The following is a 72,089-nucleotide window of genomic DNA, read 5'->3' on the forward strand; positions in this document are numbered from 1 at the left end:
CCCGTGTGGACGACAGAAATATTGCTGGAAGGCTCTGGCCGCTGTTTGGGCTGTCAAGTCCTTTACCGGGACCACCACTAGAAAACGGGAATAGTGGTCCACGATAGTCAGGGCGTAGATGTATCCTGACCGGCTGGGAGCCAATTTGACATGGTCCAGAGCTACCAGCTCAAGAGGCTGCGTCGTGACGATGGGCCTCAAGGGTGTCTTCTGGCTGGCACGGTCCTTCCTCCTTAGGTGACAAGGGCCACAGTCTCTGCACCATTTTTCTACAGCTCCTCTCATGCCGACCCAAAAGAACCTTCCTCTTAGCAGGAACTCCAGTTTCTTCCAACCGAAGTGTCCCGCTCTGTCATGGTAAGACCCCAGGACCATAGCTGCATCCCGCCTTGGGACCACGACTTGCCAGGTCAGCTCGTGCGTCCGGTGGTTGACAATCCTTCTGCACAACTTGCCTTCGTAGAGGAACAGCTTGCTCTTCTCTTTCCATAGCTGCTTGGCTTCCTCTGGAGCATCCGGATCTATGCGGGCATCTTCCTGGGTCAGTAGATCTTTCACCAGGCGGACAGCAGAGTCACTATCTTGGGTCTCGGCCCAGTTGTGGTGAGGTAGGGGATTGATCATCACGGTTGTTAGATCCTCCTCCTTCACGCGGTGGGAGTATTGAGCGGCTCCATACCGGTGAATCGCGGGCAGTTCTACCTCCTCCAGCTCTTCTGGGTCTTCGTCACCTTCAGGTAAGTGAGGCATTCTTGATAGGGCGTCCGCGTTGGCATTGGTTTTGCCTGCCCGGTACTTGATCACGAAGTCATAGTTAGAGAGACGGGCCATCCACCGCTGTTCTAGGGCACCCAGTCTTGCATTGTCCAGGTGTGTCAACGGGTTGTTGTCGGTGTACACGGTGAACTTTGCGGAGGCCAGGTAATGCTTGAAGCGTTCCGTCACGGCCCACACCACCGCCAAGAATTCTAGCTTGAAGGAGCTGTAATTCTCCGGGTTCCTCTCAGTGGGCCTCAGCTTCCGACTGGCGTATGCGATCACCCGTTCTCTGCCCTGTTGGTTTTGGGACAGTACGGCTCCCAGTCCCACATTACTGGCGTCTGTGTGGAGAATGAAAGGCTGGCCGTAATCAGGGTAGGCCAGGATCTCATCCCCCGTAAGGGCCATTTTTAGCTGGCGGAAGGACTCCTCTTCCGGTTTATCCCACTTGAAGGGTGGCTTTTGACTTCGGGACTTAGACTGTCCGATCAGGAGGTCCTGCATAGGAGCTGCCATCTTAGTGAACCCGGGGATGAACCTTCGGTAGTAGCCTACCAACCCGAGAAACTGTCTCACCTCCTTGATGTTCGAGGGGCTTGGCCAGCTCTTGATTGCCTTGACCTTGTCAGGGTCGGGGGCTTCTCCTTCCGCACTTACCACGTGCCCTAGGTACTGGACCTTTGGTTTCAACAGGTGACACTTCGATGGTTTCACCTTCAGGCCATAGCCTGCCAGGGCTTCGAACACCTCGGCCAGGTGCTTCAGATGGTCCTCGTAGGTCTTCGAATAGACGATCACGTCGTCCAGGTAAAGGAGGACCGTCTCGAAGTTTCGGTGCCCTAGACAGCATTCCATCAGCCGCTGGAAGGTCCCTGGTGCGTTGCAGAGCCCGAAAGGCATGCAGTTGAATTCGCTCAGTCCCATCGGGGTGGTGAAGGCGGTCTTTTCCTTGTCAGCCTCTGCCACAGGAACCTGCCAGTACCCGCTAGTAAGGTCCAAAGTAGAAAAGAAGTTAGCAGATTTTAGTGCGGCTAAAGACTCCTCTATTCTAGGCAGCGGATATGCGTCTTTGTGGGTGATACGGTTGATTTGTCTATAGTCGACGCACATTCTCATGGTGCCGTCTTTCTTTTTCACCAGCACCAAGGGGGCTGCCCAGGGGCTTCAGCTGTCTCCAATGACCCCAGCTTCTTTCATTTCTCTTAGCATGCCCTTGGCGTTCTGATAATGTGCAGGGGGTACAGGCCTGTGTCTCTCTTTTATTGGTGGGTGGCTCCCTGTGGGGATGTGGTGTTCTATCCCCTTTACTCTGCCGAAGTCTAGCGGGTGCTTACTAAAGACTCTCTCGTACTCCTGAACCACCCGGTAGACTCCTTGTTTTTGGTGCAGGGGAGTGGAGTCAGCACCCACATGGAGTTTCTGGCACCAGTCCTCCTTTTGTTTCTGGGAGCCATTACCCTCCGCCTGAGGAGATGGAGGCAAGGGTTCCACGGCCCTGATAGCTTTGTGTTCGACAACAAACAGTTTGGCGAGTGTAGCGTACCTGGGTAAGTGTACTTCCCTCTCCCCAATGTTGAGGATGCGGACGGGCACCCTCCCATGACGGACATCAACCACCCCCCGGGCTGTCAAAATGGTGGGCCTGCTGTCTGAGTACACGGGTTCTACCATGGCTTGGTAGTCTCTACCTCTCAACCCGATTGCAGTCCGACAACAGATCATCATTTCACTTTTGGGAGGCATGGAAATGGGGAATGGGTCACTCAGTCTTACGCTACCGATCTCACCACCAGACAGTTCTACCTGCTGCCGTCTCATCAGGGCTTTTATCTCCTTGTTGAGGACTCTCTGTTGGCTGGAACTAGCATTCACCGCCACCTGTTGTAAAATTGCAATTACCTCTGAAAGACAATTTTCAATTACGTTAGTACCCACAGTTATTTTAGGGCGACTTTCACGACGGTCAATGTCCACAATAATCACTCCCTGTGCCGGTAGTTCAACTTTACCAATTTTAATGGTCATCTCCTTGAACCCCATCTGCGGCACGGGTAAGCCATTACTGGCAATGATGCTCAAGTTACTGTCTGGATACCGTGTGATATCAGCATCAGTCCAATACTGCTTAAAAAGTACATAAGGGATAGTGGTTACTTGTGACCCAGTATCCAGCAAGGCGCTCATGGGGATACCGTCCAGCACCACGGGTAAAACCGGGCGCCCCCCAACGTACTTATTACGCCAATTGTAAGGGCCTGGTGATCTTATGCCTGGGGGTTGGCCCTCTGCCCCAGGTTGGACCCGTTTAAATTACAGTACCTGGAAATGTGTCCGGGCTGGTTGCATTGACGGCAAATGGGCTGTCCATCCTCTGCGTAGCGGTCTGTGGGCCTCCCTCGGAACGATGGGATCCTCCTCTGTCGACGCCACGGGACATCCTTCGGACTTGAAGCCAGCTCGATGGGTCTTGACGGGTCCACTTGCAACGCCTGGACGGTCCTGGTCAACGCCGCGACGCTCCTGGTCAGCTCCTGGACTTGGTGGTGCAGATCTTTCGACGGGGCTTGGTTCAGGGCCTGTCCATCAGCCCCCACGGAGTCCATAGAGGAGGGCGCCGCTTCCTGGTGGTAGGTGAGAACAGGGCGCCAGGGGTTTATAGCGCCACTGGTTGCAGGTTCACGGAGCACCCTTATGGCCCTGTCCTTAAATTGGGCAAAGGTCAGGTCGGGGTTCTGAAAGAACATGAGGCGCAGTTGGGCCCTGTTGGCGCTAGACAGCAGACCTTCTATGAATTGTTCTGTTAGCAGCTTATCCGTTTCCTGCACACTGCCAGGGTCAGTTTGTTGAATAGCCCTCAAGGCTTCCGGCAGATTTAGGGCATAGTCTCTGATGCTGTCCTGTGCCCGCTGCTTACATCCATAGAACCTCATTTTAATCTCAGCGGAGGTACGTGTGTCAAAGGTACCCCGCAGCCGGGCCAGAATACCCTTCACAGTCCTTTTCTCCTCAGTGGGCCATGATTTTTACCTCCCTTTGGGCTGCGCCAGTTAACTGCCCTGTTAGTATGCTGACCTTCTGTTCCTCTGTCAGGGGGTAAACGTGGAACAAACTGTACAGCCTTTCCTTAAAGTCAGTTAGGGCATGGGGCTCCCCTGAGTACTTGGGCAGCCTGGCCACTCCAGGGATGTAGGGCAGAGAAAAGGGCATCACCGCTGCTGCAGCTGCTTTGGTGGTAGTGGGCGCCTCTGTGTCCGACATCTTCCTCCCCCCTAGTTAAGCGTGGCCTACCTTCCGACGATCCTCTTCTGTAGGCCGCGGCTCCGCTGCTGCTGCTATGGACGAGGACCTGGCGTCGCGTCCTGATGACATCAGCGTCGCTCTCTGTCCCTTCCAGGACCTTGCGCAGCGTCGGTGCGTGGGGCGGAGCTTCGGATCTCGCGCGGTTTTGACGTCCACGACCCTCTTCTTCCCGCGCGGCGTCCTGAAGATGGAGTCCGATGGCGGGAAACAGCTGCGGATGGCGGGAAGACGGCAGAAGACAGCGGGAAGCGGTCCAAGATGGCGTCTGATTCCGGGAATCGGCTCCGGATGGCGGGAAATTACTCCGGACGGCGGGAAACTTCGCCACAGGTAAGTTACAAAAGTCTTTTTCAGGCACGCAGTACCTGGTGGTTGCGGGCACGAAATCCTGCCGACTATGCCAAAACTGACTCGCCCCCTGGGCCGTGGGGCACTCGGATCCGGGCAATAGGGGAACGATGGGAGTAGTAGTGGCAACCCGGTTCGTGGCTCAGGGTGGTCAGGCCAGTGGTAGTCCGTTATGTGTTGATGATTATGTCCGACTACGCCACCCGTGGATTGCGGTTATTAGGAACCGCCGCTGCATGCAGACCGCTGGGGCTGATGAGGTGTGCAGCTAGGATAGTGTGACTCCCCACGGGAAGAGTGCGGCCCCAGGGCAGTATAATGGATGTTGGGAGTGATGGTAGTGAGAGTCCCAGTGCTGATAGTGCTGGAGGAGCAAGGAGCACACAGACAACAGGTTGCAGTCCAGGGTCTTTACTAGAACAGGTAAACTGACCCACAAACAGTCCCGGCTAGGAGGGGACCTGGATGTCTGAGAGCAACGGGGAAATTGGCCCAGGTCAGGGTGAGGGTGTAGGCCTACCGTGCTTTCTGCGCTCCTTCTGGCTATCTCCTCGTTATAGGGTAACAGCCCACGTTTCCGAGCTTTCCGTGTATTCTCGTCTGTATGGCCTGCGACGTGGGTTCCTTTCTGCTCCCAGCCTTGTACGGCTTTACTGGTCCCTTCGGTTGTGGCAGGGCCTCCAGGCTTCTTAGGCCAAGGAATATACAGTCCCTTGCGAACTGGTTATCTGCTGGAGGATGTGGCCTCAGACACCAAAGTCTGGTAAATTAAGTCCTCTTTCTGCCAAGACAGGCTCTCTTCGCCTCTTGTCTCTGGCTTGTGGCTCTCCTCCTGCCACACTTCCTCTTAGGTGCAGTGCAACTGTCTGTCCCTGTTCTGCTCTGGGACAAGTCTCAATGCTGAGACAGGCCATCCAGTTCTCTCTAACCCTGCCCCCAGTACCAGCTTTTATAGGGGCAGCCAGCTCCCCCTACTGGCCTGAGACAGGAGGCATTGCATGCTAATGTTCCCCTGACTAGAGAACCTCCCCCTTGCTCTCAGACACAGCTTTAATTACACTTGTGGCATCCAGGCCAGGGTGACACAATTGCACCAGCGGGTGTTGCGGGCACACGTCAGCTGTATTTATCAGCTCACATGTGCCTGGTTCAGTGCAGGCTCAGAGCCGGAGTCCGCGCTCAACCGGGGGTGCTAGCCTGTGCCGTACTAATACGGCAAAGGCTAGAAAGGGGTTGCAGGCTTGCAGTTTGCTATTCTTCATAGCGACAACGTGTGAATAGCATCACTGACACACTGCTACACACTGTAAATGGAGGACAGAAATGGCTGAATTTGGAGCGCAGTTATATGTGATACGTCTGATGGACACCCACGGTTTTAAATAGTGGCCCTGTAGTTTACTATTTTTCACAGTAACTATATGTGAATAGCTTCCCTGACACACTGCTACAAACATTAAATGGAGGACAGAAATGGCTGCATTTGGAGCGCAGTTATATGTGATATGTCTGACGAACAACCATGGTTTTAAATAGTGGGCTTGTAGTTTACTATTCTTCACGGTGACCACATGTGAATAGCTTCACTGACACACTGATACAAACTGTAAATGAAGGCCAATATTTTCGAGGTTCACTACAATTTTCTGTATTTTTATCGCTGTAATATGGAAAAGATCTGGCTGTATTCTGCAGTGCTAAAAAGAAAATGGAGCAGAAAAATTGTGTACTCTGGATTGCTTTTTAAGCAAATAAATAGGATTGAGATAAAAAAAATAGCCCTGGCCCCTGATATCTGGTGCTATGTCCACAAATTATCTGCAACAGCAGGATCAGACAGAGCGTGCAATGGACCCTCTTGTGCTGTATACACTGCCACAAACTCTGCCTGCCTGTCTAACTCCTTCTATTACCACTGAATATATGCAGCAGGATTAGACCTCAGAAGGACTGTTAGTTCAGATGCATATTGTAAGGCGGCAGTGTTCACACCGTGCAGTAACTGAGGCAGTGACCCAAGCAAGTCCAACATAAACAGCTTTTATTCAGCAACTTATGGGTAAACAGAAAGTCCTCTGGTTCGCAGCCGGGTTAACATAAGTCGATAAATAACGGTTGCAGTGGGCAACAGCTGCGCCGGGTCGCTCAGAGCCTGATGGGTGCAGAGCCTTCCCAGGCGTGGGTTCAGCCACACACAGTCCCGCCGAGCTTTCCTGCTATACTCATAGCAGGTCCCAACACTGAACAACATTAATCCTTAATGCAGGATTTTTAAAGGACCTGTGGCAAGAGCCACTGGAAAACCCGGGTTGGAGGGAGGAGGCAGCCCCACTGCCTTCCTGTAGCCTCCTTAAAGAAATTAAGGCCCTGCCGGGTTTAACTAATCAATCTTAGCCAGATAGCCTGACCAGGTCAATGCTCACCTTCATTCCTGCATTGCAGCCGCAGGTGTGTCTGTGACTGCAATGCACTTCAATGGGTTTAATAGGTCTCTGTACACATTCTGGGGGATATATGCCATCCCTCGTATATGATCCCCGTCACTGCCTCACAATATATACAGTGGGTACGGAAAGTATTCAGACCCCTTTAAATTTTTCACTCTTTGTTTCATTGCCGCCATTTGGTAAATTCTAAAAAGTTCATTTTTTTTTCTCATTAAAGTACACTCTGCACCACATCTTGACTGAAAAAAAATGAAATGTAGACATTTTTGCAAATTTAATAAAAAAGAAAAACTGAAATATCACATGGTCATAAGTATTCAGACCCTTTGCTCAATATTGAGTAGAAACACCCTTTTGAGCTAGTACAGCCATGAGTCTTCTTGGGAATGATGCAACAAGTTTTTCACAGCTGGATTTCGGGATCCTCTGCCATTCTTCCTTTCAGATCCTCTCCAGTTCCATCAGGTTGGATGGTGAACTTTGGTGGACAACCATTTTCAGGTCTCTCCAGAGATGCTCAATTGGGTTTTGGTCAAGGCTCAAGAATGGTCACAGAGTTGTTCTGAAGCCACTCTTTTGTTATTTTAACTGTGTGCTTAGGGTAATTGTCTTGTTGGAAGATGAACCTTCAGCCAAGTCTGAGGTCCAGAGCACTCTGGAAGAGGTTTTCATACAGGATATCTCTGTACACCTGGATGATTCTGTGAGTTATTGGGAGAAGGTGTTGTGGTCAGATGAGACAAAAATTGAGCTCTATGGCATTAACTCAACTCACTGTGTTTGGAGGAAGAAGAAGGATGAGTACAACCCTAAGAACATCCCAACAGTGAAGCATGGTGGGGAAAACATTTTACTTTGGGGGTGCTTTTCTGCAAAGGGGACACGGCGACTGCACCATACTGAAGGGAAGATGGATGGGGTCATGTATCGTGAGATTTTGGCTAGAGATGAGCGGTGTTCGACTAGAACTGTTCGCCAATCTCAAATTCGAGCTGTTTTGGGCGGTGTTCGAGTTGTTCGACGAACCCGAACGATTTGCAAAAAATTCGGCTGTTCGAGGTTATGTTCGATAATTGTTCGTGCACCAAAAGCGTGTCCTGCATGTCTGGCGCTATTTAGAGCACCAATCATGCAGGGATTGTCTGCCACTCACTGTAATGCCACAGCCATGGTGGTTATGGCATTACAGTGATTGCCCAAATCGATGGGAACAGTGCCAACAGTGAAACATGAAAAGCCGGCAATTCAGCAGCGGCATACACCTGTACCCGACAATTTAGAACCGAAAGAATAGAGCTTCACACATAGATTAGATAGATATAAACATGTCAGCCACATATATACGAAGTACAGTGACAGTGCTGCTTACTGTACTTGTCATTTAGCGTAAAGGATTTATCAAAAAAAATAATAGTGTTTTCATGCACCGTCTCTTTAAAAAAGCCGGCCAGCAATTCAGCAGCGGTACCCGACAATTTAGAATAGAAAGAATAGAGAATCACACATAGATTAGATAGATAGAAACATGTCAGTCACATATATATGAAGTACAGTGACAGTGCTGCTTACTGTACTTGTCATTTAGCGTAAAGGATTTATCAAAAAAAATAATAGCGTTTTCATGCACTGTCTCTTTAAAAAAGCCGGCCGGCAATTCAGCAGCGGTACCCGACAATTTATAACAGACAGAATAGAGCTTCACACATAGATTAGATAGATAGAAACATGTCAGTCACATATATATGAAGTACAGTGATAGTGTTGGTTACTGTACTTGTCATTTAGTATTAAAATAAAGGATTTATTATTAAAAAAATTGGCGTGGGGTTCCCCTTAATTTTAGGCTCTAGCGGAGGTTAAGCAGACGGCTGGGGCAGATGTTTGAAGCCTGGGAAGGGGGTAATACCCACGGAGCTTCCCAGGCTACTAATATCAGCCCCCAGCTGAATACATAGCCTTTACTAGCTATTAAAATGGGGGACCCCCCAAAAAAAATGACGTGGGGTCCCCCCTAATTTAATAGCTAGCAAAGGCTAGGCAGACAGCTGGGGGCTGATATTAATAGCCCAGGAAGGGAGCCATGAATATTGGCCCCCTCCCAGGCTAGAAACACCAGCCGTCAGCCGCCCCAGAAATGGCGCATTCATAGGATGCGCCAATTCTGGCACTTAGCCTCGCTCTTCCACGCTGCTCTGGTGCGGTGGCAGGGGGTAATAGGGTTGGGGTTGATGTCAGCTTATAATGCCAGCTGACATCAAGCCCAGGTTAGTAATGGAGAGGCGTCTATAAGACACCCCCATTACTAACCCCATAGTCAAAGTTAAAAAAAACACAAACACCCAGAATAAAGTCCTTTAATTGAAATAAAGACACAATCCTTTATTGTTCTAAATTAAACCATACTTACCGTCACGCCCATTCCAGCTGAAGCCAACGATCTCCTGCAATAAAAGAAAAATAATAAAGCAACCTCATCCTTACCTTTCCATGGTTCCCACGACAGCTTCAGCTCTGCTACATCGAGATGACAGGCTGGACCGCAGCAGAACGCTGCCATCCAGCCTCTCATCCCGCAGACACTGAGAAGCGCAGGCTTGCTTGCGCTGCTCAGCGTCTCTCTGTGACGACATCCAGATGAGCCGAGTTAATGTCCAATGAACTCGGCTCACCTCATGCACGTCACTGACAGCGTGGGAAAATTCTCACGCTGAAGCGGTGAGTGCAGGAGAATTCTCCCACGCTGTCAGTGACGTGCATAAGGTGAGCTCATGTCCAATGAACTCAGCTCACCTCCTGCACGTCACTGACAGCGTGGGAGAATTCTCCTGCACTCAGCGCTTCAGCGTGAGAATTCTCCCACGCTGAAGCGCTGAGTGCAGGAGAATTTTCCCACGCTGTCAGTGACGTGCATAAGGTGAGCTCATGTCCAATGAACTCAGCTCACCTCCTGCACGTCACTGACAGCGTGGGAGAATTCTCCTGCACTCAGCGCTTCAGTGTGAGAATTCTCCCACGCTGAAGCGCTGAGTGCAGGAGAATTTTCCCACGCTGTCAGTGACGTGCATGAGGTGAGCCGAGTTCATTGGACATTAACTCGGCTCATCTGGATGCCCTCACAGAGAGACACTGTGGAGCGCAAGCAAGCCTGCGCTTCTCAGTGTCTGCGGGATGACAGGCTGGATGGCAGCGTTCTGCTGCGGTCCAGCCTGTCATCTCGATGTAGCAGAGCTGAAGCTGTCATGGGAACCATGGAAAGGTAAGGATGATGTTGCTTTATTACTTTTCTTTTATTTCAGGAGATCGTTGGCTTCAGCTGGAATGGGCGTGATGGTAAGTATGGTTTAATTTAGAACAATAAAGAATTGTGTGTTTATTTCAATTAAAGGACTTTTTTCTGGGTGTTGTGTTTTTTTTAAATACTTTACTAGAAATTCATGGTGGTCATGTCTAATATTGGCGTGACCCCATGAATTTCGGGCTTAGGGCCAGCTGATAATGCCAAGCTGGCCCTAACCCCTTTATTACCCAGTGAGCCACCGCATCAGGGCCCTGGATGAGTTGGGTACAGCGCCAGAAGATGGAGCTTCTATGAACGCGCCATTTTCCGGGGTGGCTGCGGACTGCAATTTGCAGCGGGGGTGGCCCAGAAAGCTTGGGCCTCCTTGCGCTGCGGATTCCAGCCCCCAGCTGCCTAGTTGTACCTGGCTGGACACAAAAACAGGGCGAAGCCCCACGTCAATTTTCTTTAAATTATTTCATGAAATAATTAAGAAAAAAAGGGCTTCCCTATATTGTTGTGTCCGGCCAGGTACAAATAGGCAGCTGGTGGTTGGGGTCAGCCCGTTCCTGCCTGCTGTACCTGGCTGGACACAAATATAGTGCGAAGCCCCACGTCAATTTTTTTTAAATTATTTCATGAATTTCCTGAAATAATTTAAAAAAATTGAAGTGGGGCTTCGCACTATATTTGTGTCCAGCCAGGTACAGCAGGCAGGAACGGGCTGCCCCCAACCACCAGCTGCCTATTTGTACCTGGCCGGACACAACAATATAGGGAAGGCCTTTTTTTCTTAATTATTTCATGAATTTCATGAAATAATTAAAAAAAAGTACGTGGGGCTTCGCCCTATTTTTGTGTCCAGCCAGGTACAACTAGGCAGCTGGGGGCTGGAATCTGCAGCGCAGGGAGGCCCAAGCTTTCTGGGCCCCCCCCCGCTACAAATTGCAGTCCGCAGCCACCCCGGAAAATGGCGCGTTCATAGAAGCGCCATCTTCTGGCGCTGTACCCAACTCATCCAGGGCCCTGGTGCGGTGGCTCACTGGGTAATAAAGGGGTTAGGGCCAGCTTGGTATTATCAGCTGGCCCCAAGCCCAAAATTCATGGGGTCACGCCAGTATTAGACATGACCGCCATGAATTTCTAGTAAAGTATTTAAAAAAAACACAACACCCAGAATAAAGTCCTTTAATTGAAATAAAGACACAATTCTTTATTGTTCTAAATTAAACCATACTTACCATCACACCCATTCCAGCTGAAGCCAACGATCTCCTGCAATAAAAGAAAAATAATAAACCAACCTCATCCTTACCTTTCCATGGTTCCCACGACAGCTTCAGCTCTGCTACATCGAGATGACTGGCTGGACCGCAGCAGAACGCTGCCATCCAGTCTGTCATCCCGCAGACACTGAGAAGCGCAGGCATGCTTGCGCTCCTCACTGTCTCGCTGTGACGGCATCCAGATGAGCCGAGTTCATGTCCAATGAACTCGGCTCACCTCATGCACGTGACTGACAGCGTGGGAAAATTCTCACGCTGAAGTGCTGAGTGCAGGAGAATTCTCCCACGCTGTCAGTGATGTGCATGAGGTGAGCTCATGTCCAATGAACTCAGCTCAACTCCTGCACGTCACTGACAGCGTGGGAAAATTCTCCTGCAATCAGCGCTTCAGCGTGAGAATTTTCCCACGCTGTCAGTGACGTGCATGAGGTGAGCCGAGTTCATTGGACATGAACTCGGCTCCTCTGGATGTCGTCACAGAGAGACGCTGAGCAGCGCAAGCAAGCCTGCGCTTCTCAGTGTCTGCGGGATTACAGGCTGGATGGCAGCGTTCTGCTGCGGTCCAGCCTGTCATCTCGATGTAGCAGAGCTGAAGCTGTCGTGGGAACCATGGAAAGGTAAGGATGAGGTTGCTTTATTATTTTTCTTTTATTGCAGGAGATCGTTGGCTTCAGCTGGAATTGGCGTGATGGTAAGTATGGTTTAATTTAGAACAATAAAGGATTGTGTCTTTATTTCAATTAAAGGACTTTATTCTGGGTGTTTGTGTTTTTTTTTAACTTTGACTATGGGGTTAGTAATGGGGGTGTCTTATAGACGCCTCTCCATTACTAACCTGGGCTTGATGTCAGCTGGCATTATAAGCTGACATCAACCCCAACCCTATTACCCCCTGCCACTGCACCAGGGCAGCGTGGAAGAGCGAGGCTAAGTGCCAGAATTGGCGCATCCTATGAATGCGCCATTTCTGGGGCGGCTGACGGCTGGTGTTTCTAGCCTGGGAGGGGGCCAGTATTCATGGCTCCCTTCCTGGGCTATTAATATCAGCCCCCAGCTGTCTGCCTAGCCTTTGCTAGCTATTAAATTAGGGGGGACCCCACGTCATTTTTTTTGGGGGGTCCCCCATTTTAATAGCTAGTAAAGGCTATGTATTCAGCTGGGGGCTGATATTAGTAGCCTGGGAAGCTCCGTGGGTATTACCCCCTTCCCAGGCTTCAAACATCTGCCCCAGCCGTCTGCTTAACCTCCGCTAGAGCCTAAAATTAAGGGGAACCCCACGCCAATTTTTTTAATAATAAATCCTTTATTTTAATACTAAATGACAAGTACAGTAACCAACACTATCACTGTACTTCATATATATGTGACTGACATGTTTCTATCTATCTATCTAATCTATGTGTGATGCTCTATCTTTCTGTTCTAAATTGTCGGGTACCGCTGCTGAATTGCCGGCCGGCTTTTTTAAAGAGACAGTGCATGAAAACACTATTATTTTTTTAAATAAATCCTTTACACTAAATGACAAGTACAGTAAGCAACACTATCACTGTACTTATTATATATGTGACTGACATGTTTCTATCTATCTAATCTATGTGTGAAGCTCTATTCTTTCTGTTCTAAATTGTCGGGTACAGATGCTGAATTGCCGGCCGGCTTTTTTAAAGAGACGGTGCATGAAAACACTAATATTTTTTTTAATAAATCCTTTACACTAAATGACAAGTGCAGTAACCAACACTGTCACTGTGCTTCTTATATGTGTGACTGACATGTTTCTATCTATCTAATCTATGTGTGATGCTCTATTCCTTCTTGTCTAAATTGTCGGGTACCGGTGTATGCCGCTGCTGAATTTGCCGGCCGGCTTTTTTAAAGAGAGTGTCTTCTGAGCAGTTTGTCAGCTTTTGGACACCTTTGCAGGTGTTTTCTATGTGTTTCTATGTGTTTTTGTTTGCCTGCCATTGGTTTTAAAGGTGTTCGACGGTGTTCTAAGGTGTTCGACGAACAGTTCGACGAACAGTTCCTCGAACATCCCGGTGTTCGACGAACCGAACCGAACCCGAACACTACGGGGGTGGCTCAACACTAATTTTGGCTAACAACCTCCTTCCTTCAGTAAAAACATTAAAGATTGGTCGTGACTGGGTCTTCCAGCAAGACAATGACCCAAAACATACAGCCAAGGCAACAAAGGAGTGTCTCAAAAAGAAGCACAGTAAGGTCATGGAGTGGCCTAGCCAGTCTCCAGACCTCAATGCCATAGAAAATTTATGGAGGGAGTTGAAGCTCCGAGTTGCCAAGCGACAGCCTCAATATCTTCATGATTTAGAGATGATCTGCAAAGAGGAGTGGACCAAAATTCCTCCTGACATGAGCGCAACCCTCATCATCAACTACAAAAAATGTCTGACTGCTGTGCTTGCCAACAAGAGTTTTGCCACTAAGTATTAAGTGTTGTTTGCCAGAGGAATCAAATACTTATTTCTCACTGCAAAATGCAAAAAAAATTTGTCCAATTTGTACAATGTGATTTTCTTGATTTTTTTTTTTGGATATTCTATCTCTCAGGCTGCGCGCCCACTATGCGTTTTTCAAGCGTTTTTGCCGCGAAATTTCCACATTGAAAACGCTTAAAAAATGCTTGGTAATACGTGCCCCATGATCCCCAATGATAATCCGCATGTGCTGTGCACATGCTGCGGAAATTTCCGCTGCGGATTATCATTGCGGAAAAATCCACAGCATGTCCATTCATTTTGCGGACACGCAGCGTAATTGCCGCCATTGACTTGCATTGAATCGCATAATATCAGCATGAGTACATGTGCACATGTGGATATTAAGTGATTCAATGTGCGGATGGTACCCGGGTCTGGAGAAGAAGAGATACAAAAAAGTGCTGCAAGGTCGATTTAACAGGTGCACAGCAGAGGACTTATCTACACTATCTGACTTCCAAACAAGCGCCCACCTATCTAGCTAATATCTCTCATAAAACAGGAGCACACTGAGCAGTAAAATGGCACTGAGGGAACATGGCCGCTTTCTATATAGAGAGGACATGTGATTTCAGCAGCCAATGGCAGAAGCCCTTGTGTCTAGACAGTGTGGATGCTTCCTGCGCTCTGATTGGCTACCCGCGCTTTCCTCACTTAAAGTTACAGGGAAAAAAAAAATTGCAAGCCCGCCGCTGATCTGACCTGTTCTGGGCTTTCAGCAGCCCCCCCCACTCATCGGCCACGTCTCCCCGCTCACAAGCACTATGCTAGCCATACTGTTAAAATGCTGTAGTTGCTCCACAATCACGTCCCCGCACTTATTTGCCAAACGGTGCTGATTTTCCTGAATTTAAGTAAAAATGCTCGCCTTTCTGATCGAGAATCCGAATGTGCCACATTTGTGTCGAACTTAAGTTTGAAGATCGGATTTTGAACATATTTACTCATCACTAGTTCTGACAATCTTCCTTGTAACTTCACTAATGGCTGTATTCAGCGCAGGGAAACACAAAGGCATGTTGCTCCTAGACAGGTTACCAAGAGTTACATTTCTTCTGGGTTAGGATGTTAATACTCCTTGGTCACATGTTGTGGGAGAACCAGTCATTTCTTCTCTTCCCCTATATATGTGCTCTGGACTATTCAGATAGTGCCGGTTATAGCCTGTTTAAACCTATCCAAGCATTTCTGATGGTTGCTCTGTAACAGTTGTGTGCAGACTTTGGTGAAAAAATTTTCCTTACCCTTTGGTGTTTCATGTAGCTTTTTTCCTCATTGGCTTCTTACTTTTGTTCCCTAGTGTTTATTCCTGTGTGACTGAGTTTCTGTTTTTCCCTGTCTGTCTGTGTTAACCATTTTATTCCTGCCCATTTTTCCCTGGGCAGTGGAGGGGATATGAGTAGTAGAGAAAATAGTGAGGAACGAGATCCATGCGTCCCTAACATCAGGGGTAATCTTGGGGACAGGAATTGCCATAAGTCTTTTTAGCTTAAGAGACTAAACTAGAGCCCACAATCCTTGCTACCCTACAGTCACAACTTGACACCCACAGAGTCTGTGTTCAGAATACCCCCAACAGAGCCTGTTTTCAGAGTACCCTCACAGAGATGGGTGCAGAGCAACCCCACAGATATTGGTGCAGAGTACCCCTACAGAGCCTGTTTTCAGAGTCCCTCACAGAGACAGACAGTGCAGACTACCCCCACAAAGACGGGAGCAGAGTACCCCACACAGAGGCTGTTTTGCAGCGTACACCCACACAGGCTGTCTAGTAGAGTCCTCCCATAGAGGCTGTTTTGCTGAGTAGTACACCTACAAAACCTAACACTGTCCCTCACTCGACCCGCATACTGTCCCTACACTAGTCAGAGGATAATGGCGGTGCTATCCATGATCCGGCAGTTATATGACTCGCCCCCTGGGCCGTGGGGCACTCGGAGCCGGGCAATAGGGCAATGCTGGGAGTAGTAGTGGCGACCCAGTTCCGTGGCTCAGGGTGGTCAGACCAGTGGTACTCTACTATGTGCTTTAGGTAATGTCCGACTACGCCACCCGTGGATTGCGGCTATTATGAACCGCTGCTGCAAGGCAGACCGCTGAGGCTGATGGTGTTTGCAGCTGAGGTAGTGTAACTCCCCACGGGAAGAGTGCAGCCCCAGGGCAATGTAGTGGATGGTGGGGGTGATGGTGCAGGGAGTCCCAGTACCGTTAGTGCTGGCGAAGAAAAAAGCACAAAGACAACGTGTTGCAGTCCAGGGTCTTTTACTCACAGTTCGTATATTCCCAGTCACTTCTGTCAGCAATGACAGCCCGAGCCGTGCTGCATCCACCAGGTGAGGGGCTCGGTCAACCCCCAGGCAGTTCAGGAATATGGCACAGGACCCCCTTCCATCCTTTCTCTGGCCTGCCCCACCAGTGACCAACTTTTGTCCAGCTACCGCAGATCTGCGCGGGTAAACGTGGGCTCCGTTTCCTGCTGTCCTATATGGTGCCTTCCTAGCTGGTTTGGTGAAGTGTCGCACCAATAAATGATCACGACCTACGGTCTTTGGCTGAGGGTAGTTTCTCCTCCACCAACTTGGGATCCGGTACCCATAATCTGCCTGACCCTTCACCCGGTATTCTCATGGGCTCTTAGGGTTCCTTCTGCCTTCTTGTTTCTGAGCCCTTCTACACTTTGGGTACTTCTCTTTTCTTTGCTGTTCCTTTCTGTTCCTTTCTGTTTCTGTTCCTTTCTGTTTCTGTTCCTTTCTTCTGGCCCCGGCCTTCAGTCTAGGCCTGCCTCGTGGAGCTGGGCCCAGACTGAGCCACAGCCTCCTCTCAGCCCTCTCTGGCTGAACTCCTTCTCTCACTCCACTGACTGAACTTCTCCTCTTTCTGCACACAGAACTAAGATGGTGCCCACCTTATATACCCTTCCCTAGTATGTGAGCTCAGGTGACCAGCAACCAATAAGCTCCTATCTATGCTCAGAAACCATCCCCTTCTGCTCCTACATCACTGGGTTTTCCTCCCCCCTCCCCACTCCAGCCAGGGACAGATTCTGTCGTGCCTGCATTACTGTCTAATGGGAGCACCGTTGAGCTGTCCCCCAGAAATGGGGTGTGTGTGATGCATGCAGCTAACTGGGCCCTGGTCCATGCTCCATCCTTACCCGGGAGTGGAATACCACACCTCTGGCAGAGGTGCAATACCCCTGTAGCGGCCGAACCCTCGGGTCGCTACATTCCCCCTGATAAACCACAGCACGCCCTCAGGCTGGAAAAGATCAAAGACATTTGATTACAAGACATGCAAAACTTTTTCAAAACTTTTTACAGTAGCAAACGGACGACATTGTTCAATTCCCTTCATGGGAAACACTTTTCTTTGTCATAGTTAATACTACCGGAACTCTTTTGTCATATAAAACATTTTTTAAGTAAGACATATTCTTGGATCCTGGCCGCGGTGCAACTTGCAACCAGGTGTTCATTCTTCTTTTAAGTGCAAAAACTTCAGCAAACTTTTAAACGTGAGGGACTCTCTGTCCCGAGGCAGACGTTACAGTCTTTTTATAAAACCAGTAGGGGGCGCTTTAGGAAGCGCAACTATTTACAGAGAATTGGCCGTTCCCAGTCCTCGGCCGGTTGGAAAGGGGGAATGGCTGCTCTCAGTCCTCAGCCAGGTAAGGGAAGAGGGATGGCTGTTCTCAGTCCTCAGCCAGGTAAGGGAAGAGGGGCAACTTTCAAACAGGTAACAGTCTCATAACAGTTCTTTTACCCTGACGGGTAACTATTTACATTTGTGCGCTGCCACTTTTCAGTAGCGGTGTCCTCCTTGCGCACCCTCCTCAGGATAGTCTTCAGACCCCTCCGGGTCCTCTTGGCTTTCCTCGTAGCCATAGTGCCGCAGTTCCTCCTCGGTAAGTCGGTGGACATGGAGGGCGTACGGTCCTTTGGTGCCCTTGCGCCGGGTATAGGTGACCACATCACCAGGGTATAGGTCACGTCCACGGTGTCCCTCTGGCATATGGCTTTCGACATCCCTGCGGGTCACAAAGACGTCGCCGGCGGTTTCCGGGTCCCTTATAAAGCCCCAGCCATTCTCCATCTGGAACTTTATCATGGTCCCGGTGGCTCGGGGACCTCGGGCGGCTCGAGGGTCTTGACGGGCCCTGCGTTTCTGCTCGGCACTCTGGGCCTGAAGCCGCTCCTCCCTAACGCGCCTCTCTCGCCGTTCCAGCTCAAAGGTCACCAGCTGCTGACGACAGGACTCCAGACGACGGGCTGCGTCTGCCCGGGTCTCCTGAGTGAATCCCATTAGGTTTTCGCCAGTGGGGCCCCACTCAAATTTGGCGTCCTCTATTGGGGGCAGGGTGACTTCTACGGGCTCCGGAGCAGGTATCAGGGGCTCGCGCGGGGCCTGGGTCTTCCATGGTCGACCACTGGCCAGCTCGGCCGGCCACACCAACGACAGTCCATCCGGACCGGTGTGCTGGGCAAACAGGTCCGTGCCCAGCGGTGGTATAGCGGAGGGCCCCGGTTTGGGAGCAGCGCCCGGGGGCACTCGGCCTTGCGACCAGGCCGGGGGTCTTCCGGTTTTGCCCGGTGGCGGCCCGGTCCAGGAGGGGGGCGCTGGTGGGGTAACGGCGCCTGGGTTCACTAGGCCTTGCGACCAGGCCGGTGACGCCTCATTTCTCACCGCACCCAAGGTCAGTGGGCGTGGCACAGGGCGGGGCGTGGCCGCGGCTCCTGCCGCTTGAGGCCTAGCCGGGAGTAGTGACGGCTCGGCAACAGGTACGGTGAGTGGGGCTTCGGGTTCTGCGACGGGAGGCTGGGGCAGGCTTGCAGCTGCTGGGCCTGGGGTGGTAACGTCCCCTTTACCTGCCTCGGTCCTCGTGGCTCCCTCCGCGGCGTCGTCTCCGGCCTTCACTCCTCCTTCACCGTCCTCAGAGGCAGGCATACTCCAGGATGTGGGTGATGCCTGCCGCTGGCGGGTTCCAGCCTGCCGAGCCAGTTCTTGTCTCCACCCGGCAAGCGCATCCCGCTGCGCCCGGACCATCCTCCGATCCAGGTCTTCTAGTGCAGCTTGCGCACGCTCCGGATCTCTGGGGAGCTGCGCCAGGATCTCCGCCAGGCTGCAATGCGGTTCCGCCTACAGCAGGCTCCGGGTCAAGGTATTGGTGCTGCTGAATGCTTCCTCCATTCCCGGGTGCGGTCTGTCTAGACTGATCCAGACCACGCCCTGCCCCACAGTTTTCTTCTCTTCCCGCCCCCATTGGGGGTGGTTCTGGGGCAACTTGGTGACAATCACTTTCAGGGGCAACACCCCCATGTTGATGGACATCTACACACCCGCACTCATGGCTGGTAGGGGCGGGCTCCTTCTTTCGCGCCATTCTGGGACCTGGACCACGATGGGAGGTGGCCTCCGGTTGTATTTTGGCGCGCACATTATGGCGTCCGTTCTGCTGGGGCGGGCGCCATTTTTCAACACAGTCAATTCAATAAAACAGTCTCTTTTCAGGCGCACAATACCTGTTTGTGGCGGGCTGGTAACGATCCTGCCGACTACGCCAGAGCTGACTTGCCCCCTGGGCCGTGGGGCACTCGGAGCCGGGCAATAGGGCAATGCTGGGAGTAGTAGTGGCGACCCGGTTCCATGGCTCAGGGTGGTCAGACCAGTGGTAGTCTACTATGTGCTTTAGGTAATGTCCGACTACGCCACCCGTGGATTGCGGCTTTTATGAACCGCCGTTAGTGCTGGCGAAGCAAAAAGCACAAAGACAACGTGTTGCAGTCCAGGGTCTTTTACTCACAGTTCGTATATTCCCAGTCACTTCTGTCAGCAATGACCGCCCGAACCGTGCTGCGTCCACCAGGTGAGGGGCTCGGTCAACCCCCAGGCAGTTCAGGAATATGGCACAGCACCCCCTTCCATCCTTTCTCTGGCCTGCCCCACCAGTGACCAACTTTTGTCCAGCTACCGCGGATCTGGGCGGGTAAACGTGGGCCCCGTTTCCCGCTGTCCTATATGGTGCCATCCTAGCAGGTTTGGTGAGGTGTTGCACCAATAAATGATCACGACCTCCGGTCTTTGGCTGAGGGTAGTTTCTCCTCCACCAACTTGGGATCCGGTACCCTTAATCTGCCTGACCCTTCACCTGGTATTCTCATGGACTCTTAGGGTTCCTTCTGCCTTCTTGTTTCTGAGCCCTTCTACACTTTGGGTACTTCTCTTTTCTTTGCTGTTCCTTTCTGTTCCTTTCTGTTTCTGTTCCTTTCTGTTCCTTTCTTCTGGCCCCGGCCTTCACTCTAGGCCTGCCTCGTGGAGCTGGGCCCAAGCTGAGCCACAGCCTCCTGTAAGCCCTCTCTGGCTGAACTCCTTCTCTCACTCCACTGACTGAACTTCTCCTCTTTCTGCACACAGAACTAAGATGGTGCCCACCTTATATACCCTTCCCTAGTATGTGAGCTCAGGTGACCAGCAACCAATAAGCTCCTATCTATGCTCAGAAACCATCCCCTTCTGCTCCTACATCACTGGGTTTTCCTCCCCCCTCCCCACTCCAGCCAGGGACAGATTCTGTCGTGCCTGCATTACTGTCTAATGGGAGCACCGTTGAGCTGTCCCCCGGAAATGGGGTGTGTGTGATGCATGCAGCTAACTGGGCCCTGGTCCATACTCCATCCCTACCTGGGAGTGGAATACCACACCTCTGGCAGAGGTGCAATACCCCTGTAGCGGCCGAACCCTCGGGGCGCTACATTTACATGCCGACTCGCGTGGTGCGCCAACCAATCACAGCAGTTGTAATGGGTGCAAAATGCCCACAGCCCAAAAGCTTGTTGATTGGCTGTGCTGCAGCCTTTCAACAAACTTTATTCAACATCCAAACTCCGAACACTAAAATGGACTTCTGTGAGAAGTTTGTGTTCAGAGCTCATCATCGGACACTAGGTGTCTAGTACGAACCCCAAGCTTTACAGTTTGGATTCGCTCATCCCTAGTGACAATGTTTAGAACTTTTGACTTTCAGGCACCATATCTCACCATCCACTACTGCTTTGAACATGGGACTACCATCATTTTATAGGCAATCATCTTGGCCATCTCTTACATAGACTTGCAACTGTTTAGCATATGATTAGTTATACAGAATCTTGTCATGCTACTGCTTTGCTCCAAAAGAATCTAAATTTTAGTTTTTATTATTTTGTCAGAATTTTGTAAATCCCTCTTTGACTTTCAACACAGCCTGAATCCTTCTGGGCATGCTCTCGATCAGATTCCAGGTTTCTTCTACACGTTACCAAAGTTGGTGGATACTTGTCAACTCACTTGGGTATGTATGCAGCTTTTTCTTCAGCTCTATCCACAAGTGTTCGATTGGGTGGAGTCTGAAAGTAATAAGTTCAAAACATTGTTACCCTTCTCATCAGTGTAGATTCTTCTAAAAAAACAATTTGGTGTTATTAAATAGGTTATCCAGCTTGGACTTTTTTTTAAGTCAAACTTTTTTTGCAGTTGGCTTTCTTAAAAATAAAATGTTTGCACTGTTTTGCTTTGTACAAGCCCTTTGTTTTCCTGCACATTCAACTTTGATGTGGTATGTGGTCAAAAATCAGTCATGAGTAGCTCAGAAAAAAAGACAGTTAAGTGTTACTAACTCTCTCATCAAACCATTAGAATGAGCTCGATGATAGATCTGCAGTTAAGTCCTTCTGCAGCCAGCGATAGACAGGACAACACAGCGGCTACAGAAGACTAGTGATGAGCGAGCATTAAAATGCTCGGGTGCTTGTTGCTCGGGTCGAGCAAATTGGAATACTCGGGTGCTCGACCCGAGCAACGAGCCCAATGTAAGTCTATGGGAAATTCGAGCATTTTTCAGTCAGCTCCCCCCGGCGGTATGCAGAGGGCCTAAAAATTGCCTAAATCGATGGGAACAGTGCTCAAATGACATGGGAACAGCATGGGGAAGACCCCTGGAAGCATTTCTGACTCCCAGGTCACTGCTGTCAGCAACGTTGTCAGAATATTACGCCACTTTTACGAACTCACAATAAAACATACAAAAATAAAACCAAAATGGATTTTCCTGGGAAATATGTTAAGGAATAGTGTTGAGCGAGTACTAAAATGCTCGGGTGCTCGAAGCTCGGGCCGAGCTCACCATGATACTCGGGTGCTCGACCCGAGCAACGAGCCCAATGTTAGTTTATGGGAGACCCGAGCATTTTTGCGGCGGCACCCCCGGCAGTCTGTGGAAAGCCTAAAAAGTGCCCGAAACGATAGTGACAGTGCTCAAAAGACATGGGGACAGCATGTGCATCTCCCCAGGAAGCATTTATGACCCCCAGGTCACTGCTGTCAACAACGTGGTCAGAGGTATTGAGACACTTTTACAGGCTCACAATAAAATGTTCAAAAATGAAACTGAAACGGTTTTCCTGTGAAATATGTTAAGGAACTTACTTTCCAGGGTAAAGACTTGTGTATAAGGTAAAATAAATACCCAAAAACAAAAATACTCATCCACCTTGGGCTATGTTCACAAGTAGCATTTTTTTATGCATTTTTGCACTTTTGTATTGTTTTCAACCGTGACAAATGCATTCACCGGGAAATGTAATTTTAACATTTTATAACCTTATTTGGCCATGTGCTGTGTGACCTTTGCATACAGTGCTGAAAAGACATGGGAACAGCATGGGGAAGACCCCTGGAAGCATCTCTGACACCCAGGTCGCTGCCTAAAAGTGTGCCCATCAGAAGTGATCCTTGCCGCATCAGAAGATGCAGACTTGCAACTATCCCCGTGCAAGTCCTTGTCCCAGTGTTCAATTGTACCTCCCCCATTCCTTGCAATGCAAGCGCAAATATGCAGCCAACCACCCACCCACCCGCAGGCTGCAATACCATACTGCTTGCTTGCTTGCTCTTGAAATTGGGCCTTTTAGGCATGTGGAGGCGGAATCTGGCCACCACGTCATGGCTGCGTCGGCGGCCTGGTATCCATACTCAGTCCCCAGCCGCCCGGCAGCCGGATGTCCATACTCGGTCCTCAGCTGCCCCGCGGGAGGGTGTCCACACACGGTCCCCAGCCGCCCCTATTAGAAGGACAGCCTAACCACAAACACGTGGACAAGTGAATGTGGCCAGGGATGGTCCATCTCACGCCTTCACACTGGGTTAATATTGTGGAAGCCAGGACACAGTTGGACACTGGGATGCAAGACGTCCTCCAGAAATAGAGAATTGGGGGTCTTGGGTCAATCAGGCTTCAACACAAAGTTCAAAAGGTAGACCGCAGCAGTGGTCGGCCTCCTACACAACGAGTAAATTATTCATGATCATGAGGCCATCCATCTCCTTAGCTTTCTGTTCCTTGGAATGCAAGCGCATGTATGTAGTAGCGGCTAGGCCTGAGGTGGTCAGCGTTTTGGCGCATATCCTACCTCCTCCGAGGATTGCTGGATGTTTTCCTGCTACTATGCCCGTTCTATGACTCCCGTTAAAACAAAGCTTCAGGTGATGAATGATGGATGAGGTGGTGGCAAAGGAGAAAGAGCAGGAGGAACAGGGACCATTCACATCAATATCTGGCCAGTCAACCACACATGTCTTGTAGGATATGTTTCTGTACCAAAAGGAGCAGTTCGGCTACACAGTTATAGGGCATACAGTGAGTGCAATGCCTACCAAAAATTTCGAGGCACTCCAATGCCCCTTGGAAGTGACATGGAGGTCAGAGGGCCTTAACTAAACTGTTTTTTCCATTTATAGCAACTGGGTCTCCTGTGCACTGTTGGCCTTAGCAGTGAATGGAAGGCTTTCCAAAAATTATGAGGAACTGCAATGGCCCTTGAAACAGATGTGGATTACAGCATACTAAAAACCTTCTACCCATTATTGGGGAGTGGGTCTCCCTTATTGTTCGCCTATGCATTGAAAAGCAAAAGCTGACTAAAATTAGGAGGAAATGTAATGCCCGTTGGAAGAGTAATGGAGGTTGGAGTTAATTAAAAACAACATTTCAATGCCCCTTGGAAGAGCTGTGGAGATAAGAATGGTTTAACAAGACGGTTTTAATGCCCCTTGGAAGAGACGTGGAGGTCGCAGTAGCTTAAAAGGATGGTTTTAATGCCCCTTGGAAGAGATGTGGAGGTTGCAGTAGCTTAAAAAGATGGTTTTAATGCCCCTTGCAGTAGTAGTGGAGGTTGCAGTAGCTTAACAAGATGGTTTTAATGCCCCTTGGAAGAGACGTGGAGGTTGCAATAGCTTAACAAGAGGGTTTTAATGCCCCTTGGAAGAGTGGTGGAGGTGACAGTAGCTTAAAAGATGGTTTTAATGCCCCATGGAAGAGTGGTGGAGGTCGCAGTAGCTTAACAAGACAGTTTTAATGCCCCTTGGAAGAGACGTGGAGGTTGCAGTAGCTTAACAAGACGGTTTTAATGCCCCTTGGAAGAGACATGGAGGCTGCAGTAGCTTAACAAGACGGTTTAAATGCCCGTTGGAAAAGACGTGGAGATCGCAGTAGCTTAACAAGACCGTTTAAATGCCCCTTGGAAGAGACTGGAAGGTTGCAGAAGCTTAACAAGATGGTTTTAATGCCCCTTGGAAGAGACGTGGAGGTCGCAGTAGCTTAACAAGATGGTTTTCATGCCCCTTGGAAGAGTGGTGGAGGTCACAGTAGCTTAAAAAGACGATTTTAATGCCCCTTTGAGGAGTGGTGGAGGTCACAGTAGCTTAACAAGACGGTTTGAATGTCCCTTGGAAGAATGGTGTAGGTCGCAGTAGCTTAACAAGACTGTTTTAATGCCCCTTGGAAGAGAGGTTGAGGTCACAGGAGCTTAAAAAGACGGTTTTAATGCCCCTTGGAAGAATGGTGGAGGTCGCAGTAGCTTAACAAGATGGTTTTAATGCCCCTTGGAAGAGCCATGCAGTACAGCATCTTAAAAACATTTTTCCCAGTATTGGGGAGTGGGTCTCCCATGGTCTTTGCCTATGCCTTCCAAGCAAAAGCTGCAAAAAATTAGGAGGGAGGAACTTGCAGTGCTGGCAACATGGACCAAGGTCTCCCTAGTGGTATAGTGGTGGTGGAGGCTCAGGATAAGTAGAAGAGCAAAATACAGCCGAAATGAGGAAGCCTATACCCATGTGTGGGTGTGAATCGGTGCATGGGAATACACCTCCCGAAATAACACAGTGGATTTGACTTTATGTTACTCTGCTGTCATTTGGTGGTGATGAGAAGTCTGGCCCAATCCAGCCCTTGTTCATTTTGATAAGGGTCAGCTTTTCAGCATTGTCAGTATACAGGCGAGTGCGCTTATCAGTTAAAAATCCCCCTGCGGCACTAAAAACACGCTCCGATAACACGCTAGCGGCAGGGCAGGCCAGGACCTCCAAGGCATGCAGAGCGAGTTCATTCCAAGTGTCCAGCTTGGGTACCCAATAATTAAAAGGCACAGAGGAATCACGGAGGACGCTGGTACGGTCGGCAAGGTACTCCCTCACCATCATTTGAAACTTTCCCCTCCTTGTGAGAGTACCCCGCGCCTCAGGGCCTGTAAGCTGTGGGGTCTCAGAAAACTGTCCCAGAATGTTGACAGTGTTCCCCTGCTTCTGCTGGATTGGAGTTGCGTCTCTCTCGCCTGTACGTCTTGGTTGGTCAACGAACTGTGACCTCTGCCGCTAGCGTGTTCAGATGGGAATTTTTTTTACAGTTCTGCAGCAAGGGCCTTCTGGTACTGCCCCATTTTTGTAGACCTCTCCACCTCAGGAATAAGAGAGTGAAAGTTCTCCTTGTAGCGGGGGTCTAAAAGTGTCACCAACCAGAAATGACTGTCACCTAACATTTTGACAACGCGAGGGTCACGGTTAAGGCAGCGTAACATAAAGTCAGCCATGCGTGCCAGACTGGTAACGGGCAAGACTTCCGTGTCCTCACTAAAATGACGACTGAGCATGCTCTCCTCCTCCTCCTCCCCATTGTCCTCAGGCCACCCACGCTGAACCGACGGTATGACGGTATGACAGTTGTACAGGTACTACCGTCTACAGCGCATGATACCAGCTCCTGTTCTTCCTCCTCCTTCTCCTCCTCTCCCTCATTGTCCCCTAATGCACGTTGGGATGAGATGAGGCTGGGCTGTGTGTAATCGCCCGCTATGGCTTCTTGATCCATCTCATCATACTCTGGCTGCAATGCCTCCTCTTTAATTCTCTGCAGAGAACGTTGCAAAAGACAGACAAGTGGGATGCTGACGCTAATGATGGCGTCATCGCCACTCACCATCTTGGTAGACTCCTCAAAGTTTGTCAGGATGGTACATATGTCAGACATCCAGGTCCACTCCTGAGGTCTTATGTGTGGAGTCTGACCTGAATATCAACGGCCTTGTTGCAGCTGGTACTCCACAACTGCTCCCTTCTGCTCACAAATCCTTTGCAACATGTGGAGGGTAGAATTCCAACGTGTGGGGACATCACACACCAGTCGATGTGCCGGAAGCTGTAAACGCTGCTGCAACATAGCAAGGGCGGCGGAAGCTGTAGCCGACTTCCGAAAATGAGCTGACAGGCGGCATACTTTGACGAGCATATCTGGCAACTAGGGGTACGATTTAAGAAACCGCTGAACCACGAGGTTAAGCACATGAGCCAGGAATGGTACGTGTGTGATCTTGTCTCGCCTCAGAGCCGCCACCAGGTTATGGCCAATGTCACACACGACCATGCCTGGATGTAGGTTCAGCGGTCTCAGCCACAGATCTGCCTGCTCTTTCACAGCTGTCCACAACTCACAAGCAGTGTGAGGTTTCTCACCTAAGCTTATGAGTTTCCGCACAGCCTGTTGCCGCTTGGCTGAGGCAGTACTGCAGTGCTTCCAGCTTGTAAATGATGTGGTGATATCTGAGATGGAGGCTGAACATGAGGAGGAGGAGGAAGATGAGGTGCAGGAGCTGTACACTGTGGGGGCAACTCTGACTGACATAGGGCCCACAATCCTCGGTGTGGGGGGATGTGTTCCGTCCCAAGGTCTGGGTCCTGGCTTCCACTATGTTTACCCAGTGTGCCGTCAGGGAGATGTACCGTCCCTGGACACAAGCACATGTCCACGTGTCCGTTGTCAGGTGGACTCTCCCAGTAACTGCGTTGTTGAGGGCACGGCAGATGTTTTGGGACACGTGCTTGTGTAGTGCAGGGATGGCACACCGGGCAAAATAGTGTCAGCTGGGGACAGAGTACCGAGGGACGGCCACCACCATAAGGGTGCGGAAGGATTCTGTCTCCACCAGCCTAAAAGGCAGCATTTCCAACGCAAGCAGTCGTGAAATGTGCAAATTTAGGACTGTGGCCTGTGGGGCATTGGCTGTGAATTTGCTCTTTCATTAAAAGCTCTGGGATATGGACGATTGAACGCTGCGGTGGGACGTGGACGTTGATGCTGTTTCTTGAGAAACTGCCATAACAAGTGAAGACTGAGAGGAGGGGGCATCTTTGCATGCAGTATGGACAGGAGACTGCCTTGCACACACAACAGGGGGTTCTATTACACGCACAACAGCGGAAGAAGCAGTGGTGACACCCGCTGACACTGGTCGTGGACCCTGGGGTTCGCCCCACAAAGTCGGGTGCTTTGCTGCCATGTGCCTGATCATACTGGTGGTGGTCAGGCTGGTAGTTTTGTCACCCCTGCTGATGCTGGCATGGCAGTTGGTGCAAATGGCCTTTTTGGGGTTATCAGCAGAGTTTTTAAAAAAATTCCAGACTCTGGAAGACCTACCGGTTGTACTGGCAATGTCCCTCGTGTTACGGGGAACTGTTGCCCGCCTTCTGTCTGCGACCACCACACTGCTTCTTCCTGCCTGTTTGGGTACTCTGCCTCCCTCCCCCTGTGTGCTGCTGGCCTTGCGCTGCGTGTCCTCCTGCCACATTGGGTCAGTTACTAGATCATCCACCACCTCCTCCTCTTCCACTTGCGCACCACGATCCTCCTCCTCCCTTCGTGGCAATTGTGTCTCGTCATCATCCACTTCTTGTGACAAATTGCCTGCGTCGACTACCTGTGGCCGTGGCTGTTCAAATATTTGGGCATCGCTACATGGGATCTCCTCTTCCACCACTTCAAGCGGAGCAGGTGAGGGGCACAAATATGGAAATGGACCAGTGAACAGCTCTTCAGAGTGTCCAAGTGTGGGATCAGTTGCTGTCTGACGACACTCGGCATGGTGGGAGGAAGGAGCATCAGTGTTATGTTCTGCTACCAGAGCTAAGGAAAGAGAGGAGATCTGTCCCTACGATAGAACTCAGCTTAATCCCTACGATGTAACAGGGGACCTGATCCTGCGATCAGACCTGCTAAAGTCCTAAGCTAGTCTGTACGGAGACCTATAGATGTGGGGAAGGAATCCCTACAAGTACTAAGGACTGGGAGGAAAAATGGGACACCTCCTAACAGAAATAGTAGCAGACAGACGAACAAACAAAATATATAGAACAAAGAGGTCCGTAGACCAAGCAAACTAACAGAGTTAGATACAGAGCACAGGCTAGCTAGAAAGTAGTTACACAATGAAGTCCATCAAAGCCAGAAGGGCGGAGCAGGATTAAATAGGCCAACAAGGTCATGTGACCAGCAAAGGAAAAAACCTAAGAGCAAGGTTCTAACAATCAGGGTGAGGAGGAGTATGAGGTCGAGACATACGGCTACTAAAACTTGACCGTGTGGAAGACAGACCGGTGCTGGTGGTGCCCAGGTAACTGGAAGTATTATCTGCTATCCAATTAATTACCTGTTCACACTGATCATTTCGCAATACTGGTGCTGTAGTGTGCTTCCCTAGTAATTCGGTCAAGAAGTGGGAGCGAGAAGATGTGGCTGTTGGTTGTAGCACATTTTCACCTTGGCCACGGCCCCGTCCTCTACACTCACCATCACCAGAACGTCCAGTTCCACGTCCCTTGCCACACGCCTTGCCCATTGTAAATTAAGTAAAATAGCTTACACTCGCACTATCAATGGAAAAAGGATAATAAAAAGGAGATTAGAACCGTGAAAGAGGAAAACCACAGTTCTATTTCTCTGGCCTACACCAGAATCTTTCAAACAGATATATTTGTGTCTGAACAATTAGGGAGACACTATTACTGTTTTTCTTTACGGAAAAAATACCAAAAGCTGGATAATACAGACATTTGAAACGTGGAACTGCAAAACCACAGTTATATTTTTCTGGCCTACAACAGAATCTTTCAAACAAATATATTTGTGTCTGAACAAACAGGGAGACACTATTACTGTTTTTCTTTATGGAAAAAATACCAAAAGCTGGATAATACAGAGATTTGAAACGTGTAACTGCAAAACCACAGTTATATTTTTCTGGCCTACACCAGAATCTTTCAAACAGATATATTTGTGTCTGAACAATCAGGGAGACACTATTACAGTTTTTTTGGGGGGGCAAAAATGCCAAAAAAAGGATAATACAGAGATTTGACCCGAGGAACTGCAAAATCACAGTTAAAGTTATGTGGCCTACACCAGACTTTTTTAAACAGATATATTGGTGTCTGAACAGTCACAGACACACTCAATTTTTTTTTGGGCGGGGTGGAATACCAAAAGGTTAATAAGACACGTATTTGGACAGTCTGACTGAGGGAAAAAAAAAAAAAAGGATTTAGATGAAAAAAAAAAAATTTTCCATGCCATTGAGACCTGGGTGATAAGTCTAGCAATTTGACCAACAGGAGCACACAGGACTGTAATGCAGCGTTTGCTGGTATAACCACTGCGTCTCCTATACAGCCTGCCTGCCTGATATCTGGGATGGATATTAGTCCTGAGATGGACTGTTTGTTTGACTTGGCAGGCTTTAGAGACCCTACACTAACTATTTCTGAGTATAAATCTCTCCCTAGCTCAGCAGCACTGACCCTACACTGTCTGATCCGGAGCGACTGTGTCCAAGATGGCGGCGCCCGGTTTTAAATACTCGAGGTGACGCTGTGCGGCCAGCCAATCACTGTAATGCCCACAAACAACATGGCTGCGGCATTACAGTGACTGGCTGGCAATCCCTGCATGTTCATTGGCTCTGTAAAGAGCGCCAAACGTGCAGGGCTGAGACCCGAGCTCCCGCCCGAGAAAACCGGAAATGCTCGGTGCTCGACGAACATCCCGAGTAGTGAGATGCTCGTGCGAGTACCGAGCAGTGTCGAGCATGCTCGCTCAACACTATTAAGGAACATCCTTTCCGTGACATGTACAATGTAAATAAAGCAAAATAACCAAAAACAAAACTACTCCTCCATACCTTGGGCTATGTTCACACGTAGCGTTTTTGATGCGTTTTTGCACTTTTGCATTGATTTCAACAAAGACAAATGCATTCACCAGGAAATTTCATTTTAACATTTTACAACCTTATCTGGCCATGTTGTGTGTGACACATCATCAGACACATGCATACAGTGCTGAAAAGTCATGGGAACAGCATAAGGAAGACCTCTGGAAGCATCTCTGACTCCCAGGTCACTGCCTAAAAGTGTGCCCATCATAAGTGATCCTTGGCACATGCGAAGATGCCTCCCGCAATCAATTTGTCGTTGCAAACTTGCAACAATCACCGTCCACGTCCTTGTCCCAATGCAGCGTTCAGTTGTCCCTACCCCATTCCTTGGAATGCAAGCTCAAGTATGCAGGCAGCCACCCACCCACAGGCTGCAATACTATATTGCCAAATTTTTGACAGCTGTTTGCACTTGAAATGTGGCCTTTTAGGCTCGTGGAGGCGGAAGCTTCTCATAACCTCATGCCGGCGGCGGCCGGGTGTCTATACTCGGTCCCCAGCCGCCACTATATTTCCCCGTATCACCACCGCCTTCCACAAGCACGGGTCCCACAACATTACATGTGCCCTCCCCAGTGCACTTACTGGGAAGGACCGCCTAACCACAAACACTTGGACAGGTAAATGTGGCCAGGGACGGTACGGAGCCAGTCCACAACTTTTTTTGCTGACAGTTGTATTTAGCTCGGTGAAAGGAATGGCATAGAGGGAAACCCTATCTAGCCTGCTTGTCATTTCTCACAGGAAGTCCTGTAATTGAGCTTGTTGCAGAAGAAATGGCAGCTGGTCCAGCATCAACTCGCCCTTGTCGGTGGTGCTTTGACACACACACATCTTTCTTTGTGCATTTAATTTCTTGAATGCAGAGTTGGACAATGGCCTGATCTGTAATGTGGTTTGAGAAATAACATGCATAAGCATGGCCGATCCACATTAAAAAATCAGCCATAGAGTGTCCGGGAACCTTCCCCCACACTTTTCTTAGCCAGGGCTGCTTTTCGGCAGGGTTGGACGGGTCACTAGAGAACCGGAGACTCCTCCGGCGGGCCCTGGCTTCTCCTTCAGGAGAGTTAATAGTGCCGAGGTGAGGCCATGATGATGATAGAGGCTACCATCTGCTTAGTTTTCTGTTACTTGGAATGCAAATGCAATTATGCAGCCAGCCACCCACCCACCCACAGGCAACAACACTAAACTGGCAGATTTCTGGGCAGCTTTTTGCACTTGAAATATGGCCTTCTAAGCTCGTGAAGTCGGAAGCTTTTCACAACCTCATGCCAGCGGTGGCCGGGTGTCCATACTCGGTCCCAGCCGCCACTATATTTCCCGGTATCTCCTCTGCATTCCACAAGCACGGGTCCCACAACAGTACCCATGCCCTCCCCAGTGCACTTACTGGGAAGGATAGCCTAACCACAAACACGTGGACAGGTGAATGTGGCCAGGGACAGTACGGAGCCAGTCCACAACTTTTTTTGCTGACAGTTGTATTTAGCTCAGTGAAAGGACTGGCATAGAGGGAAACCCTATCTACCCTGGATGTCATTTCTCACAGGAAGTCCTGTAAAGCTGCTTTCACTTGAAATGTGGCCTTTTAGGCTCGTGGAGGCGGAAGCTTTTCACAACCGCATGCCTCATGCCTCGTGTCCATACTCGGTCCCCAGCCGTCACTATTTCTGCCGGTGTTGTCTCCGTCTTCTACAAGCGCGGGTCCCTGAACATTACTGCTGGTACTTTTCTGTGGGAATTTGCTTGCCTCCTACCAGCCTGGAATATTTCCAGCAAACTATGGTACGACGTCATGGTATTAGCACTGCCCCCAGTACCAGTAGCGAAGCCATCCCCAATTTCCTTCTCACAAATTTTATTTGGTAGACTAAGTGGCAGCCCAAATACATTTTCTCACAAAGGAGCTGAAGATAGAGTGGCAGTAGGTGCAAATTTCTCCAGCCTGTTAGATATTAGAGGGTGAACAGCAGCACATTGGATCGGTGGTTAGCACTGAAGACTTGCAGCGCTGGGATCCTGAGTTCAAATCCCAGCAAGGACAACATCTGCAAGGACTTTGTATGTTCTCCCCGTGTTTGCGTGTGTTTCCTCCTCAGTAAAAAAGCAGCCATAGAGTGTCCGGGAACCTTTCAAAACACTTTTCTTAGCCAGGACTGCTGCATGGCAGGGTTGGACGGTCCCATCAGAGAATCCTCTGGTGTGCCTTGGCTTCTACCTCAGGAGAGTTCATGATAGCGCTAACTTTGCAGCTGCTATGGGGCTCTTGAGCGGGGGAGAAAGGTTGGCCCTCAGAATCAAATCCTCTGGAGGGCACAATGTTTTTCAATCTGAAACAGCTTCTCAGTGGGAGTTGTATTTCACCACAGCCATATTCTTTAGCTCGGTGAAAGGACTGGCATAGAGGGAAACTGTATCTACCTCGGCTGTCATTTCTCCGTCACCAGGTTCCGCCCATTGTCACACTTGACCATGCCGGGCTGCATGTTCAGTGGTGAGAGCCACAGATCAGGCTGCTATGTTACAGCTTTCAACAACTCTGCAGCGCTGGGCGGTTTGTCAATTAAGCATTAAGCATGTTATCTTCAGCACAGCCTGTTGCCGCTTGGCCAAGGCAGTGCTGCAGTGCTATCAGCTTGTGACTGATGTGGTCATTTCGGAAATGGAGGAGGAGGTGCATGAGCTGAACAATGTGATTACATTGAAGTTAAATTGGTCACACTGTTTTTTATACTAAAGAAAGATCCTATTGTTTTGTTTTTTTTACGTTTTTTTTTAAGACAAATGCATTCACCGGAAAATGTCATTTTAACATTTTACCACCTTAGCTGGCAATGTGGTGTGTGACACATCATCAGACACATCCTGTTTTATTTATGATGGAGGGACTCTGAAAGTCATAAAGCTTATTTTTATAGGGACTTCAGAAGGCCCTTACTATTCTTAAAAGGCCAGCAGTCGGCCCTATGTATTGTTAGAGAGCCATCGGCCTGCTATGCTTTGTTGTTCCCATTATTAACAAGTGGGTCTCCTATACTGTTATTGCGTATTGAGTGACTGCAAGGGCTGCCAAAAATTCTGACGCAACCCAATACCCCTTTGAAGAGACATAGAGGAGGGTCTCAGTAAAAAAAAATGTTCCCATTATAAAGGAGTGGGTCTCCTATAGTGGTAATGCCCATGCTGTGACTGCAAGGGCTGCCAAAATTTGGGAAAAACCCCACTAAGAATTTAAAGACACATAGAGCAGGTCCACAGTAACAAGGTAAGAAATTTAGAAAGGAGAGGGTCTGCTATACAGTTATAGGGTATGCAGTGAGTCCAACGGCTGAAAATTTTACGAAAAACCCCACTAAAAATTTAAAGACACATAGCGCAGGGCCACAGTAACAAGGTACGACATGTTCCTATTAGAAAGGAGAGAGTCTGCTATACAGTTATAGGGTATGCAGTGAGTCCAACGGCTGACCAATTTTAGGAAAAGCCCCACTAAGAATTTAAAGACACACAGAGCAGGGCCACAGTAACGACTAGTGTTGAGCATTCCGATACTGAAATATCGGGTATCGGCCGATATTCACTGTATCGGAATTCCGATACTTAATTCCGATACTTTTATAATATCGAATACCGGAATCGGAAGTTCCCATAATGCCTGCGCTCTGCAGTGTCTCTGAAGGATGACAAGCTGGATGGCAGCGCTCAGCTGCGATCCAGCTTGTCATCAGAATGCCATCCCAGCGTGGGAGAATTCTCCTGATTGTTTAAAAGCCGGCGCGGTAAAAAGCCGCCGGCTTTTAAACAATCACGCAGCCCCATACTGCTTCCCCGCAGCCTCCCACCCCGATCCTCCGCTCCCCTCGCCACCTCCCATCCCGATCGTAAATTAGGACCGGGCGGGGAGCGCAGCACCAAGGAGCGAAGGACCCGGGCGGGGAAGCCGGCAGTGAAAAGACTTCACCGCCGGCTTTCCCGTTCTGTGCTGCGCTTTCCCGCCGGTTATTTCAAATGAACAGCTGAGGTATCAGGTGATGCCGATCAGCTGTTCATTTGAAGTAGCCGCGGTGCCCTCAGAGGGTTCATGTGAGTTCATGCTTGACTGCATGAACTCACATCAACTTTCCCACGGCCGCACAGGTCAGCCTCACCTCCCGGACCCGTCATGATTAGTGTGTGCGGGGTGTGTGTGTGTGCGGGGTGTGTGTGCGCGGGGTGTGTGTGTGTGCGGGGTGTGTGTGCGGGGTGTGTGTGTGCGGGGTGTGTGTGTGTGCGGGGTGTGTGTGTGCGGGGTGTGTGTGTGCGGGGTGTGTGTGTGCGGGGTGTGTGTGTTCGGGGTGTGTGTGTGTGTGCGGGGTGTGTGTGCGCGGGGTGTGTGTGTGTGTGGTGTGTGTGTGTGCGGGGTGTGTGTGTGCGGGGTGTGTGTGTGTGCGGGGTGTGTGTGTGTGCGGGGTGTGTGTGTGCGGGGTGTGTGTGTGTGCGGGGTGTGTGTGCGGGGTGTGTGTGTGCGGGGTGTGTGTGTGCGGGTGTGTGTGCGGGCAGACATAGGCCGATGTGACACTACTACTCCCATCGGCCTATGTCTGTCCCCCGTCCACTCCTGCCAGCAGGATCAGCTGGATGGGAGCAGTAGTTCCCATCAGCCTGATCCTGCTATTTAAATTGCCCTACTGTGTCCCCAATAAATGTTAAATACATGTCATTGGTGGCCAGTGGTTACCTAAAAGAAATTAGTTCATACATTACCTGTCCCCGCCGATCGCCACCTAAAATAAAGTAAAAAATAAAAAACTACACCTATACTCACCAAGACACCTAATTCCCCGAAGCCATCGATCTCCTGTAATAAAATATAAAATAATAAACCACAACCTTATCCTTACCCCTCTGTAGTAGTCCACGAGTGTCCCACGAAGATCTCCAGTTCAGAGCAGCCACATAGAATGTGACCGCTCTGAACCGCTGCCGCCGCTAGAATGACGGGGCCGTAAGGGTTCACCGGAGTTCAGGCAGCGCTGCTCCAGTTAGCTCCTTTACGGCACTGCTGTATCGTGAGAAATTCCCACGGTACAGCACTGCCGTAAAGGAGGTCTCCGGAGCTGCGCTGCCTGAATGCACTCCGGTGACCTCAGTCAGTGGCTCCCGCTGCCGGGAGCGGACGTGTTCCCGGCAGCGTGAGCTTACAGCAGCCATGCACAGCTGTCACCATCTCCAGATGTGACAGCTGTGCATGGGAGATCAGCGCAGGAACGTGGACAGGTAACTATTTTTTTTTTAGTAAACTAAGAATTAAATAAAATGGTGTTTTATTTCAAATAAATTATTTTTTTCTGGGTGTAGTGTGTTTTTTCTTTTTAACACTTTGTAGGTTAGTAATGGGGGTGTCATATAGACGGCCATCATTACTAACCTGGGCTTCATGGCAGCTGGCGCTGACATGAACCCCACCACTATTACCCCCTGCCACCGCACCAGGGCAGCGTGGAAGAGCGAGGCTAAGTGCCAGAATTGGCGCATCCTATGGATGCGCCATTTCTGGGGCGGCTGACGGCTGGTGTTTCTAGCCTGGGAGGGGGCCAATATTCATGGCACCCTTCCTGAGCTATTAATATCAGCCCCCAGCTGTCTGCCTAGCCTTTGCTAGCTATTAAAATAGAGGGGACCCCACGTCATTTTTTTGGGGGGGGTCCCCCATTTTAATAGCTAGTAAAGGCTAGGTATTCAGCTGAGGGCTGATATTAGTAGCCTGGGAAGCTCCGTGGGTTTTACCCACTTCCCAGGCTTCAAACATCTGCCCCAGCCGTCTGCTTAACCTCCGCTAGAGACTAAAATTATGGGGGATCCCACGCCATTTTTTTTTTAAATAAATCCTTTATTTTAACACTAAATGACATTTGAGGACTTAATAAAGATGCAGTCCCTAAATTGTTATTTATTTTTTAATAAATTTTTCCCAAAACTTTTGACGTGGGCTTCGCCATATTTTTGTATGCCAGCCAGGTACAGCATCCAGCTTCTATGAACGCGCCATTTTCCGGGGCGGCCGCGGACTGCAATTTTCAGCGGGGGGGGGAGGGCAGAAAGCTTGGGCCTCCCTGCGCTGCAGATTCCATCCCCCAGCTGCCTAGTTGTACCTGGCTGGACACAAAAATAGGGAGAAGCTCCACGTTTTTTTTTTTTAATTATTTCATGAAATTCATGGAATAATTAAGAAAAAAAGGGCTTCCCTATATTGTTGTGTTCGGCTAGGTACAAATAGGCAGCTGGTGGTTGGGGGCAGCCCGTTCCTGCCTGCTGTACCTGACTGGACACAAATATAGTGTGAAGCCCCACGTCAATTTTTTTTTAATTATTTCAGGAAATTCATGAAATAATTAAAAAAAAATTATGTGGGGCTTCGCCCTATAATTGTGTCCAGCCAGGTACAGCAGGCAGGAACGGGCTGCCCCCAACCACCAGCTGCCTATTTGTACCTAGCCGGACACAACAATATAGGGAAGCCCTTTTTTTCTTAATTATTCCATGAATTTCATGAAATAATTAAAAAAAAAAATGTGTGGCGCTTCGCCCTATTTTTGTGTCCAGCCAGGTACAACTAGGCAGCTGGGGGCTGGAATCTGCAGCGCAGGGAGACCCAAGCTTTCTGGGCCCCACCCGCTGCAAATTGCAGTCCGCAGCCGCCCCGGAAAATGGCGCGTTCATAGAAGCGCCATCTTCTGGCGCTGTACCCAACTCATCCAGGGCCCTGGTGCGGTGGCTCACTGGGTAATAAAGGGGTTAAGGCCAGCTTGGCATTATCAGCTGGCCCTAAGCCCGAAATTCATGGGATCACGCCAATATTAGACATGACCGCCATGAATTTCTAGTAAAGTATTTAAAAAAAACACAAACACCCAGAAAAAAGTCCTTTAATTGAAATAAAGACACAATTCTTTATTGTTCTAAATTAAACCATACTTACCGCCACGCCCATTCCAGCTGAAGCCAACGATCTCCTGCAATAAAAGTAAAATAATAAACCAACCTCATCCTTACCTTTCCATGGTTCCCAGGACAGCTTCAGCTCTGCTACATCGAGATGACAGGCTGGACCGCAGCAGAACGCTGCCATCCAGCCTGTCATCCCGCGGACACTGAGAAGCGCAGGCATGCTTGCGCTCCTCAGTGTCTCTCTGTGACGTCATCCAGATGAGCCGAGGTCATGTCCAATGAACTCAGCTCACCTCATGCACGTCACTGACAGCGTGGGAAAATTCTCCTGCACTCAGCGCTTCAGCGTGAGAATTCTCCCACGCTGTCAGTGACGTGCATGAGGTGCGCCGAGTTCATTGGACATGACCTCACCTCATGCACGTCACTGACAGCGTGGGAAAATTCTCACGCTGAAGCGCTGAGTGCAGGAGAATTCTCCCACGCTGTCAGTGACGTACATGAGGTGAGCCGAGTTCATTGTCGGCTCATCTGGATGCCGTCACAGCCAGACACTGAGGAGTGGAAGTATGCCTGCGCTTCTCAGTCTCTGCGGGATGACAGGCTGGATGGCAGCGTTCTGCTGCGGTCCAGCCTGTCATCTCGATGTAGCAGAGCTGGAGCCGTCGTGGGAGCCATGGAAAGGTAAGGATGAGGTTGCTTTATTATTTTTCTTTTATTGCAGGAGATCGTTGGCTTCAGCTGGAATGGGCGTGACTGTAAGTATGGTTTAATTTAGAACAATAAAGAATTGTGTGTTTATTTCAATTAAAGGACTTTTTTCTGGGTGTTTGTGTTTTTTTTAAATACTTTACTAGAAATTCATGGTGGTCATGTCTAATATTGGCGTGACCCCATGAATTTCGGGCTTAGGGCCAGCTGATAATGCCAAGCTGGCCTTAACCCCTTTATTACCCAGTGAGCCACCGCATCAGGGCCCTGGATGAGTTGGGTACAGCGCCAGAAGATGGCGCTTCTATGAACGCGCCATTTTCCGGGGCGGCTGCGGACTGCAATTTGCAGCGGGTGGGGCCCAGAAAGCTTGGGCCTCCCTGCGCTGCAGATTCCAGCCCCCAGCTGCCTAGTTGTACCTGGCTGGACACAAAAATAGGGCGAAGCTCCACGTTTTTTTTTTTTAAATTCATGAAATTCATGGAATAATTAAGAAAAAAAGGGCTTCCCTATATTGTTGTGTCCGGCTAGGTACAAATAGGCAGCTGGTGGTTGGGGGCAGCCCGTTCCTGCCTGCTGTACCTGACTGGACACAAATATAGGGCGAAGCCCCACATCAATTTTTTTAAATTATTTCATGAATTTCCTGAAATGATTTAAAAAAAATTGACGTGGGGCTTCGCACTATATTTGTGTCCAGCCAGGTACAGCAGGCAGGAACGGGCTGCCCCCAACCACCAGCTGCCTATTTGTACCTGGTTGGACACAACAATATAGGGAAGCCCTTTTTTTCTTAATTATTTCATGAATTTCATGAAATAATTAAAAAAAAAAAATACGTGAAGCTTCTCCCTATTTTTGTGTCCAGCCAGGTACAACTAGGCAGCTGGGGGCTGGAATCTGCAGCGCAGGGAGGCCCAAGCTTTCTGCCCCCCTCTCTCCCCCCGCTGAAAATTGCAGTCCGCAGCCACCCCGGAAAATGGCGCGTTCATAGAAGCTGGATGCTGTACCTGGCTGGCATACAAAAATATGGCGAAGCCCACGTCAAAAGTTTTGGGAAAAATTAATTAAAAAATAAATAATAATTTAGGGACTGCATCTTTATTAACTCCTCAAATGTCATTTAGTGTTAAAATAAAGGACTTATTTTAAAAAAAATTGACGTTGGGCTTCGCCCTATATTTGTGTCCAGCCAGGTACAGCAGGCAGGAACAGGCTGCCCCCAACCACCAGCTGCCTATTTGTACCTGGCCGGACACAACAATATAGGGAAGCCCTGTTTTAAAAAAATTATTTCATGAAATAATTAAAAAAAAATTGACGTGGGGCTTCGCACTATATTTGTGTCCAGCCAGGTACAGCAGGCAGGAATGGGCTGCCCCCAACCACCAGCTGCCTATTTGTACCTGGTTGGACACAACAATATAGGGAAGCCCTTTTTTTCTTAATTATTCCATGAATTTCATGAAATAATTTAAAAAAAAAATGCGTGGGGCTTCGCCCTATTTTTGTGCCCAGCCAGATACAACTAGGCAGCTGGGGGCTGGAATCCGCAGCGCAGGGAGACCCAAGCTTTCTGGGCCACCCCCGCTGCAAATTGCAGTCCGCAGCCGCCCCAGAAAATGGCGCGTTCATAGAAGCGCCATCTTCTGGCGCTGTACCCAACTCATCCAGGGCCCTGGTGCGGTGGCTCACTGGGTAATAAAGGGGTTAAGGCCAGCTTGGCATTATCAGCTGGCCCTAAGCCCAAAATTCATGGGGTCACGCCAATATTAGACATGACCACCATGAATTTCTAGTAAAGTATTTAAAAAAACACAAACACCAAGAAAAAAGTCCTTTAATTGAAATAAACACACAATTCTTTATTGTTCTAAATTAAACCATACTTACCACCCCGCCCATTCCAGCTGAAGCCAACGATCTCCTGCAATAAAAGTAAAATAATAAAGCAACCTCATCCTTACCTTTCCATGGCTCCCACGACAGCTTCAGCTCTGCTACATCGAGATGACAGGCTGGACCGCAGCAGAACGCTGCCATCCATCCTGTCATCCCGCAGACACTGAGAAGCGCAGGCATACTTCCACTCCTCAGTGTCTGGCTGTGACGGCATCCAGATGAGCCGAGGTCATGTCCAATGAACTCCGCTCACTTCATGTACGTCACTGACAGCGTGGGAAAATTCTCCTGCACTCAGCACTTCAGCGTGAGAATTTTCCCACGCTGTCAGTGACGTGCATGAGGTGAGCTGAGTTCATTGGACATGACCTCACCTCATGTATGTCACTGACAGCGTGGGAGAATTCTCACGCTGAAGCGCTGAGTGCAGGAGAATTTTCCCACGCTGTCAGTGACGTGCATGAGGTGAGCTGAGTTCATTGGACATGAACTCGGCTCATCTGGATGACGTCACAGAGAGACACTGAGGAGCACAAGCATGCCTGCGCTTCTCAGTGTCTGCGGGATGACAGGCTGGATGGCAGCTTTCTGCTGCGGTCCAGCCTGTCATCTCGATGTAGCAGAGCTGGAGCTGTCCTGGGAACCATCGAAAGGTAAGGATGAGGTTGCTTTATTATTTTTCTTTTATTGCAGGAGATCGTTGGCTTCAGCTGGAATGGGCGTGATGGTAAGTATGGTTTAATTTAGAACAATAAAGAATTGTGTCTTTATTTCAATTAAAGGACTTTATTCTGGGTGTTTGTGTTTTTTTTAACTTTGACTATGGGGTTAGTAATGGGGGTGTCTTATAGACGCCTCTCCATTACTAACCTGGGCTTGATGTCAGCTGGCATTATAAGCTGACATCAACCCCAACCCTATTACCCCCTGCCACCGCACCAGGGCAGCGTGGAAGAGCGAGGCTAAGTGCCAGAATTGGCGCATCCTATGGATGCGCCATTTCTGGGGCGGCTGACGGCTGGTGTTTCTAGCCTGGGAGGGGGCCAGTATTCATGGCACCCTTCCTGGGCTATTAATATCAGCCCCCAGCTGTCTGCCTAGCCTGTGCTAGCTATTAAATTAGGGGGGACCCCACGTCATTTTTTTTGGGGGGTCCCCCATTTTAATAGCTAGTAAAGGCTAGGTATTCAGCTGGGGGCTGATATTAGTAGCCTGGGAAGCTCCGTGGGTATTACCCCCTTCCCAGGCTTCAAACATTTGCCCCAGCTGTCTGCTTAACCTCCGCTAGAGCCTAAAATTAAGGGGAACCCCACGCCAATTTTTTTTTAAATAAATCCTTTATTTTAACACTAAATGACAAGTACAGTAATCAACACTGTCACTGTACTTCATATATATGTGACTGACATGTTTCTATCTATCTAATCTATGTGTGATTCTCTATTCCTTCTATTCTAAATTGTCGGGTACAGATGCTGAATTGCCGGCCGGCTTTCTTAAAGAGACGGTGCATGAAAACACTATTATTTTTTTAAATAAATCCTTTACACTAAATGACAAGTTCTGTAAGCAACACTGTCACTGTACTTCATATATATATGACTGACATGTTTCTATCTATCTAATCTATGTGTGAAGCTCTATTCTGTCTGTTATAAATTGTCGGGTACCGCTGCTGAATTGCCGGCCGGCTTTTTTAAAGAGACGGTGCACGAAAACACTAATATTTTTTTTAATAAATCCTTTACACTAAATGACAAGTACAGTAAGCAACACTGTCACTGTACTTCATATATATGTGACTGACATGTTTCTATCTATCTAATCTATGTGTGAAGCTCTATTCTTTCTGTTGTAAATTGTCGGGTACCGGTGAATGCCGCTGATGAATTGCCGGCTTTTCATGTCATTCTACATTATTCTTAGTTGTTTTACTTCATGTAGAATTAACCTACAAGGAAAGAAAGGGTTTATTTTCATTCCGATATTTGTGTCCCATTGACTTGCATTGGTTTCCGGTATCGGAATCGGCGATATCCGATACTTTTTGGGTATCGGCCCGATCCAATCCGATACGATATTTCCTGATATCGGAAGGTATCGCTCAACACTAGTAACGACAAATTCCCATTAGAAAGGAGAGAGTCTCCCATAGTGTTTGCCTATGCAGTGAATGCAAGGGCTCCAAAAAATTTGGAGGCACTTCAATGCCCCTTGGAAGAGAAGGGCCTCATAAAAAAAATTTTCCCATTAGAAAGGAGCGGGCCTCCTATACTTTTAATGCCCATGCACTAAGTGCATATGCTGACAAACATTTACCCCTGGGGGGTATACATGAACATACTAAACACCTAAGTTTGGAAAAAATTCCAAAGACCACTGTCAAATATAAAATGACAATCTTTATTAATGAATGATGATAAAAAATTCCTTATCAAATGATCACAAGGTTTTAAAATTGTTTAGAAGAGGAAAAGGATGAAACAAACAAACAAATAGGCACACATGGACAAATATAATAATGTATTTTATGGTTAATTTCAGTTCCCATGGGTAATGCTGCCTACAAGGAGGGACTAAATGGGATAAAAAAATAGTATCTCCCATGTTCTTTAATGACAAATAGATATATAGGTCAGATCATAGATCAAGGCACCATATTGTCAAATAATCAAACTCACAAAAGAGACAATGATAAATTATTAACATCAAAGTTACTGACCAGAGTCATTGAACTTACCCATGAGGATTGTCCCTCAACAAAGTCCCGTGCCAATAGATAGTGCCCCAACGTGCGTTTCGCACACCCAGTGCTTTCTCAAGGGGAGTGTGATTATACTGAGCATACTGTATAACAAAATTTTTTTTACTGGCATTATAAACACCCTTTAAAAAAATTAGGTGGGTATTGATTCACGGACCACGGTCACCCTGCTGATATGGTGGTGGTGGATGAGGAGAACGAGGAGGACAACCGCAAATAGCCAAAATCAGGAAGCGTATACCCATGTGTGGGTGTGAAAAGGTGCATGGGAATACACCTCCCAAGAAAAGACACTGGATTGGAGTTTATGTTACACTGCTATCATTCGGTGGTGTTGAGAAGTCTGGCCCAATCCAGCTCTTGTTCATTTTTATAAGAGTCAGCCTGTTAGCATTTTCAGTTGAGAGGCAGATGCGCTTATCAGTTATAATTCCACCAGTGGCACTAAAAACACGCTCTGATAAAACGCTGGCGGCAGTGCAGGCCAGGACCTCCAAGGCATAGAGAGCCAGTTCATTCCATGTATCCAGCTTGGATACCCAATAATTATAAGGCACAGCGGAATCACGGAGGACGTTGGTACGGTCAGCAAGGTACTCCCTCAGCATCTTCCCAAACTTTGCACTCCTTGAGAGAGTACCCCACGCCTCAGCAACCTGCTGTAGCAAGACAATTATTTCTGCAAGACAATTTTCAATGACACTAGTGCCTAAAGTTATCATACGATGACTTTCTCGGCGATCAATGTCGACAATAATCAGTCCTTGTGCTGGCAGTTCGACTTTGCCAACCTTTATGGTCACTTCTTTGAACCCCACCTGAGGTACGGGTTGACCATTGCTGGCATAAATGCTCAAATGTTCATCTGGACGGCGGGTAATGTCAGAGTCAGTCCAGTACCATTTGAAAAGAATATAGGGGATGGTGGTCACCTGGGATCCAGTGTCCAGCAACGCGCTCATTGGAAAGCCGTCCAGCACGACAGGTAGGACCGGTCATCCCCCCACATATTTGTCTCCCCAGCTTGATGGGCCTGGTGGTTTTATGCCTGGGGGTTGGCCCTCTTCCCCAGGTTTTGCTCATTTAAATGACAGTACCTTGCATAATGTCCTGGCTGGTTACAGTGGCGGCAGATGGGTTGTCCGTCCTGGTCGTAGTGGTCGCTGTTCCTCCCTCTGGATGGTGGAATCCTCTTCTGTCAGCGCCACGGGACATCCTCCGGACTGGAAGCCAGCTGGATCTTTCCTTTGGGAGACACCTGCAAGGACTGCACAGTTTTGGTTAGCGCAGCTACACTTTTAGTCAGTTCTTGGACCAGATGGTGCAGGCCTGTAGAAGGGGTATTGTCCAGAGTCTGTTCATCAGCTCCTACAGGCTTTGGGGAAAAGGTTGCCACCTCCTGGTGGTAGGTGATAGCTGGGCGCCGGTGAAATATAGCGCCACCTGGTGCTGATTCTCGTAGCACCCGGATGGCCCTGTCCTTAAATTGAGCAAAGTCCAAATCAGGGTTTTGCAGAGCCATTATGCTCAGCTGGGTTCAGTGGGCGCTGGACAGTAAACCCTCAATAAACTGCTCAGTTAATAGTCTGTTTTCATCACACACACTGTCAGGGTCTACCTGTTTGATGGCCCTCAGCGCCTCCTGCAGGTTTAAAGCATAGTCCCGTACACTGTCCTGTGCCCGTTGTTTGCACCCATAAAACTTCATCTTTATCTCTGCTGTAGTACGGGTGTCAAAAGTGTCCTTTAGGCGGGCCAGTATCTCTTTTACAGTCCCTTTCTCCCTGGTTGACCAGGACTTTACTTCTCTCTGGGCTGCACCAATCAACTGGCCTATAAGGAAGCTCACTTTCTGCTCCTCAGACAGGGGGTATACTTTAAATAAACTGCTTAGTCTCTCCTTGAAGTCACTCTGGATGTGCGACTCTCCTGAGTACTGGGGCAACCATGCTGCCCCCGGTATATAAGGCATGGTGAATGGCATTACCGCGGCAGCGGATGCGCCGGTGGTTGAAGTTCCCTCCATATCGGGTGTCTTCCTCCCCCCTAGTTAACCGTGGCCTACCTTCCTTCTCTTTCCTTCCGTAGGCCGCAGTTCCGCAGGCGAGGGTCTCCGTCGAGGACCTGGCATCACACGAGTCTGACGTCAGCGTTCACGGTGGCTCCTTCCAGGACCTGGCGCTGCATCAGTGCGTGGGGCGGGGCTTTGGACTTTGCGCGTTTTCAGCGATCACGCCCCTCTTCTTCCCGTGCGGCGACCCGAAAATGGCGGACAATGGCAGGAAAACGGCAGCAGATGGCGGGAAATCTTCACCACGGTATGCGACACAGTCTGTGAAGGCACGCAGTACCCGGTGTTCGCGGGCACGAAATCCTGCCGACTGCGCCAAAGTTGACGCGCCCCCTGAGCCGTGGGGGTACCCGGAGCCGGGCCTTGTGGATGCTGGGGGTTGTAGTCACCGTGACGGTGACCCGGTCCGTGACTCAGGGCGGTCAAACCAGGGTAGTCTATGGGTGTCTGTTATATATAGTCCGACTACGCCACCTGTGGGATGCGGTTATTGGGAACCGCCGCTGCGGAGCAGTCCACTGAAGCTGATGGTGTGTGCAGCAAGGTGATGTGACTCCCCACAGGAAGAATGGAGCTTCAGGGCAGCGTGTATGGATGATGGTGGGGATAGTACCTAGATCAGTAATGATGACACGGAGTCTTTGCAGTGCAGTCCTAGGGTCTTTACTGTTGGCAATTATATAGGCTCCAAAGGGAGTACTTGCTAGGGATGCCGGCCTGGTCAGTCTGGGAGCAATCCTAGAATTCCCCTGGCCAGGTGGAGTTGTAGGCCTGCCGTTCTGACTGTACTCTTTGGCTATCCCGCTTATAGTCGTGTTGTAGCCCATGTCCTTGAGTGTGACGTGCTGTACTAACCCGCATGGCTGGTGACTCGGATCCCGTGTATTCCTCGCTCCTCTGTGGTGGTACTGGTCCTTTCATGTGGCTGAGCCTCCGGGCTTCTGTTGGGCCAGGAGACCTGCAATCCCCTGCCCTGCGGTATCTGCTGCTGGGCCTGAAGGGTCCCACAGCCTCGGACTCCGGTGTCCGGTTCTCTGTATGTACTCTGGCCAGGACGAGCTAACTCCAGCTCCAGTCCCTGGCTCCTTGCTCCTTAGTGTCCTATCTCGCTTCTGACACTGACTTAGACTCTGACTAGACTCAGACTAGACTGACTAACCCCGCCTCCAGACCCAGTTACAAAGGGCAGGATCCTCCCCTTTCTGGCCTGGGGCAGGAGGTGTTGCATGTAGTGTGTTCCCTGACCAGGAAACTCCTGTCTTGCTCCCAGACATGGTATTACTACCATTGTGGCAACCAGACCCTCTGGGGTGCCACAACTGCTTTAAAGATTACCTGTCACCAATTCTAAAGTGTCCAGTTTTTGAAGCTATTGTGTTCCCACTGCTCTTCTGAGTATTCTCTTTTTTTCTTTTTTTAAAATCCACCATGCGGTTCCATAGATTTGGGCCTTTTTATTCAGTGCTATTTTTTTGGTCTTTACAAAGGGGTGATGTGTAGTAGTGGTTGAGGTGATGGTATGCCCCTGATGCTAAATAGGATTAAAAGTATGTTTCTGAAGTTAGAACCCTCTGGGTGTGCAGTTTGGCCTAGGTAGGGTTAACTGTAACAACCGGCCCAGTAGAGGGAGGGGGAACAAAGTGCTAGTGTCAAGTGAAGAAAGTGAGCACAGGCAGTGGTTGTGCAGTATAGAAGAAACCAGCAGGCTCTGTAGGGGCTGCTGGGGTAGACGTGAGCCTAGTATCCCGGACAGTGGATCGCCAGAGAATCCCTCCGCAAGAGTCCCCTTTGCCGGCCTGGGAACCTCTAGATAGTCGTCGGGGACCTCTGGCCTCATGCGAGGCTGCAGAAGGAGTAAGGTTTCAAGTTCCCAGAGGTGTAGTGAAATAGGAGCAAGACATACTGTCATTGGTGAGGAAGAATCTCTAGGGCTAGAGAAGAAAGCAATAGAGATGCTTCACCTAGATCAGGAACCAGGGCTGAAGTTGTATCCGATACCTGTGGGAAAGATGACAATCCGTTGGGCCTTATCCTTTATACTTGCCTGTAAATACTGTAAATACTGCAAGTTACCAAGTAAAGTTCTGGTTGTTTTTATGAACTCTGTGTTCCCTGAATTGATTGTTGCCCTGGTTCCAGAAGAAGGATTCCTGGAGTCAGAAGAGACTGGCTGGCCAGAAGTAAGTGGGAAACATCTCTTACATTGCAGCACACCAGAGGGAGGACACACTTTGTCTGTAGGGTGCCAAAGCGAGAATGAGCTACAGCTCACCCATGACTACCTCGTTTCGGCACCTTACAGATGCTCAAAGGTCAATAATGCAGAACGGGGACAAGACATGCCCAAGAGAATCCTGAGAGCACTGCCCTATTGTAAAGACAAAAAAATAATAGAACTACTTTAAAAATCCCATATCTCTAGAACAATATAGCAGATTTTAAAAAAGAAAAAAGCATTAATTCAGTGGAGCAGCGGGAAAAAGATAAGGCCAAAAGCTCAACACCTTTGACCTGCTGACTTGTCCTCTTTAAATCTCCTACAACTCTCTTGTCTCCTGATTCTCACAATCAATCCACCTAATAAGGTGAAAACTGCACCTTAGCTTATATAATCACAGTCACTGGTCCTCTCCGTAACCAGTTTTGTGCTGCCAAAGAGAAGCAGAGAATAGGTAAAGATGTAGATACAATATATCACAGATTATTTCTATTTTTAAGCTTTTGACATTTTTTTCTTTCTACCAGAAGAAAGCCGATTGTTAGCGATGCAAATAAGGAGACGGTGTGCAAAATCTGCAGAATGTAAATTTTCTGGCGTCATCACCAGCAGAGATAAGATTTTGACTATCAAAACGTCTTGCTGTAATTCAGACATGTGCAGTTCCTCAGAGCCCCTGTGTAAGAAGATCCCTTCTTTTTATTTTTATAGCACCATTGATTCCATGGTGCTGTACATGAGAAGGAGATACATACAAAATACAGATATCACTTACAGTAAATAAACTAACAATGATAGACTCTTACAGGGGGAAGAGGACCCTGCCCTTATGGGCTTACATTCTATAAGATAGTTCGGAAGGAGACGGTAGGTTGAGGGTTGCGGAAGCTCCAGTGTTATAAGCTTTCTTGAAGAGGTGGGTTTTCAAGTTCCGTCTGAGGGATCAGAATGTGGAGTATAATCGGACCTGTTGGGGCAATCTTGGAAACCATTGGCTAAGGAACAAATAAGTGTGGAGGAGAGAAGGCGGTCTTGGGAGGACCGTAGATTGCTTGAGGGGAGATTTCGGGAGATTATTTCGGAGAAGTACTGAGGAGAGAGGTTATGGATGGCTTTGTAGGTCAGTGTTAGTAGTTTGAACTGGATATGCTGGGAAATTGAGAGCCAGTGGGGGGATTTGCAGAGGGGAGAAGCGGAGGAGTAGCAAGGAGAGAGTTGGATTAGTCGAACAGCAGAGTTAAGGCCGGACTGGAGAGGTGCGAGAGTGTTAGCAGGTAGGCAACAGAGGAGGATGTTGCAATAGTTGAGGCAGGAAATGATGAAGGCATGCACAAGCATTTTAGTAGATTGAGGGTTGAAAAAAGGATGTTTTTTTTAAATATTTTTGACCTGGAGGCGACAGGAGGTAGAAAGAGCTTGGATGTGCGGTTTGAAGGACAGGGCAGAGTTAAGTCAGCAGCACCACTTATTGCAACCATTTACTCATTTATGTGAGCAATACGAATCTGAAATACCAGGCAAAGCCTGTTGACAGGAGTTCTTATGCAATGGAGGATGCTCTGTTTGGCATAGATGACCAAATGGCGATATAAAAGGTCTTTATAAAGATATAATGAGGTACAGCACATTTCGAGGTTCTTGGACCTCATTCTCAAGCAATAAAATACTTAATAATAATAATAATAAGGATAAGTATTTTGTTATTTGAGAAAGAGACCGAAGACCCTAAAATGCATTGTATCCGATAATATCTCAATAAAAAAACTTTTATTCACCTTGTACATCGCCAGTTGGTCATCTCTGCGAATAAAGCATCCTCCATTACATGGAAGCTCCATGTTTATCCCAATGAGGTTTGTCACACCCAACTGGGTTGTAGGACAAGAGCAGTGGTCTCTTCTGTTTTTGTATTGCTGATGTACTTTCTCTGGAGTTGTGCCCACAGGACATCCTTTCAAGATGAGCCTTTTTTGACCAGTATATTGTCAATTTTCTCCCTTTCTCTCTTTTTTTGTTGGGACATGTGCCAGAGTGGTATTGTTTCTCAAAATAAAGTTATTTTTAATCATTTTAAACAATTCCTTTAAGTACTTATACTAATAGATGCCTTCTAATCTACCTGCCCTCTACAATTTATTACAGGGCCACTGAAAAAACGAAAGACCAACGGCAAGATGTGTCCTGGCTGCTTTAGAAATTATTCAAAATGTCACGCAACCAATGTTATCCTATGTACCGAGGACGAAGTGCACTGCATTCATTATTCAACAATAATATTGTGGCGCCCAGCTGCGCTTGGAGCCACAGATCCTAGAGGGGTGCATTAACGGATTTCTCCACAAGAGGCCGCCACAGCACACACACACCTCCACCTTCCACCTCCTACCACCAGAGGGAGCCCGTTAGGGATATAAATAGGGAAGGTGGAGCCAGGCAGCTCAGTGATTCAGCAGTTCCTGCTCAGACACAGAAGGAGTCAGTGCAGTTGAGCCAGAGCCTAGCAGTTCCTGCAGAAAGAGTTCAGTATAGTCTGTAGAGTGAGTCCAGACTAGAACTTACAGAGCTCAGGATAGAGAGCTAGGAGTGTGCCGACACTCTGAGAGCGGCAAACAAGAGCAGCGTCCCGGCTGCAGTGTGTGTAGCCTAGTGAGGGCCCAAGCGGGGCCAAAGTCAAGTGGAAGAAAGTAACATAGGGGGCAGAGGAGCTTTACAAGTTCACCCCAGAAGCATATACAGGACACTGGGTCCGAGTCTACGTGGATCTTCATGACCAGTATAAAACAACCGGAACCCCTGGCGAACTACATGTCCCAGGATCACCAAAAGCTGATACGTACCAGGGTCAGAAATCACGGAGACCCCAAAGAATAGGGAGAGTGATCTCCAACAGATGGCCCTACCACAAAGTCAGCCGGTGCAGAACAGAAAGCAAGTTAGGCCTAGCTCCAGGCAGGTCAGAAACTTACTACACAAAGGCAAAGACAGGAGGCCCTACACCCGCTCACTGGGGAGAGTCCTGATGTGCACCCTTTACCCTACAGTGCTCCGGATTGTGCCTTGAATACCAGCAGTAAAAGGTACTGAAGTGACTATCGTGTCTGTCCCTATTCTTACTCTGACCCGGCTGGGTCACCTCTGTCCTGCATCCCTGCATTCCCTATACATACGCTGCCCTGAGGCCTAGCTCCACCTATGGGGAGCTATACCAAACAAGCTGCCCTAACACCGGCCTCAGTGGGCTGCCGCAGCGCTGGTGAATCTCACCAGACACCACAGGTGGCGTCACGAACATTTTCAAACCTATTATCCCAATATACATTCCCCTCTTTTCAGTTGTCCACTCTGGGCCACGGACCGGGCCAGCCACCGTGATATCCCCCAAGCATCTGAGGGCCCAGCTGCCGAGTACCCCACGGCCCCGGGGGCACGACAACTTCTGGCATCACGAACAGGATTGCGTGCCCGCTGCAACGAAGGAGTGTTATACCCGTTGCCACTGGGTACTGTGCGCCTTATATCAAAAAAACTGTTTAATAAACTGTGGCGAAGATTGCCGCCATTGTTGGGCTGCCCAGCGGGAAGAAGGGCGTAACCATGGGAAACAGAGAGGCGTACATGCAAAAGCGCGCGAAGCCCCGGCCACGCCCCACGCCTCGACGTCAAACCAGGAAGCGCCAGGTCCTGGAAGGAGCGTCGCTGAACGCTCTGACGTAGGATGCAAGCAATGCAAGGTCCTGAAGAAGACCGTCACCTGCGGAGCTGCGGTCTACTGGAAGAAAAGAAAATAAGGTAGGCCATGGTTCGCTTAGGGGACGCCAGGATGTCCGAGGAAAAGCACAACGCCGGAATACCAGCTAACGGCCCTGATGTTCAACCCGAGCTCGGCGCCGAGAAGGCCGAAGCAGCTGCTCCATCAGCAGGACCTGTATCTCCTGTCATACTCATGGCCCTGAATGTCCACAAGGTGGGGGAGGAGAGCAAACCCCCGCCATCTACAGCTGATGACCCAGCTGGGCCAGCCTATCATGGACAGGTGCTTCCCCGGAAGGAGCACCATTATTGAACTGCTGAAAATGTTTTATATGTTTATAATGTTTTTGTTATGCAACGCTTAAGAAATGTGCCTCCCATAAAGGGAAGATTGTTATTGTTCATGTTTATTCAAAATGCACTTCAGCCCGGGAGTGCTGAGCTTTGCTAGGGGAGAATGTGAATCTCACCAGACACCACAGGTGGCGTCACGAACATTTACAAACCTATTATCCCAATATACATTCCCCTCTTTTCAGTTGTCCGCCCTGGGCCACGGACCGGGCCAGCCACCGTGATATCCCCCAAGCATTTGAGGGCCCGGCTGCCGAGTACCCCATGGCCCCGGGGGCGAGACAATATCTGAGAGTAAGTGAGTTGTGTATAGACAGTAAGATGTATTCAAATACCCTTAGGTGTCATATTGGTTTAGTTTTTGGAAAGAAGATGTCCCAACCATCAATAGATCAAAGAACTCCTTAAGTTTTGGAGTAAGGCAGAAAAGGTCGACCTGCCCTCCTTATAAGCTTTTGTGAGAGAGCCTGGATGTCATTGAATCCGGTCAAGGAGTGTCTAAAGGTGATAAACCCTTTTGTTGTACAATAAAAATGTGAAAACTGTTTAGTGATATCTCACTCCTGCGCGGAGATATCATTAATCGAACTTGCAAGCCCTAAGCCTGAGGCTGCACCACAGAGAGTTTCACATGCACACGAGGATTCTATCTCTATGGTAATAGTACACCTGAGAATGATGTCATCAGACTCTTTTAGTAGTGCAGCCTCGGGATTGTAGCCTTCAACTTGAAGTGCTCATATTTCAGTCTAGAATTAAGATATTAAAGAACAGTTTTCACTGTTTTATTGCACTTGAAAAAGTCTTCTTAATTCTCTTAGAGAGCTCCCTACTTCTGCCACCGAAGTACTAAGTCCATGTAGACAAGACTCTAACTTTAGATAACTAAATAAATAATTTCTTTCACTTCAACAGCATCTTTTTACACTTTGGACGTGTATCATGGATGTGCATCCGCTGGCATCTGTGAACATGAAACCAGAAAGATGTTTAAACTAAAAGATGAATATAAGACTGTAATAACCACAGAGATTATATGCAGCGGGGGAGTGTGGTTTATTAATCGACTTCTCAGCTTAATCCTGTCAAAATGTGCAGTGTGGAGTCTGATACAGCTCTGATGGGTGACATGGGGGGCAGCAAGTTTTCTACACTGACTGGTTTGCAAGGGCAGGGGCGGACAGTGACAGCTTAAGGCCTCTGTGCAAGTAATGTGTTTGGGCCCCCTCCTTTTATTGTGAGCAAGCTAAAGATACATATATATTACATAATCTCATTTTATTATGTATATTGTCGTCCCTTATTGCACAACGCCCTATCTTGTTATGTACAGAAATGTTCCTTATTACACAGTGCCCTTTCTTGTTATGTACAGCACTGTCCCTTACATATTGGATTATCTATAGCCCCCTGTTCTTTATTACATACCATCCTCTCTTGTTAGATATATAAAGAAATGACTTCTGATGGAACATGGGAAAGCTTCTTTTACAATTTAGGTGGCTGATGGACTGGTCTTCTGGTCACGACTGCTCCATCAGCAGTCATTTTATATCTAACAAGAGATGACTATGTAATAAACAAAGAGCACTGTGATTAACAATAACAAGAATATGATATGTAAGGGGCGGTGCTGTACATGACAAGAAATGATACTATGTAATAAAGTATGATGATCCACATAACAACAGAGGATGCTATATAATAAGGTTCGGCACTATACATACTAGAAATGATGCTACATAATAAGGGACGGTGTTATATATACAGTTATATGAAAAAGTTTGGGCACCCCTATTAATATTAAGCTTAATGTTTTCTTAAAATTGGTGTTTTTGCAACAGCTATTTCAGTTTGATATATGTAATAACTGTTGGACACAGTAATGTTTCTGCCTTGAAATGAGGTTTATTGTACTAACAGAAAATGTGCAATCTGCGTTCAAACAAAATTTGACAGGTGCATAAGTATGGGCACCCTTATCATTTTCTTGTTTTAAATACTCCTACCTACTTTTTACTGACTTACTAAAGCACTTTTTTTGGTTTTGTAACCTCATTGAGCTTTGAACTTCATAGCCAGGTGTATGCAATCATGAGAAAAGCTACTTAAAGTGGCCACTTGCAAGTTGTTCTCCTGTTTGAATCTCCTCTGAAGAGTGGCATCATGGGCTCCTCAAAACAACTGTCAAATGATCTGAAAACAAAGATTATTCAACATAGTTGTTCAGGGGAAGGATACAAAAAGCTGTCTCAGAGATTTAACCCGTCAGTTTCCACTGTGAGGAACATAGTAAGGAAATAGAAGAACACAGGGACAGTTTTTGTTAAGGCCAGAAGTGGCAGGCCAAGAAAAACATCAGAAAGGCAGAGAAGAAGAATGGTGAGATCAGTCAAGGACAATCCTCAGACCACCTCCAGAGAGCTGCAGCATCAACTTGCTGCAGATGGTGTCACTGTGCATCGGTCAACTATACAACGCACTTTGCACAAGGAGAAGCTGTATGGGAGAGTGATGTGAAAGAAGCCGTTTCTGCAAGCACGCCACAAACAGAGTTGGCTGAGGTATGCAAAAGCACATTTGGAGAAGCCAATTTCTTTTTGGAAGAAGGTCCTGTGGACTGATGAAACCAAGATTGAGTTGTTTGGTCATACAAAAAGGCGTTATGCATGGCGGCAAAAAAACACAGCATTCCAAGAAAAACACTTGCTACCCTCAGTAAAATTTGGTGGAGGTTCCATCATGCTTTGGGGCTGTGTGGCCAATGCCGCCACCGGGAATCTTGTTAAAGTTGAGGGACGCATGGATTCCACTCAGTATCAGCAGATTCTTGACAATAATGTTCAAGAATCAGTGATAAAGTTGAAGTTACGCAGGGGATGGATCTTTCAACAAGACAATGATCCAAAACACCGCTCCAAATCTACTCAGACATTCATGCAGAGGAACAATTACAATGTTCTGGAATGGCCATCCCAGTCCCCAGACCTGAATATCATTGAACATCTGTGGGATCACTTGAAGAGGGCTGTCCATGCTCGGCGACCATCAAACTTATCTGAACTGGAATTGTTTTGTAAAGAGGAATGGTCAAAAATACCTTCATCCAGGATCCAGGAACTCATTAAAAGCTACAGGAAGCAACTAGAGGCTGTTATTTTTGCAAAAGGAGGATCTACTAAATATTAATGTCACTTTTCTAGTGAGGTGCCCATACTTATGCACCTGTCAAATTTAGTTTGAATGCAGATTGCACATTTTCTGTTAGTACAATAAACCTCATTTCAAGGCAGAAACATTACTGTGTCCAACAGTTATTACATATATCAAACTGCTGTTGCAAAAACACCAATTTTTATAAAACATTAAGCTTAAGATTAATAGGGGTGCCCAAACTTTTTCATATAACTGTAATAAAAGTGGAAACTGCGTAATTAAGGATGGCTGTATATATAACAAGAATGCACACTATATACTATGGGACTGTGCTTTACATAATGAGTAAGGACACTATATTCTATGGGACGGTGCTATACAAAATAATTCCTGTATCCATGTGAAGTGTCGGTGTGCTGTCTGTTTTTTTCTCAGATAGCACACAGACCCATAGAGTATGTCCTCGAAATCGGATTAGAAATAGACTTGCTTTGAGTCTCAAAACACCTTAGTCCCAAAGGTGCAAACCCACGGGATAGAACAATGCACAAAACTCCAGATAATATAAAAACAAATATTTATTCCAAAATTCTTTAAAAAAAAATTTTTGAGCCATGGTAAAATCACAAGGTTCAAAAAAGCAAGAAATCCTCAGGGGACACCACCACATCAGACTATGTATATTCAATTAAAACATAAACCATCTATCTCATGATAGAGAAAAACAATGCTTATAAATAACCATGTTTAACCCTTTAGTGATGGAGCCAATTACAAGTGCATCTCACAAAATTATAATATCATCAAAAAGTTAATTTATTTTAGTTGTTCAATACAAAAAGTGAAACTCCTATATTATATAGGGTCCTTACAAACAGAGTGATCTATTTCAAGTGTTTATTTCTGTTAATGTTGATGATTATGGTTTACAGCCAATGAAAAAACAAAGTGAAACTCCTATATTATATAGGGTCCTTACAAACAGAGTGATCTATTTCAAGTGTTTATTTCTGTTAATGTTGATGATTATGGTTTACAGCCAATGAAAAAACAAAGGTCATTATCTCAGTAAATTAGAAAAATAAAAAAAAACACCTGCAAAGGCTTCCTAAGCATTTAAAAAGGTCCCTTAGTCTGTTTCAGTAGGCTCCACAATCATGCGAAGACTGCTGACTTGACAGATGTCCAGAAGGCAGTCACTGACACACTCCACAAGGAGGGTAAGCCACAAAAGGTCATTGCTAAAGAAGCTGGCTGCTCACAGAGTGCTGTATAATAATAATAATCTTTTAATTTATATAGCGCTAACATATTCCGCAGCGCTTTACATACATTATTAGCACTGTCCACATTGGGGCTCACAATCTACATTGCCTATCAATATGTCTTTGGAGTGTGGGACGAAACCGGAGAAAACCCACGCAAACACGGGGAGAACATACAAACTCCTTGCAGATGTTGTTCTTTGTGGGATTTGAACACAGGACCCCAGTGCTGCAAGGCTACAGTGCTAACCACTGAGCCACCGTGCTGCTGTATCCAAGTATATTAGTGGAAAGTTGAGTGGAAAAAGTGTGGTAGAAAATGGTGCACAAGCAACCGGGATAACCGCAGCCTTGAAAGGATTGTTAAGAAAAGGCCATTCAAAAATTTGCGGGAGATTCACATGGAGTGGACTGCTGCTGGAGTCATTAATTCAAGACGTATCCAGGACATCGGCTACAAGTGTCGTATACCTTGTGTCAAGCCACTAATGACCAATAGACAATGCCAGAAGCGTCTTACCTGGGCCAAGGAGAAAATGACCTGGACTGTTGCTCAGTGGTCCAAGGTGTTGTTTTCAGATGAAAGTAAATTTTGTATTTCATTTGGAAATCAAGGTCCCAGAGTCTGGAGGAAGAGTGGAGAGGCCACAATCCAAGCTGCTGGAGGTCTAGTGTGAAGTTTCCACAATCAGTGATGGTTTGGGGAGCTATGTCATCTGCTGGTGTAGATCCACTGTGTTTTATCAAGACCAAAGTCAGTGCAGCCGTCTACCAGGAAATTTTAGAGCACTTCATGCTTCCCTCTGCCGACAAGCTTTTTGGAGACGGAAATTTCATTCTCCAGCAGGACTTGGCACCTGTCCACACTGCCAAAAGTACCAATACCTGGTTTACACACAACAGTATCACTGTGCTTGATTGGCCAGCAAACTCGACTGATCTTAACCCCATACAGAATCTATGGGGTATTGTCAAGAGGAAGATGAGAGACATGAGACTCAACAATGCAGATGAGCTGAAGGCTGCTCTCAAAGCAACCTGGGCTTCCATAACACCTCAGTGGTGCCATAGGCTGATCGCCTCCATGCCACGCCGCATTGATGCACTAATTGATGCAAAAGGATCCCCGACCAAGTATTGAGTGCATTTACTGAACATACATTTCAATAGGCCAACATTTCGGATTTTAAAATCATTTTTCAAGCTGTTGTTATAAGGTATTCTAATTTACTAAGATAATGAGTTTTGTGTTTTCATTGGCTGTGCCTGTAAGCCATAATCATTAACAGAAATAAACACTTGAAATAGATCACTTTGTGTGTAATGACTCTACATAATATATGTGTTTCACTTTTTTGCATTGAAGAACTGAAATAAATTAACTTTTTGATGATATTCTAATTTTGTAAGAAGCACCTGTATGTCCTTAATGACCAAGCCAAATTTTACAATTCTGACCACTGTCACTTTATGAGGTAATAACTCAGGAACACTTCAACGGATCCCCCTGATTCAGAGATTGTTTTTTTATGACATATTGTACTTCATGATAGTGGTAAATATTTCTTCGATATAACTTGCGTTTATTTGTGAAAAAAAGGAAATTTAGCAAAAATTTTTAACTTTTTGCAGTTTTCAAACTTTGAATTCTTATGCCCTTAAATAAGTTATGTCACACAAAATAGATCATAAATAACATTTCCCACATGTCTGCTTTACATCAGCACAATTTTTCAACAACATTTTTTTTATTAGGAAGTTATAAGGGTTAAAAGTTGACAAGTGGTTTCTTATTTTTGCAACAAAATACACAAAACTATTTTATTTAAGGAACCCCATCACATTTGTAGCGACTTTGAGAAGTCTATATGGCATAAAATACCCAAAAGTGACACCATTCCAAAAACTGCACCCCTCAAGGTACTCAAACCCACATTCAAGAAGTTTATTAACCCTTCACGTCCTTCACAGGAACTGAAGGAACGTGGAAGGAAAAAATGAACATTTAACTTTTTTCATAAAAATTTTTCTTCATACGCCAATTTTTTTTACTTTTACAAGGGCAACAAGAGAAAGTGGACCACAAAATGTGTTGTGCAATTTCTCCTGAGTATGCTGATACCCCTATATATGGGTAAAAAACACTGTTTGGGTGCACAAAAGGGCTTGAAAGGGAAGGAGCACCGTTTGACTTTTTAAACGCCAAATTGGCTGGAATCTAGAGCTGACGCCATGTCTTGTTTGGAGAGCCCCTGATATGCCTAAACAGTGGAAACCCCCAACAAGTGACCCCATTTTGGAAACTAAATCCCTCAAGGAACTTATCTATATGTGTGGTGAGCACCTTGAACCCCCAGGTGCTTCATAAAAGTTTATAATGTAGAGCTGTGAAAATAAAAAAATCTAACTTTTTCCACAAAAATTATCTTTTAGCCCCAATTTTTTTATTTTCACAAGAGTAAGAGGAGAAAATGAACCCCTAAAATTGTTGCTCAATTTCTCCTGAGTACGCTGATACCCCATATGTGGGGGAAAACTACTGTTTGGGCACATGGCAGGGCTCAGAATGGAAGGGACACTGTGACTTTTTGAACCCAAAATTGGTTAGGGTGGGTTTGATACAAGGGAGACTAGGTTAGAGGGAAGAAATAAATAAATAGTACTAGTATCATCACTTGTGTATATTATGTACTCCAACCCATAGCTCCACTACATCAACATATCAGACCATGTAACAAATGTAAAAGTGCAACTGCACCATTAAACATTATATACAATTAGTATTTACATGCCTTTAAACTAGATAGAGGTATTACACATGCCCCCTGAGGAAGCAGGGTGAAACGCGCATCGGGGCTTGAGAACCTGTGGTCAGGTGATTTTTAGTGTATAGGTCTGTAACTACTATTGTAGTATGTAACTACAATTTTCTGCTGCAAATCCTGAACATGTGCATATATTCTTAGTCCCTGTCCTTTCTCCTTACCCCCTCCCCACATACACATTCATTATAAGGCCTTGAGAGCATCATAATGAATTAAGGGGAAGGAGAAGACGTTATCAGGGTCTCATAAGAAAATGGGGGATGGAAGAGGATGCTATCAGGTAATAATCAGATTTCCAGTAATTCTGTCCCCCATACTGGACCCCTTCCTGAGATAATATTTTCCAACCAGGCCTCCTTCATAGTATAATGTGCCCCATCCTGATCCCCTTTCTGGGACAATGTGCCCCTTACTGGTATAATGTGCCCCAACCTGGTCCCCTTCCTGTAGTAATGTGCACCATCTTGGTCCCCTTCCTAGGATGATGAGCTTCATCCTGGTCCCCTCCCTGGGGTAATAAGTTTTATCTCAGTCCCCTTCCTGGGGAATTGTGCCTCTCCTGGTCCCCTTCCTGGGGTAATGTGCCCCATCCTGGTTCCATTCATGGTATTGTGAGATGGTGGAGAATACACTTGCACTGTCGGTCTCTGGCTACAATTGGTTTTTGTCATCTCTTACATAGACTCTGCTGTAGACCTCATGGTGAGTTTTAGAGCTCTGATACAGCTGAAAGGGTGCAGACATGCATGAGCAAGATCCGTCGCTATCCTTAGAGCTTGGTGCCCATGGTGTTCTAAAAACTGTCCAAAGTACCTGATAGTCATGTACCTGTTTCTGTAACATTTGTTAGAAAAGATTTCCCATAAGCCATCTGCTGTGACAGGTGTGGAGAGCCTCCGGTTAATCAACGCTTCCTGTGTCAAGTCCATCATCCCCTGCTTGGCCTCTCAGTTAACGGACGATCAGACAATTAGCTAGTCTTCTCAGTGACCAGGTAAGTGCTGAGCTTAGGCGCCACTACAGTGATCATTGTAGAACGGTGCACGCTGACCCAGAGAGAGTTTGGCACCAAACATAGATTGTCAGATAGAGATATTGTTTGCTAGTAGAACTCTACGAACTAGAGCTAATTGCTCACAGCATTAGAGAGACTTAGAAACATATACTCCTAACAGAATCCTTCCCTCAGAGAATCATCTTTGGGTGGGAGGAAAGGGTGGGTTAAAGAATTGTTAAGTTTGTGAACTGCCGTGCTGCACCACTGCTGGGTCAGCCCTTTGCACTCATATAATTGCATTGTTGCCTGTGGGTTCACTCCTCGGCTACCGCATTAGGTGGAACCATTGGTCAGACAAATTATAGTGTATTTGATAGAACATTCTAGGCCTATAGGTTGTGCAGCACAGGGGTCCTAGTCAATTATGACTAGGTGTGTATGAAACTTTACTGTGTTAGTTTTCCTTGTGTTGTTGGAGAAATTCATACTCCATTTTCAGTAAAGAATAGTTCTTGGACAAATTGTCTGATTGTGTTCTTTGGCCACGACACACTGTATCCTGAGGAGACCACCCTGGTAAAGAGTCTACAGTATAATGTGCCCCATCCCGGGCCCCTTCCTGGTGTAATGTGCAAGATCCTGGTATAATATTCCCCATCTTGGTCATGTTTCTGGTTTAATGTGCCCCATCCTAGTCCCCTTCCTGAGGTAAAGTTCCCCATCTTGGTATAATGTCCTCCATCCTGGGTCCCTTCCTGGGGTAGTGTGCCCCTTCCTAAGGAAAATGTGCCCCTTCCTAGGGTAATGTGCCCCTTCCTGGAGTATTGTGCCTCTTCCTGTGGTTAATGTGCCCCAACCTGGTTTAATGTGCCTCTTCCTGAGGTACTGTGCCTCTACCTGGGGTAGTGTGCCCCTTACTGTGAAAATGTTCACTGTCCTGGGCCCCTTCCTGGGGAAATGTGCCCTACGTAGAAATAATGTGCCCTATCCTGGGCCCCTTCCTTGGGTACTACGCCCTGTTCTGCAACACATTAAAAAAAATGATTCTACTAACCTTTTCTTGGTTCCCATGCCGTGCGGCATCATCTTCTTTATCCAGGTGCAAGATCTGGCAGCCGACGTTGGTGTGTGCACCATGGCGCATGCCATGCACCCCAGTCATGTGCATGTCGACTTCAGCTGCTGGCCTCCGATTGGCCAGCGGTGTGTATTTAAGCACAGGAAGCTGTCAGGACCCCGTGTGCTGCAATACATTTCATTTCAGCTGAAGGTGCATCCGAGGACACTTATCCAGCAGAAATAGTCGCTGGTGCCTTCAGGCTCCCTCCAGGTCCGGATCCCAGTGCAGGTGCACTGCCAATATGTTTGCCTCTGTGCAAGGGTCACTCGGGCCAAGAATCACTTGCGTGACCATAAACACTAGGGAAAGGGGTTCCTCAGACTGACTGATTGGCACTTCAGTCTCCGGTCGCACTTCTCAGAATGATACAATAAGTCACAGACCTCGATATTGACAAGGAAAGAGTCAGTCCATGATATAAAAATAAATCTGATTTTATTGAAGTGGTGGATGTAGTATTTTTTACAGTGCATAGTTACAAAAATTTGTAGACATTTATATTGCACAGAACTTTTCAGTTGCATGTTCCAAGAGATTTCTTATGTAGTATCTAACAGTTAAACAGCTGGTTTCAGTCCTCCTTCTTTGCAATACTCCTTCCATTCTTCTGCCTGCCCATGCCCCAGCCTGGCAGCCTAGAAATCCTTCTCTACAGTTCAAGTGTGGCTTAAACGTTGCCTCTGTCCCCATTTCCTTCTGTTTTAGGGTCCCCACAAACTAGTGGCTACCTTATGGAACATTGGCTCTGTATCCACTTGCATAACTAGAGTCTGATGGGCCCTGGTGCTTGATTTAGACCGGGCCCCTCATCCTGGTATATATATATATGCCCTCCATCCTGGTATATATGTCCCTCATCCTGGCCCCATCCTGGTATACAGTGGAGAAAATAAGTATTTGATACACTGGTGATTTTGCAAGTTTTCCCATCTACAAAGAATGGAGAGGTCTGTAATTGTTATCGTAAGTGTACCTGTGAGAGATAGGATCTTTAAAAAATTCAGAAAATCACATTGTATGATTCTACATAATTAATTTGCATTTTATTGCATGAAATAAGTATTTGATACCATAGAAAAACAGAACTTAATATTTGCTTCAGAAACCCGTGTTTTCAATTACAGACATCAGACATTTCCTGTATTTTTTTTTACCAAGTTTGCACACACTCCAGCAGGCATTTTGGCCCACTCCTCCATACTGATCTTCTCCAGATCTTTCAGGTTTCGGGTCTGTCTCTGGGCAGCATTGAGTTTCAGCTCCCTTCAAAGATTTTTTATTTGGTTCAGGTTTGGAGACTGGCTAGGCCACTCCAGGACTTTGAAATGCTTCTTATGGAGTCACTCCTTAGTTGCCCTGGCTAAGGTCATTGGTCATTGTCACGCTGAAAGACCCAGCCATGATCCATCTTCAATGGTCTTATTGAGGGAAGGAGGTTGTTGACCAAAATCTCTCAATACATGACCCAATCCATCCTCCCTTCAATACAGTTCAGTCATCCTGTACCCTGTGCAGAAAAGCACCCCCAAAGTATGATGTTTCCCCCACCATGCTTCACGGTTGGGGCGATTATCTTGGGGTTGTGCTCATCCTTCTTCCTCTAATCATGGCAGTTGGCGTTCATACCACAAAATTCTGTTTTGGTCTGACCACATGACCTCCTCCCATGCCTCCTCTGGATCATCCAGATGGTCATTAGCAAACTTCAAATGGGCCTGGACATGTGTTGGTGTGAGCAGGGGGACCTTACATGCTCTGAAAAATTTTAATCCATAATGGCGTAGTGTGTTACTAATGGTAATGTTTGAGACTACGGTCTCAGCTCTCTTCAGGTCATTGACCAGGTCCTCCCATGTAGTTCTGGGCTGATTCTTGACCTTTCTCAGAATCATCCATACTCCATGAGGCGAGATCTTGCATGGAGCCCCAGACTGAGGAAGATTGACAGTCATCTTGTGTTTCTTCCATTTACTAATATTTGCGCCAACAGTAGTTTCTTTCTCACCAAGCTATTTGCTTATTGTCCTGTAGACCATCCCAGCCTTGTTAAGGTCTACAATTTTGTCCCTGGTGTCCTTAGACAGCTCTTTTGTCTTGCCCATGGTGGAGAGGTTAGAGTGTGATTTATTGAGTGTGTGAACAGGTGTCTTTTATACAGGTAACGAGTTGAAACAGGTGCAAATAATACAGCTAATGAGTAGTGATGAGCGAGCACTAAAATGCTCGGGTGCTCGATGCTCGGGTCGAGCACATTGGAATACTCGGGTGCTCAACCCGAGCAACGAGCCCAATGTACGTCTATGGGAAGCCCGAGCATTTTTCAGACGGCTCCCCACAGCGGTCTGCAGAGGGCCTAAAAATTGCTCAAATCGATGGGAACAGTGCTCAAATGACATGGGGACAGCATGGGGAAGACCCCTGGAAGCATTTCTGATTCTCAGGTCACTGCTGTCAACAGCGTTGTCAGAGGAATTACGCCACTTTTACGGACTCACAATAAAACATACCAAAATGAAACCAAAATGGATTTTCCTGGGAAATATGTTAAGGAACACCCTTTCCAGGGTAATGACTTGTATATAAGGCAAAATAAATAATCAAAAACAAATATGATCATCCACACCTTGGGCTATGTTCACACGTAGCGTTTTTGATGCGTTTTTGCACTTTTGCATTGCTTTCAACTGTGACAAATGGATTCACCAGGAAATGTCATTTTAACATTTTACAACCTTATCTGGCCATGTGGTGTGTGAGATATCATCAGACACATCGTGTTTCATTTATGAAAGTCACAAAGCCTATTTTTATAGGGCCTTCAGGCGGCCTTTACTATTCTTAAAGGACCAGCAGTCGGCCCTCACTATTCTTAGAGAGCCATCAGCCGGCTATGTTTTATTGTTCCCATTACTAAAGAGTGGGTCTCCTATACTGTTATTGCATATGCAGTGAGTGCCAGGGCTGCCCAAAATTTTGACGCACCCCAATACCACTTTGAAAATTTGGATGCACCCCAATACCCCTTTGAAGAGACTTAGAGGAGGGCCTCCTGAAAACAATGTTCCCATTATTAGGAAGTGGGTCTCCCATAGTGCTGTCTTATGCAGTGAATGCAAGGGTTGCCAAAAATTTGGAGGCACTTTAATGCCCCTTGGTAGAGACATGGAGGTCAGAGGGCCTCCTCAAAACAATGTTCCCATTATTAGGAAGTGGGTCTCCCATAGTGCTGGCCTATGCAGTGAATGCAAGGGTTGCCAAAAATTTGGAGGCACTTCAATGCCCCTTGGAAGAGACATGGAGGTCAGAGGGCCTCCTCAAAACAATTGTCACATTATTAGGAAGTGGGTCTCCCATTGTGCTGGCCTATGCAGTGAATGCAAGGGTTGCCAAAAATTTGGAGGCACTTCAATGCCCCTTGGAAGAGACATGGAGGTCAGAGGGCCTCCTCCAAACAATGTTCCCATTATTAGAAAGTGGGTATCCCATTGTGCTGGCCTATGCAGTGAATGCAAGGGTTGCCCAAAATTTGGAGGCACTTCAATGCCCCTTGGAAGAGACATGCAGGTCAGAGGGCCTCCTCAAAACTATGTTCCCATTATTAGGAAGTGAGTCTCCCATAGTGCTGGCCTATGCAGGGAATGCAAGGGTTGCCAAAAATTTGGAGGCACTTTAATGCTCCTTGGAAGAGACATGGAGGTCAGAGGGCCTCCTCAAAACAATGGTCCCATTATTAGGAAGTGGGTCTCCCATAGTGCTGGCCTATGCAGTGAATGTAATGGTTGCCAAAAATTTGGAGGCACTTCAATGCCCCTTGGAAGGGACATGGAGGTCAGAAGGCCTCCTCAAAACAATGTTCCCATTGTTAGGAAGTGGGTCTCCCATAGTGCTGGCCTATGCAGTGAATGCAAGGGTTGCCAAAAATTTGGAGGCACTCCAATGCCCCTTGGAAGAGACGTGGAGGAGGGCCTCATAAAAAAATATTCCCTTTAGAAAGGAACGGGTCTCCTATACTTGTAATGCCCATGCACTAAGTGTATGGGCTGACAAACATTTACCCCTGGGGGGGTATACATAAACATACTGTATATTTTATTTTTACGGGCATCGTAAAAATTATGTGGGTGTTGCATCACAGACCATGGTCACCCTGGTGAAATGGTGGTGGAGGATGAGGAGAAGGAGGAGGACAAGAACAAATAGCCAAAATCAGGAAGTGTATACACATGTCTGGGTGTGAAAAGGTGCATGGGAATACACCTCCCAAGAAAAGACACTAGATTTGAGTTTATATTACGCTGCTATTGTGGCACCCTGCTACAACAGGTACCACAGGACCCAAAAGGGTGCACAGATGGACTTCTCCACAAGAGGCCCTCACTACATGCAGACACCTCCACCCTTCCACTTCATACCACCAGAGGGAGCCCTGTTAGGGATATATAAACTGGAGGGTGGAGGTAGTTAGTCAGTGAGTGTGAGGAGAGTGTGCTGACACTGAGAGTAGTGAAGACGCAGTAAGTCTGCTGCTGTTCTGAGGGCCCCGAGTGTGGCCGAGGCAAGGAGAGAGAAGAGAGGAGTTAAGGGGGCAGAGGAGCATCTGAAGCTCACCCCAAGACACAAGCCGGACACTGGGTCCGCGCCTACAGGGTTCGCTACACCCAGTAGGGACAACCGGCATACCAGGAGGCTTCCAGACTATCATTCGGTGGTTTTTGGGAAGTCTGGCCCAATTCAGCCCTTGTTCATTTTTATAAGAGTCAGACTGTCAGCATTTTCAGTTGACAGGCGGATGCGCCTTAATCAGTTATAATTCCACCAGCGGCACTAAAAACCTGCTCTGATAAAATGCTGGCGGCAGGGCAGGCCAGGACCTCCAAGGCATAGAGAGCCAGTTCATTCCACGTATCAAGCTTAGATACCCAATAATTATAAGGCACAGAGGAATCACAGAGGCCGTTGGTACTGTCGGCAAGGTACTCCCTCAGCATCTTCCCAAACTTTTCACTCCTTGTGAGAGCACCCCACGCCTCAGGGCCTGTGCGATGGGAGGGGCTGAGATAACTCTCCCAGAACTTTGAAAGTTTTCCCCTGCCTCTGCTGGATTGAAGTTGTGTCTCTCTTGCCTGCACTGTTTTGTTGTCCAACCAAGTGTGCCCTCTGCCGCCAGCGTTTTCATATGGGAGTTTTTTTAATAGTTCTGCAACAAGGGCCTTCTGGTACAGCCCCATTTTTGTAGACCTTTCCGCCTCAGGAATAAGATATATAAAGTTCTCCTTGTAGCGTGGGTCTAGAAGTGTCACCCACCAGTAATGGCTCTCACCCAGAATTTTGAGAACGCGAGGGTCATGGGAAAGGCAGTGTAACATAAACTCAGCCATGCGTGCCAGATTACTAACCGGCAAGACTTTCGCGTCCTCACCAAGAGAATGACTGACCGTTCTCTCCTCCTCCTCTTCCTCCTCCTCATCTCTGTCCTCTGGCCATTCACGCTGAAGAGACGGTATGATAGCTGTGCAGGTAGTACCGTCTATAGCACAACTAGTTCCTGTTTTTCCTCCTCCTCCTCTTCCTCATTTACACCCAATCCACGTTGGGATGAGATGACCCTAGGCTGTGTGTAATCATCCTTTATGGTTTCTTGCTCCATCTCATTGTGCTCTGCCTGCAATGCATCCTTTTTGATTGTGAGCAGAGAGCTTTTCAGAAGACAGAGAAGCGGGATGGTGATGCTAATTATAGCGTCATCGCCGCTCACCATCTTGGTGGAGTCCTCAAGGTTTTGGGGGAGGGTACATATGTCTGACATCCATGTCCATTCCTAAGGTCTTATGTGTGGAGTCTGAACTGAATACTCACAGCCTTGTTGATGCTAGTACTCAACTGCTGCCCTCTTCTGCTCACAAATCCTTCCCAACATCTGCAGTGTAGAGTTCCAATTCATGGGGACATCACACACCAGTCTGTGAGCCGGAAGCTGCAAACGCTGCTGAAACACGGCAAGGGCGGCGGAAGCAGTAGGTGACTTTCTAAAATGAGCACACAGGCAGCATACTTTAACAAGCAGATTTGGCAGCTCCGGGTAGGATTTGAGAAACCGCTAAATCACGAGGTTAAGCGCATGGGCCAGGCATGGTACGTGTGTGAGCTTGTGAGAGTGTGAAATGTGATAACAGCAGGAGAGCACTAGGACCCTGTGACTTTTGCCTGGCTGGGCTCAGAGGAGGGGCAGTGCTAGAAACTGTGTGTATTCTAAGAGCGTCTGATGTGTGAGTCTAGACAGGAAGTCTGTGAGAAGGAGCTGCAAGAAGATGCTGTCTTTACACTCTTCCGTGTGGAGTTTGTTTACCCCTTTCTCTGTTTAAGGACAAATGCTGAGCTGGGGAAGCTGTGTGGCTCTGTGGAGTTTTGTGGAGGTCCATGCTGAGTGGATTATAGACTTTGTGCTGAAGGAGTCACGTGTCGAGTGATGAAGGGACTGAGTAATCCATTTCTGTGACTGAGCACGCGGTTGGTGTATTGGATAACAGTGAGAGACTTCGGGAGGAAAGAAGATTTCTGGTGCCATTTCCACTGAGAGGACACTGACAAGACTTTGTGAAGAGATCTTCCCAGACCTTAATCTGAGGCTACAGGACTAAAGTCCCCGGCGTGTGGGCTCGGCATCGGCCGACAAGACAAGGAATTTTTGCTGTTTTGTGAACTTTGTTTTTGTTTTGGCGCCAAAGTTTTCCGGGACTAGCTGCAGTCACCGTGATTCACAGGCCTGTGATAGACTGCATCTGAGGTTAACGGTACCATAACTTTAAGATATCCAGATATCCTGATAATAAGGGTATAAGAGCTACTGATATAGTTTCATGCATTATTATTGTTCATAGTGGTAGGATTGTATGCAGTGTGCCATCTCAGGGGGTCCCCATATACCGCCCTCACTAGACAGACACAGTGTGTAGGTAAAATTGTTCCAGATCTCTAGAATAATTCACATAAGCTGGAAACTTTGAGATTGGCACATTGATTTCAGCTTTTGCTGATTGTGTGTATTTAGTAGGGACAGTGTCCCAGGTAGAACCTGAGACTGATTCATCCAATACTGAATTTTAGTCTAATCCCTGTTTTAGTAAAGAAAGTGTTGTTTATTTCTGTCTCTGTCTCAGTTTGTGACTCACTGGATCTCTCTCGGACCTCCGGTCATTACAAGCTCGCCTCACCTCAGAGCCGCCACCAGGTTCCGGCCATTGTCTCACATGACCATGCCTGGCTGTAGGTTCAGCGGTGTGAGCCACAGATCTGCCTGCTCTTTCAGAGCTGTCCACAACTCTTCAGAATTGTGTGGTTTGTCACCTAAGCATATTAGCTTTAACACAGCCTTTTGCAGCTTGGCCGAGGCAGTGCTGCAGTGCTTCCAGCTTGTGACTGATGTGGTCATTTCGGAGATAGAGGCTGAAGAGGAGGAGGAGGCTGAGGAGGATGAGGAGAAGGAGCTGTAGACTGTGGGGGCAACCCTGATTGACCTAGGGCCCGCAATCCTTGGCGTCGGGAGGACGTGTTCCGTCCCAAGAACCATCTGGGTCTCGGCTTCCACTATGTTAACCCAGTGTGTCGTCAGAGAGATGTACCATCCCTGCCTACAAGCACATGTCCGTTGTTAGGTGGAATTTCCCGATAACTGCATTGTTGAGGGCACGACTAATGTTTTGGAACACGTGCTTGTGTAATGCGGGGACGGCATACCGGGAGAAATAGTAGCGACTGGGGATCGAGTACCGAAGGACGGCCGCCACCATCAGGTTGCGGAATGCTTCCGTCTCCATGAGCCTAAAAGGCAACATTTCGAGCGCAAGCAGTCGTGAAATGTGAGAATTTAGTAGTGTGGCCTGTGGGGTGTTGGCTGCATATTTGTGCTTGCGTTCCAAGGACTGGGGTATGGACAACTGAACGCTGTGCTTGGACACGAACATGGATGTGCTTCCTGATGCTGCTACTTCAGAGTGTGCAACGACAGGTGCAGGGCAGGAGGCATCTTCGCATGCATCATGGACAGGGGATTGGCTTGCATGCACAACAGCGGAAGAAACAATGGTGCCACCCGCAGACACTGTTACTGGACCCAGGGGTTCGGCCCACAAAGTCGGGTGCTTTGCTGCTATGTGCCTGATCATGCTGGTGGTGGTCAGGCTGGTCGTTTTGCCACCCCTGCTGATGCTGGCCAGGCAGGTGGTGCAAATGGCCTTTTTGGGGTTATCGGCAGAGTCTTTAAAAAACAACCAGACTCGGGAAGACTTAACAGTTGTACTGGCAACTTCCTTCGTGTTGGTGTTACGGGGAACGGTTGCCTGCCTTCTGTCTGCGGCTACCACACTGCTTCTTCCTGCCTGTTGGGGTGCTCTGCCTCCCTCACCCTGTGTGCTGCTGTCCTCGCTCTGCATGTCCTCCTGCCAGGTTGGGTCAGTTACTATATCATCCACCACCTTGTCTTCCACTTCCGCACCCTGGTCCTCCTCCTGACTTTCTGACAATTGTGTCTCATCATCGTCCACCTCTTGTAACACTTTCCCACCATCGGCTTCGTGTGACCGTGGCTGCTCAAATATTTGGGCATAGCTACATACGATCTCCTCTTGCCCCTCTTCAAGGGAACCTGGCGAGAGGCCTGAATCTATAAATGGAAAAGTGAACAGCTCTTCAGAGTGTCCAAGTGTGGGATCAGTTGTCTCCGGGCACTCGGCATGGTGGGAGGAAGGAGGATCTGTGTGAGGAATATGCGGTCCAGAGTCACGGCTACTGAGACTTGACAGTGTGGAAGACAGGGTGGTGGTGGTGGCTAAGTGACTGGAAGCATTATCTGCTATCCAACCAACAAACTTTTGACACTGTTCTGGGTTCAATAGTGGTGTGCTGCAATCCCCTAGGAATTTTCGACAGGAAGGTCGGGCGAGAAGATGTGGGTGTTTGTTGCGGCACAATTTCAGCTTGCCCAAGGCCTTGTCTTCGGCCTCTGCATGCACCATCACCATCACGTCCAGTTCCCCGTCCCTTGTCATGTGCCTTGCCCATTTTAAATGGAGGACAATATCTTCCACGCTCACTACAAATGACTGAGTTTGGAGCGAATTTATATGTGATCCCTGTGACGGAGAAAACAGAGTTTTACCTGGCCTGTAGGTAACTAGTTTGAACAGCAAACCGGTGTCAAAAACGTTGCTGACACAGTGAAAAAAAATTGGAATGGAGGCCAAAAATGGCAGTATTTTCTAAAAACGTATATGTGATCCGTGTGATGGAGAAAACACAGTTTTAAATAGCTGGATTATTAGCGCTGTAATTTGGAAAGGACCTGACTGTATTCTGCAGTGCCAACAAGCAAATGGTGCAGAAAAACTGTGTTCTTTGGATTGCTTTTTAAGCATATAATGAGGATTAAGATCCAAAAAGAAGTATTCCTGGCCCCTGAGACGTGGGCCTTTGTAAAGAAATATCTAACAGCAGCAGCCGACAGAACTGGAATAGATCCTCTTGTGCTATATGCACTGCGGTCTGCTATATACCCTACCTGCCTGCCTATATACCCTGCCTGACTGATATCTCTGCAGATGGATTAGTCCTCAGAAGGACTGTTTGTTAAGATGGATATGTGTAATGTACGGTTTTTCTCCCTACACTATCTAATACACAATTAAATCTCTCCCTGACGCAGCAGCACCTCTCCTTACTCTGCCTGATTCTGGAGTGACTGTGACGAGCATGGCGGCGCCAGGTCTGATATAGACCTGATGACGCTGTGCGGCCAGCCAATCACTGTAATGCCACAGCGACCATGGCTGCGAAATTACAATGAGTGGCAGGCAATTCCTGCCTGGTGATTGGCGCTCTAAAGAGCACAAAACATGCAGGGAGTGCAAGTACTCGCAAGTACTCGGCGAGCTCCGAGCATCTCAAGTACTGAGATGCTAGGGAGAGTACCGAGTACTTGTGAGTATGCTCACTCATCACTAGTAATGAGTGCAGAGTAGAAGAGCTTCTTAAAGGAAAACTAACAGGCCTGTGAGAGCCAGAATTCTTGCTGATTGGAAGGTGATCAAATACATATTTCATGCAATAAAATGCAAATTAATTATGTAAAAATTATGCAATGTGATTTTCTGGATTTTTATTTTTACATTCTGTCTCTCACAGGTGAAGTGTACCTACTATAAAACTTACAGACCTCTCCATTCCTTGTAAGTGGGAAAAATTGCAAAATCACCAGTGTATTAAATACTTATTTTCCCCATTGTGTATATACAGTACAGACCAAAAGTTTGGACACACTTTCTCATTTAAAGGTTTTTCTGCATTTTCATGACTTTGAAAATTGTACATTCACACTGAAGGCATCAAAACTATGAATTAACACATGTGGAATTATATACTTAACAAAAAAGTGTGAAACAACTGAAAATATGTCTTATATTCTAGGTTCTTCAAAGTAGCCACCTTTTGCTTTGTTGAATGCTTTGCACACTCTTGGCATTCTCTTGATGAGCTTCAAGAGGTAGTCACCGGAAATGGTTTTCACTTCACATGTGTGCCCTGTCAGGTTTAATAAGTGGGATTTCTTGCCTTATAAAAGGGGTTGGGACCATCAGTTGTGTTGTGCAGAAGTCTGGTGGATACACAGCTGATAGTCCTACTGAATAGACTGTTAGAATTTGTATTATGGCAAGAAAAAAGCATCTAAGTAAAAAAAAACGAGTGGCCATCATTACTTTAAGAAATTAAGGTCAGTCAGTCCAAAAAATTGGGAAAACTTTGAAAGTGTCCCCAAGTGCAGTTGCAAAAACCATCAAGCGCTACAAAGAAACTGGCTCACATGAGGACCGCCCCAGGAAAGGAAGACCAAGAGTCACCTCTGCTTCTGAGGATAAGTTCATCCGAGTCACCAGCCTCAGAAATCGCAGGTTAACAGCAGCTCAGATTAGAGACCAGGTCAAAATTCACACAGATTTCTAGCAGCAGACACATCTCTACACCAACTGTTAAGAGGAGACTTTGTGCAACAGGCCTTCAAGGTAAAATAGCTGCTAGGAAACCACTGCTATTGACAGGCAACAAGCAGAAGAGACAAGTTTGGGCTAAAGAACACAAGAAATGGACATAAGACCAGTGGAAATCTGTGCTTTGGTCTGATGAGTCCAAATTTGAGATCTTTGGTTCCAACCACCGTGTCTTTGTGCGATGCAGAAAAGGTGAACAGATGGACTCTACATGCCTGGTTCCCACCGTGAAGCATGGAGGAGGAGGTGTGATGGTGTGGGGGTGCTTTGATGATGACACTGTTGGGGATTTATTCAAAATTGAAGGCATACTGAACCAGTATAGCTACCACAGCATCTAGCAGCGGCATGCTATTCCATCCGGTTTGTGTTAAGTTGGACCATCATTTATTTTTCAACAGGACAATGACCCCAAACACACCTCCAGGCTGTGTAAGGGCTATTTGACCAAGAAAGAGAGTGATGGGGTGCTACGCCAGATGACCTGGCCTCCACAGTCACCAGACCTGAACCCAATCGAGATGGTTTAGGGTGAGCTGGACCGCAGAGTGAAGGCAAAAGGGCCAACAAGTGCTAAGCATCTCTGGGAACTCCTTCAAGATTGTTGGAAGACCATTTCCGGTGACTACCTCTTGAAGCTCATTAAGAGAATGCCAAGAGTGTGCAAAGCAGTCATCAAAGCAAAAGGTGGCTACTTTGAAGAACCTAGAATATAAG

This window comes from Phyllobates terribilis, unplaced genomic scaffold (genome assembly GCF_046119375.1).
Source record: "Phyllobates terribilis strain yellow unplaced genomic scaffold, ASM4611937v1 Scaffold_12__6_contigs__length_324123572, whole genome shotgun sequence".
Taxonomy (NCBI): Eukaryota; Metazoa; Chordata; class Amphibia; order Anura; family Dendrobatidae; genus Phyllobates; species Phyllobates terribilis.